Source organism: Capra hircus, chromosome 23 (genome assembly GCF_001704415.2).
Source record: "Capra hircus breed San Clemente chromosome 23, ASM170441v1, whole genome shotgun sequence".
In the NCBI taxonomy this organism is placed as follows: domain Eukaryota; kingdom Metazoa; phylum Chordata; class Mammalia; order Artiodactyla; family Bovidae; genus Capra; species Capra hircus.
In genome coordinates this window covers 21478098-21548818 of record NC_030830.1, presented here as the reverse complement: position 1 = coordinate 21548818, position 70721 = coordinate 21478098, and the positions used below count along the sequence as shown (strand labels likewise).

The following is a 70721-nucleotide window of genomic DNA, read 5'->3' as shown; positions in this document are numbered from 1 at the left end:
GTGCAGATGATATGATTTCATGCATAGGAATCCAAAAGAATACACTAAAAAATCATTGGAACTAAAAACAAGTTCAGCAAATTGTCAGGATGCAAGATCAACATACAAAAATCTATTGTATTTCTATATAGTATCAATGAATAAACCAAAAATGTATTAAGAAAACAATTTATAATACCACCACCAAGAATAAAATAGTAGAATTGAGAGTCTAAAAATAACCTTCACAGTTATGATCAATTGACTTTTTGAAGAGGATAAGACAATTAAATGGGGTAAAGCAGGAGTCTTTTCATCAAATGGTGCTGGACCCACTAGCTATCACATGCAAATGAATGATGCTGGATCCCTATTCCACACTACATGCAAAAATTAACTCGCAATGGATCAAAGACTTAAAACTCTTAGAAGAAGACATAGATGCAAACTTTATGACTTTGGATTAGGCACTGATTTCTTAAATGTGGCACTAAAATCACAAGCAGCCATGGGGAGAACTGGGTGCTGACTCAGTTGATGACCAGAAGGTTTACGACCACTAGACTCTGGGAAGGGCATTACCCAGGGTGAGCTTCGGTCAGTACCCGGAGAGGCAGAATGGAATGATTTCTCTGATATTTTCTAGTGTTAAGTCAACAAGAACTGAAATGTGATTTGTTTGGAGAGGTCAATGAAATAGGAAACAAAGGTTCAATTTTTCTTTTTTTTTCTGACAGTGCCTAACCTACAGTGTTTTAGGAAAACCTTTTACTTTCATTTGTTCAGCTATAAACTGGGAAGAGGGATGTGTTCTTTAGGCATGCTAAGGGAATTTAGACCAAAAAAAAAAAAAAACCCACCAAAAACCCACTCCTATGCTTACACCATATGCATAACATAGCTATTGAAAATATGTAAATCTGTGACCCTAGGGTTTCTTTTAAAAAATGTATACATAGGAGAAAAAGTTGCTTGCTCCTTGGAAGAAAAGCTATGACAAACATAGACAAAGTATTAAAACAGAAACCTCATTTTGCCGACAAAGGTTCGTGTAAGTCAAAGCTATGGTTTTTCCAGTACTCATGTACAGATGTGAGCGTTGGATCATAAAGAAGGCTGAGCACCAAAGAACTGATGCTTTCAAACTGTGGTGCTGGAAAAGACTCTTCAGAGTTCCTTGGACTGCAAGGAGATCAAAGCAGTCAATCCTAAAGGAAATCAACCCTGAATATTCATTAGAAGGACTGATGCTGAAGCTGAAGCTCAAATACTTTGGCCACCTGATGTAAATAACTGACTCATTGGAAAAGACCCTGATGCTGGGAAAGACTAAAGGCAGGAGGAGAAGGGGACGACAGAGGATGAAATGGTTGAATGGCATCACTGGCTCAATGGACATGAATCTGAGCAAACTCTGGGAGATAGTGAAGGACAGGAAGCCCTGGTGTGTTGCAGTCCATGGGGTCACAAAAAGTTAGACATGATTTAGTGACTGAACAACAACAGGAAAAAAAGAAGGGTCTTCCATTCAATTCCAACAGCCAGAAAAAGTGTTGAGTGAGGGAATTCCGATTTCTGAGAAGTGGAGAAAGCACAGCTGCACAAGAACAAAAACTTAAAATTTGCTGCAGTAGCTTTTCTGCCTTTAATCCCTTTAATTGACTGCTCCCAGCTACAGTGAAACACATGGTCTGTTTGAAATAAATTGTGCTGAACAGTCTGGGGAAGAAAAAGATCCTGGAAGGCCATTGTTCCAGTCAGAACAGAACCACGTTTGAATTGGAAAAGTTGTGTTGGGTCTTCCAAATCTTAGGGGCAAACACACTTGTTGTCTGGAGGTTTTGAGGTCAGAAGTCCACAGTTAGTTTCAGGGGGCTAAAGTCAAGGTGTGAGCTGGGCTGGTGCCCGCTGGAGGCTCTAAGGAAAACCCCATTCCCTTACCTTTTAGAGCTTCTAGAGGCTGCCTATGTCTCTTGGTTTGTAGGCCCTTCCTCCACCTTCAAACAACATCCCTTCAATCTCTTCTTTCATCATCACATTGCCTTCTCCTCTGACTCCTCCTTCCTTAGCTGATAAGGACCGTTATGATTACATTTGACCCACCCTGAAAATTCATGATACCCTCCCCCAAGGGCCTCAACTTCATCACATCTGTGAAGTCCCTTTTACCATTTAAGGCATTATTTACAGTTTTCACGGATTAAGATGTGATTAGGGGCCTTTGTCTGGCTCTAGGTGAGTGATCACACCATCGTGATTATCTTGGTTGTGACGATCTTTTTTGTACAGTTCTTCTGTGTATTCTTGCCACCTCTTCTTAATATCTTCTGCTTCTGTTAGGTCCATACCATTTCTGTCCTTTATCGAGTCCATCTTTGCATGAAATGTTCCCTTGGTATCTCTAACTTTCTTGAAGAGATCTCTAGTCTTTCCAATTCTGTTGTTTTCCTCTATTTCTTTGCATTGATCACTGAGGAAGGCTTTCTTATCTCTTCTTGCTACTCTTTGGAACTCTGCATTCAGATGCTTATATCTTTCCTTTTCTCCTTTGCTTTTTACTTCTCTGCTTTTCACAGCTATTTGTAAGGCCTCCCCAGACAGCCATTTTGCTTTTTTGCATTTCTTTTCCATAGGGATGGTCTTGATCCCTGTCTCCTGTACAATGTCAGGAACCTCAGTCCATAGTTCATCAGGCACTCTATCTATCAGATCTAGTCCCTTAAATCTATTTCTCACTTCCACTGTATAATCATAAGGGATTTGATTTAGGTCATACCTGAATGGTCTAGTTGTTTTCCCTACTTTCTTCAATTTCAGTCTGAATTTGGCAATAAGGAATTCATGATCTGTTTTCATTCCAATCCCAAAGAAAGGCAATGCCAAAGAATGCTTAAACTACTGCACAATTGCACTCATCTCACAAAGTAATGCTCAAAATTCTCCAAGCCAGGCTTCAGCAATACGTGAACCATGAACTTCCAGATGTTCAAGCTGGTTTCAGAAAAGGCAGAGGAACCAGAGATCAAATTGCCAGCATCCCCTGGATCATGGAAAAAGCAAGAGAATTCCAGAAAAACATCTATTTCTGCTTTATTGACTATGCCAAAGCCTTTGACTGTGTGGATCACAATAAACTGTGGAAAATTCTGAAAGAGATGGGAATACCAGACCACCTGACCTGCCTCTTGAGAAACCTATATGCAGGTCAGGAAGCAACAGTTAGAACTGGACATGGAACAACAGACTGGTTCCAAATAGGAAAAAGAGTACATCAAGGCTGTATATCGTCACCCTGCTTATTTAACTTCTATGCAGAGTACATCATGAGAAACGCTGGGCTGGAAGAAGCACAAGCTGGAATCAAGATTGCTGGGAGTAATAGCAATAACCTCAGATATGCAGATGACACCATCCTTATGGCAGAAAGTGAAGAGGAACTAAAAAGCCTCTTGATGGAAGTGAAAGTGGAGAGTGAAAAAGTTGGCTTAAATCTCAACATTCAGAAAATGAAGGTCATGGCCTCTGGTCCCATCACTTCATGGGAAATAGATGGGGAAACAGTGGAAACAGTGTCAGACTTTATTTTTTTGGGCTCCAAAATCACTGCAGATGGTGACTGCAGCCATGAAATTAAAAGACGCTTACTCCTTGGAAGAAAAGTTATGACCAACCTAGATAGCATATTCAAAAGCAGAGACATTACTTTGCCAACTAAGGTCCATCTAGTCAAGGCTATGGTTTTTCCAGTGGTCATGTATGGATGTGAGAGTTGGACTGTGAAGAAAGCTGAGCACCGAAGAATTGATGCTTTTGAACTGTGGTGTTGGAGAAGACTCTTGAGAGTCCCTTGGACTGCATGGAGATCCAACCAGTCCATTCTGAAGGAGATCAGCCCTGGGAGTTCTTTGGAAGGAATGATGCTAAAGCTGAAACTCCAATACTTTGGCCACCTCATGCGAAGAGTTGACTCATTGGAAAAGAGTCTGATGCTGGGAGGGATTGGGGGCAGGAGAAGGGGAAGACAGAGGATGAGATGGCTGGATGGCATCACTGACTCGATGAGCGTGAGTTTGAGTGAACTCCGGGAGTTGATGATGGACAGGGAGGCCTGGTGCTGCAATTTCTGGGGTCACAGAGTCGGGCAGGGCTGAGTGACTGAACTGAACTGAACATACCAATAGCTTTTGCTATATATGTATTCAAGACTATGCAACTTGGAGCTATGTTTTCTAGAAATGGTTGTGCGGGTCACTGAAAATTACAAGAAGAGGAAGGATCAAATAACATTTTGCTTTACAAATATCTCTCTGTGTGTTGGCAGTGCCTTTGGAGGAGAGGAAGACTGGAAGCAAAGAAATACGTTAGGAAAATTTGGCAGAATCTCAGGGACAGATAATGACGGTTTCAGCTAGGGTAGTGGCCATACACTGTGACTGGCATCCCTGCCAGGGTCAAATGCCTGGGACCAAGCAGCCACAAAAGGTTGGAGGGAAGGCTGAACCAGAGACCAGGGCAGCACTGGGTAGAAGCCTGCCCACGCTGAGTCACAGGTTCCAAGGGACATGGATCTCCTGAGTTGAGGCACTGTTAGGTATATTGGGTTTAAGTGCTAAGTATTTGTGGACTTGGAATGAGTGGTGCTAGTGGAATGAGGGCAGGGATGCAACATCAGCTGAGAATGAGCATAATGGGGGGATGGAGCTGCCACAAGGTGGCGCTAAAGGAGCGGACTCTGGGCGAGGGACGCTGACAATCTGTGACCAACGCAATTGCAGAGGAACTTCAGGAAAGCCACTTTTCCTTGTTTTTATTTTTCTTTTTTCAGTTGTATTATGTTTCTTGTGAACCATTTTCTAGCATCGGAGCCCATTATCCTCTCTTCTTCCTCCTGGTTCTTTCTACAATTTGACTTTTCCTCTTATATTGTGGAAAAATCTTCCTATTGAGATACTGCAAATTTCCAATAAGGGACAATTGTTGTTCAGTCGCTAAGTCGTGTCTGATTCTTTGCGACTCCATGCACGCCAGGATGCTCTGTCCTCCACCATCTCCTGGAGTTAAGGGACAATAAGCGTAGAGAATCCTGTCCCTTGAATCTCCATGTTTCTCACTAACCCACAGCTTCCCACACTTCCCAGACACAAAAGGCTCAAAGGATAAAATGGAATTTCTTCTTTTACACCCACATCTCTGGGAAGCAAAGGGCACACCCAAGTTTGGGGAACACATCTGAGCTGGGAGAACCAAGAAACCTGCAAGACATGGGATCCCAAATCCGTGCATATGGCGGGGATGGTACAGGGGTCTATGAAGTATGACAATAGGGAGAAACCCGTGGAAGCTCTCAAGTGGGAGTCAGCCGGACCTCCAAGAGAAAGTGAAGTGAAATGGAAAGAAAGAATCTCAGCAGCTGGGCAAGAGCCAGACCCTGACGTGGTCCGGGAGTGTTTGCGGCTTCCCTGCTGTGCAGCTCAGATGCATTGCTGTGTCGCTTATTCAATGGTTATTTTAATAAATCCTTAAATCAATGGTTATTTTATATCCTCTACCTACCAGCCACAATGCTGGGCTGTGCAGGTACAGAACTCCAGGAATTCTTGCAGAGACATTCATCTGGTGACACGGATTTGGCACCAGGGCCAGCTGCAAGCAGAACCACGTGCCTTGGGGCTCTGTTGCTACTTGCCCGGGGCGGGGGGTCAGGGGTCCCTCCCAGTCACCACTCCCAGTCCCTAGCCCTGGCCTGCTTTGGCAAGGTTCTGCCAAGTGGAAGCCCCAACAATGGCAGAAGAAGAAAGAAATGGATGGTGTCTGAGACAAGTTCAGGCCGCTGCCCAAGAAAGAAACCTGTAAATGCCTAAGTCATAGCTCCTGGTGATTTTTCGTGCAAGAATATTAAGAGATCAGGACTCCTGCAGTCAGTATGGAATTCATGTTGGCTATATGCTTATCAGAACTTAAAACAGTTCAGGATCATTCACTCTGGCAAAAACACATCTCTGGAATGGATGTTATCAGCTCCTCCTGCACACTGGAGGAAATTGGACACTGTGGTTTAGATAACCTTGGAGAGCTTGCAAGTTTAAAAGGCTTGGTTGCACAACACCCAAGATGTTAACAGCAGTTCATATTCAGTCCTGATGACAGAAAATTCTTGTATTCAGGGAATGCTTCCTAATTCTTGTATAATATGACAGAAAGAGCAGAACCCAAGACGTAGCAGCTGAGACAGAAATTCAAGCATCAATCAAATGCTTACTAAACTAGATGCAATGAGATAAGTGCTGAAATGACAAACAAAACTCGAGAGAACTTTGAGATTTTGAGTGCTTCTTACATGAGCAATTGTGTTTTAAAAAATAGTTTATTTATTTATTTGGCTGTGTAAGATCTTAGTTGCAGCGGCATGCCAACTCTCAGTTTCAGCGTGTGGAGTCTAGTACCCTCACCAGGGAAACCCAGGTCCCCTGCATTAGGAGCGTGGTGTCTTAGCCACTGGGCTACCAGGGAGGTCCCAGCAATTGTTATAAGAGGCCAGAATACTGATTGATTGTGAGGAACTGAAATCGTGCAACTCAGACTGGGACTTGAAACCATGATCTTTTGACGGAGATCACACACCTGGTCTGAGGACGTAATGAAGCTCAGGTTCTTGATGTCTCATCACAGAAAAGAATTCAGCAATTGACAAAGTGGTAGCAAAGAAGTGGATTTATTTAGAGAAAAACACACTCCCCAGAGTGTGGGCCATCTTGGAAGGCAAGAAACCTTGAGAGAAACAAGTGGATATAAAACAGGACGGAAGGGGGCAGGGCACAACCTTTAAAAAAATGACACAGCAATAGGACATGACAAAAACTGGTTAGAACCAACTAGGTCCAAGATGGCAGACAAGTCAACCTCAGTAGACCTTAAGCCTCAGTATACACTCACTGTAACATATTAGCATGCTAAATGACATACCCATCAGTGTTATGACAGATCTCGCAAGCCGAGTAGTTGTGGCGCACAGGCCTAAGTTGCCCTGCGACATAAGCAGCAGGGATCAACCCATGTCCCCTGCATTGGCAGGCAAATTCTTAACCACTGGACCACCAGGGAAGTCCTCCCCTGTCCTTCAAGTGTGAGTTCTGTCCACTGTTCCCACAGTGGGAGCTGTTCCAAGGACACAGCTTTGAGAGAGCAAGGTGTAGTTGAGATCATCTGTACTAAAGGCATGACTGAAGCCTGTCAAGGCCTCTATATAATAAAGATTCTTATGGGTGAGTAGGGAGATCTACTTGTCTTGTTGCTGTCCAGAATAAGCTTCAATTGTTATAAGTTCCCTTGCTTATTTTAAACCTGTCACCTACCAACCTGGAGCAGTCTACCTCTCTCATCTCTCCCTGCCCTCTGTGAACGGGGGCTGCTTTCAGAGTTTACTTAGGAAGCCCTGGAGGTTTTGAACCAACAACCAGATCCTTTACCTCCCTCAAGTCTTTTTCTTTTGGCCGCAGCTGGTAGCATGTGGGATCTTCGTTCCCCAACCAGATATGGAACTCTGGCCCTGTGCAGTGGAAGCATGGAGTCTTAATAACTGGACCACTTGGGAAGTCCCAAATTTTTTTTTTCAAATGGCACTCTTAGTTGGGATTTCTTCAAAGCAAACTCAATGACAAAGACTTGGGTGCAGGTAGTTTACCTGGAAGATGATCCTAGGAACTATGGTGAAGGAATGGGGAGTAAAACAAGGAGAAAGGGAGGAAAGTGCATAGAGGGCACATCTAAATAATAGTGCCACCAGGGCTCCACTCTGCTGGAGGCCCTGAGACTATGTAGAACATTTACCCACCGATACTCATCCCTCACTGTTTGGGGTGGCTCCCAGGAATATTACTCCCTGGCAGTTTGGGCCTACCTTGCATGGCTTGTTTCCAGGTAACAGTCTCGGCCTGAGACAGGAGCTGCTGTCATAGGTGGGAAGGATCTGCTGGAGGTAACCTTCTGAGGTTGTCTGAGGGGGTATGGAAGAGGCACCCTCAGAGTCTGCTGGACACCTTCTCAGTGTTGCCTGCCTGGGCTGCTCTAACTGAACCTGGAACCTATATTCCACAGCTTCTTTGCTCTCTTGGCCTTTTCTGTTGCACATATCCCTTTAGAATACATAATTTACTGTCATACGTTGCTTTTTTTTTCTTGTCTTACTTCTGACTCTTGTTCATTGATTTATATCCTAATTCCTAACCAAATGGCCTGGCATAGAGTAGGCCCTCACAAAGTAGTTATTAAATAAGTGCATGAAATCCTGGCTTTTGGATACCTAGTGGGAAAACTGGATAACTTCATTTGTTGGTCTTCAGTGTTGGAAGAAGCTTTAGGAAAAGAACACAGTCAAACTGCCTCATGTACAAATGTGTACTATGGGGACAATAACTCAGATTCACTGATGTCCATGACCTGTCTTTTCTAAAATACTTTGCTGCTTGTTATTATAATCATAGTATAATTTTGATTACTAATTAAACTCTACTGCAGTCCTCTTAATACTCAGTTTTCAAGGTGTCACCACATATATTATCTCATCTGATAGTTAAAGCAACTTTGTCACATAAAGCTAAAATTATTTACTATTCCCTTTGTTGAGAATCTAAGTAATTTTTGCATTCCCTTCCAAATTCAGAACAGTCTCTCAACTCCTCTCTGTCCCCTGACAATAACTATACTTTTTTTTTTTTACTAGTTTTAAAAAGTGCTAAGCATATCTAAGGTTCAGGAATAATTAAGGCTCAGTTTCTATGGCTTTTGGAAGACCTTGTTTACTTATTTATTTTTTGGCTGTGCTACATAGCATATGGGATCTTAGTTTCTGACCAGGGATCGAACCTGTGCCCCTGCAGTGGAAGCGCTGAGTCCTAACCACTGGATTGCCAAGGAATTCTCAGACCTTGTTTTCTTGAACCAATTGTGATGACATAAGTTTCTTCTCCTCTAATTTTATCTAACGAGTCCTAAAAGAGCACAGATCTTGGACTACTAAATTGCTTAGAAACATTAAAGAAAGCTGACTACTGCATACTAGGACTTTGATTTCCTCTTTGTTACAAGAAATCCATTTTTGCACATATGGACTATTATGTCATAATAAGTAAACATGAAAAAGGACAGAGTTTTGGCTATGATGTCTAGTGAGAGGAACCCCTATCTCACTGTGGACATGTTCAGTCATGTGTCCTCATAAATCACACTTGAAACCACTTGGCCAAGAGTCAGATTTAGTGTGCGAGAACCAACCAGCTCAGAAATGACGAGGGAGCCAAGGAAGGTGAGCTGAGGCCACAAAGGGTCCAGGCCTACACAGAGTGTACCTTCAGGCTACACATTTGTGTTGGCTGCTACAGTTGACTCCTTGGGCACTATCTCCAGAAACAAATGTTAAAGAATAACTCAGAAACATTTAGTTACTTGCACTGAGATTAGTATTTTCCAAACAAATAATGTATCCACATGTGAGGGAATTGGTGGAGAGAATGAGTTAGGCACAAAGGCAAAATGAGGATGTGGTAGATTGCTACACTGGTAGTTGTTAGGGAATCAGTGAACCTCCCAATATTGACACCCCAGCGTAGCCCCTTCCACACTGAACCTGGATTTGGCCATGTGATTTACTCTCATCTAGGGGACATTAGCAAGCTTGATGAGAATAGAGGCTTGACAAGCACTCATACCTTGGAGCTTGTCTTCTTGGATTACTCTCTGTGGAAGTCAGAGCCATGTAAGAAGTCCAGCCACCCAGAGACAGCCATGCTGTGAGTATGTCAAAGCCAGCTACATAGCAAGCCCACACGGAGAAGCAATGAGGTATCATACACACAAATGAAGCTTCTTGAGTCTTCCAGACCAGGTACCAGCCACCAGCTAAATGCAGCTGAGTGATTCCAGCTGATGCTATACAGAATGGAATAACCACCCAGCCAAGGCCTCAGTCAGTCTAGCCTACAGAATCAGGGGAAATAACATATTGTTTTAAGCTACAACATCATGCAGTGATTTTTATGCAGCAATGAATAACTGCAACCAAGATTTACAAGAGAAAGGGAAGAAAGAAAACTGCATTCTGGAAATAGTGAATCTTATTTGTCTACTTTTGGAGTAAGCTGAGTAGCTGGCACCCAGCAAAGAAGTCAGTCTGATATTCTGTCCTCAAGTAAACTGTCCAGGGATATCAAATAAAACAATTTTTGTTGTTTACTGATTCTCAAGAAAACCTTGAAGGTTTACCTACAGAATTTATTGTATAATATCTGCCAATGTCCTTCTGTCAGTAGTTTTGACTTTAATTAGTTCAAGTTGAACAGTGTCTCTTGTTAGAATTTTATAGAAGAAAACAGAGATTGGCCAACACAAAGTGGCCTGCAGAATCTGAACCCTCCCTCTGCCAACCCCACCCTAACTTCTTTTCTTCTGTTAAAACAGCATCAATGACATATATACACTACAGTGTGTAAAATAGCTAGCTAGTAGGAAGCTTCTGTATAGCATAGGAAGCTCAGCTGGGTACTCTATGATAACCTACAGGGATGGGATAAGGGGGTGGGAGGGAGGTTCCAGAGGGAGGGGATACATGTACACACATAGCTGATTCATTTTGTTGTACAGCAGAAACAAACACAACACTGTAAAGTACTTATACTCCATAATAACATTTAAAAAAGAATAAAATAAAAACAGCATCAGGGACTTCCCTGGTAGTCCAGTGGTTAACAATCTGACTAGCAATGCAGGGGATGCAGGTTCTACCCCTGGTCGGGGAACTAAGACCCCACATGCCACGAAGAAACCATGCCACTGCTGAGCCTTGCATGCCACAGCTAAAGAGTTCAAGTGCTGCCAAATAGATAGATATTAAACAAAATAAAACAAAAACAGCATCAGTGGCATCAGCAGTTTGTCTGTCCAGCCCTTTAGTCAACAGTCAGAGCTACCTAAAAATGGACTATCTTAAGGCTCAGGGCTTTGCAAACATCCCTGGAGGCTGAGTTCCAACCATGGTACTGTACCAAGGAGGCAAGGGTGGAGGGGCACTTGGGAGGCAGGGTCCTGGAAATGAGAGCTACTTCCCAGGGCCAAGTGGAAACTGGGATCTATCTCCCTGAATGGTGGGACTAAGAGGATGACAACAACAAAAGACAAAAAGGACAAAGAAGAGGTTAACTGGTGACAGAGAAATGCAGACAGAAACAGAGGAAAGAGCTGAAACATTCACAGAACGGAATTACACAAAGTTAAGCAGAATTAAAATTTATTTGGAAGACAGAGTGAGTCCATCACTGGTGACTGGAGCTCTGAGGCTGCACTTTCTCCTCAGGAAGCTGGGCTGGAATGGGGTGGGCTGTGTTTGGCAAGGGCTGTGGTGGTTTGGGATCTAAGTAGATGAGCAGAATTAGTTTTTGAAGACTGGCACTTTCCACCCCAACCCAAAACTCACCCATTTGTCTTCTGCAGCTCTCCGTTACCCACTGTCTCTACTCCCTGGGTTAACCCCCATTTTCTCAACCACCTCTCACCTGCCTGGTTCCCCAGCTGGGCCTCGGGCCGGTCTCCCCAGAGCACATGCCTCGGGTCGTTGAGGAACCGCTGGCTGCGCTGGCATGTCAGGCAGGTCTGTACAGTCCAGCGCTGACCCTTGCAGCCTGGAATGCATGTGGGAGAAAGAGAGTGCCCAGGTTTAGGAGAAGAAAAGGTCTCCTGAACCCAGTGTTGCCTCCACTGTTTTCTAGTAGGGATTCTCCTCCCTCCCCACCTTGAACGCAAATTTGATGGTGTCAGGTCCCTGAACAAAGTCTATCATTTTCTTGGCACCCTTTAAGACAAAGTCCAAACTCCTTAACAAGACTCTTCAAGATCTGCCCTGCTTCCCTCTCCCACCTCAGGTCTTGCCCTTGCCCACCTCAAAGCCTGCCTCCTGAACTCTCAGTTCCTTGACAGCACCACAGGCTTTCTTTCCTGAGGCCTCACAAATGGCAAGGATTTCCATCTCCTACTCCCCTGCCCTTATAAAGAACCTCACCACCACTGGTTTAAGTAACTTCGTATTCTACTCCCCTAACTGAAGCATTTTTCTAGGCTATTCTAATCGTTCCTCTTAGTCCATCCCATGAGACCATATTTCAATGAGAATGTTGATTCTAGAGCAATCCCTGACACATCTCAGAAAAATAATTCTTAAGTGAACGAATGAAGATGCGAATCATCCTCTATGATGTCAAATAACATCTATTATCATGGCCGGGCGAGGCTGCCTCTCAGGGCAACATCATTTTTCTACTGCCCAGATCTGTCTGTCCAAGTAGAGTTAACAACTCAGAGAAAGCCACCGACTCCAAATCCCACACCTGGCACGCGTCTGCCTCGAGAAAGGGATCACTGCCCGTCCCCTCCCCAGCCCACAGGTGTTCCTCATACATCCCACCTCAGCAAGAGGGTACTTACGTCTCTGCCGCTGGGTGCAGGTCAGACCAGGGATGAGGAGGGAAGAGCAGCCACGGCAGAGAGTTCGCTTCACCGAGGGGTCCCTGGGGGCGGAGGCAGGTGGTGGTCCAGACGCCCGCTCTCCCTCTCCAGTCCTTCCCCGGTCCCGCCCGCTGCCGGGCTCCATAACCTCTCTTACCGCCGTAATACGAGCCGCTTTGCTATGGTCCTCTCCGTGTGGCAGTAAAACCTCGCTAGCGCCTGGTTCTCTGGGTCCTGTGCGAGGACGCAGTGGGCGGCCTGGGGAAGTGAGCCGTCACTGGGGGCCCTCCGCATTGAGTTCCCCGCCGTGCGTGCGCCGCGGACTCACCTGGTACAAGAAGCTGAGCCTCTGGAGGGCCTCGCGGTCTTTCACCGGCCCCGCCATCCGCGCCGCGCGAGCTCTCCACACGCGACCGTCCACAGGCCCCGCCCCAGGATAGCCACGCCCCCGGCGTCCGCGCGAGACCTCCTGGGAATTGTAGTTCCGGGAGCGATGCGCACTCCTTTCTTTCTGGCCTTCCTTTCTCTGGCGCCACCCTATGGCCTCACAGACCCAACTGTTCGAAAATCCACCCCGCCCCTGCAATGAGAGTCCAGGGGCCTCCTCCTAGTCTTTCTCAAGCCAATAATTACATTAGACGGAGACTGGAGAAGTTAGTTGAGCAGAAGAGTCTTAAACCCCTAAACATCGTCAGGACAGAAGACTCTTCTTTTTAGGCAGATAGGTTGGGAGATGGTTAGGTGCAGTTTATACCCAGCTAGATTTTCTGCCCTATGCTCCTGAAGACAAAGGCAGATGCCTGGAAAACCTACAGACAGAAGCAGCAGGTCTCCCTTTTTTAAAAAAAGGCACTGGTGCCAGTGGGAGTGACGCTGGAAAGGATCATGAGGGTAGTGGAGGGAGGGAAGAGGGCTCCTGGCCCTTAGAAAGCACAGCTTCCTCCCAATCTTTTCCACTTAGCAGATGCAGTGCTGGCCACAGTAGGGGATCCTCATTAACCCCTAGTCTCAGGAACTGAGCACAGAAACCTTTCAACACCATCCCCCTGAAGAAACATCCCCTGTAGTACTTCACGTCCCTCCCTTCACTCTCTGCCTCTCCTTTCCTGTTTGACCTGCTGCTTCTGCTTCATAATACCACTCCTTCCTGAGGTTAGAAGTAGAGGGACAGAATATGCATAAACCCTGAGACAGGGAGAGGGTAGCAATGTCAGGAGAGCATGAGAATTCTCTCCTCTCTCAACCACCACCCCCCACACCTTGCCCCAATCAGGACTCCAGTTTGAAAGAAATGGCTGAAATTTCCTCTCAGATTACTTTCACAAAGGCCTCCAGACTCAAATGAGGCGTATGATTAAAAGGCAGATATGCCCAGGCCCACTCCAGACCTCAATCAATTACTGAGGGCAGGCACCAGGAATATGTTTTTTTTTTGAGGCCAAACTACAAGGCTTGCGGGATCTAAAGTTCTCCCACCAGGGATCAAACCCAGGCCCCCAACAGTGAAAGTGTGGAGTCCTGACACTGGACTGCCAGAGAATTCCAAGGAACATGCATTTTTAAGTTTCTAACACATCAACAGAGGTTATTGTCAAATTACCACAGGACACAAGGATTACTTCAGTGGATCCTTTGTTCCATATTATGTTTTACCAACCAAAGCATCTTGCCACAAAGAACCACAGTCAAGGCACAAAGGTAAGAGGAGAGTCTGGACGAAGTCCTGTTGAGGTGGTAGGAGGAGCTGAAATGCCCTCAATAAACTGCAGTTTCTTGTCCTAGTCTTCTGTGAACCCAATTAGCCAGTAGCAGATAATCCAGTCATTTTAGTTTGGTTTGGCATGCATTGCGTTACCTTTTCTGTAACATATGTACCATATGGGTTGTTTATTTTGGCCTAACATTAAAATGATTTACATTCTCTGATAGGAGAAATGGCAAAACGTGAACGATGGCAACAAACAAACAAAAAAACCGGCTCTTATGAACACTAGTTTCAGGCTAGATACACACAGGCCAAAGGAAGTTGCCTGTATGGCTCCTCCCTAAACATACTACCCTCTTCTACCCTGTCCCCAGGGTAAGGAAGACACCAGTTTCTTTCTCCCTGTCTGGCTTGGATACCTTAGCCAGGTAACAAGGCTGACAACTTGGGAGCAGCTACTTGGAGGCATTCTTTAAGGCCCGGGCTTTGGATAGGAATGCTTTTCTCTTTCCTCTAATACCTGACTCCTTTCCAAGTTCCCTTGGGGAAGCAGTGAGAGGGTAGACATGTCTTGCATGATCTCTGGCATCTTGCCCCTCCAGATGAGCAAGGTAACAGCTCTTGGAGACAAACAACTACAAGAAGGGAGACGATAAGCCAGGCCTGCTGAAGATGGAGGCAGGGACCTGGGTTCTCTTTCTTCCTACTCCCTCCTCCTCACATTCCTACCTCTGGCCAATCCTACTCATAATGGAACCAAAGAAACCCTTCTTTCTTTAGCCCTCTTTCCTGACCTTCGTTCTAAACTTCTTGATGCGCAATCTCTGCCCTGAAAATAACTCCTCAACTTCTAGACCCGTGAGAACAACTGTCATTCACCTTTATTTCAATTAGAGGTACAAAGACCCCTGTGATCTTCCTAAAAAAGAAAAAAAAAAAGTCTATTCTGGGTCAAAGAACCCCCTGAAAGGCTGTACAGGGGTTTCTGTTTCCTCCTCTGGTTTGAGTGAGTCAGACCCTTCCACAGACTTTCTTCTGGAAAAGTCTCTCCTTCCTTCCCAACCGGTCCTTGTGCAATAGCAAACCCGATGGACTTCAGGGGAGACCACCCCCTGAGAACCAGCTCTCCACCCTGTCAGGAGGGAGACACTGCAGTGCTCTCGACCTAGTCCAGTCCTACCTACTCCTCCATATAAACCATTCGGGAAACCACATGGTTCTCCCACATGGTTCAGAACCAGAACCAGGCAGACACGAAGACATTCCAGCAGGTCACAGGAAGGAAGGCCCGTAGCTCTTGACCCTGCCTCACCCTGATGATTCCCATGCCCCGACCTGTCACTCCCAGTCTGTCGGGGGCCTGATGGTGAGTGGTGCAGCATTCTTCCGACCGGCCCGGATGCCTGGATAGAAGAGGGGCCAAAGTTTCTCAGTAAAAGTATCAGTGAAGGTGTAGATATGAGAGCGGTCTGTGACGTTGTAAAAAGACAGTGTGCCAGCCTCATAGTCTAGGAATATGCCCACCCGCTTAGGTTTCACCTTGATGTGCAAAGGGGTAAAAGGCGTGGTGGTGGCTGCATACTTGTCCCCGTTCCATAGCCGCACCCGCCAGTAGCCAGTCTCAGGAAGCGGGGTCAGTTCACCCTTTCGGCTCACGGAGTCCCGGCACACACCCACTGCCCAGTGGGTCTTGTCGCCCACCTCCACCTCCCAGTAGTGTCGACCTGAGGTGAAACCCTCAGTAGCCAGGACGCAAGGGTAGAAGGTGAAACGCCGTGGTGTATCAGGGAGATCCCGGAGTCTTGTCTCCACGAACTTGACGCTCTTACGATCTTCAGACAGGACTAGGTTAGGATGAGCAGTTTCAGGGTCCAGGGTCACATCCGCTGGCGGGAGAAGCCACAGTGGGGAGCTAGATGAGGATGGGAATAGCTAAACGCCCCCGCCTCACTCTTCCAGCCTGCCTTTACAGAGCCTGCCCTGTGAAAGCCCCCAGAACCCCGTGGTTTGGTTAACCTTCTCAATCCTCAGGGTCACCTAAGGGAGGGGAGGGGCGGAGGGAAGGGAACAATGGCTTCTGATCCTGGCCCTAAAATAAACAGGTAATGATCTCTTGACTCTGCAGGGGCTGGTGCTTGAGGCTCCTGCCTGGTCATCCCTCTGTTCCTCAGAGATCATCATGCATCTCACTGGGTGGAGAAGTACAAGGCACAGACCAGGGGCCAGAAACGATGAAAAATGTTAAGAAGGATACAGAGCAAGAGAGCATTACAGTCTGGCAATAGGGTGACAATGTGTCTGTTTTCCTGTAACAGTCTGGCTTATGCCTGTTTTCTGAGTAAGTATTAATGAGACTCCCTTTCATTCTCAAGAGGAGACCAGTTTTCGGCAAATTATTTAACCTCTCTGGGTCCCTATTTAGAAAAATGTGGGACTAAGAGGAGACCAGTTTTTGGCAAATTATTTAACCTCTCTGGGTCCCTATTTATAGAGCAGATGACACCTGAGGCTCCTCACTTTGAGTTCTGCAACTCAGAGTGAGATTAGAAGCCAGGTAAAGGAGTGGATGTGGATACAGGCATGAAAAGTGACAACAGGGATAACTGAAGTCCAGATAAAGTAGGACCTAAAGACTTCCTTCTCTCTGTTGATTTCCTTTGCTAGTTTCCTTTTGGGAACAACTCACCAATTAGCTGTTTAAGGATTTTCCTTAGTGCAAAGTACTGTCGGGGGAAATTGCTGAAGTTCTTTTCCAGCTCTATGGATACTGAAGTCACCTCCATGGTCTTCACCTTCTCACATCTAGGAGGGATGGGGAGATAGGGGAAGAAAGGGCAGGGTCAGGGGAAGCTCCAGCTTAGTCACTATTCAGATGCTGTCATCTTTAGGGAGAAACTAAAATTATTCATCCTCGTACTTTCTCCTCTCTCAAGACAAGTACTCACTGCTTTCTTTTGCCTATCTATGGAAAGAGAGATGGTCCCCTGGACAAATCCTTAAGAATGAGTTTTAGAACTTTCTGGAGGTACTGTTATATTTCATGCAAAGAGATAACACCCCTACTCCCCAACCCATTCCTCCTTCCATCTTGTTTGGACATGATTCCACCCACAGGCCCAGGCAGAATCTGGTTCTATTACATTATGTTGGTATCTACCCTACCAAGGAAGTCCTGATGCTCAAAGGGTAAAGGGGAACAGACTAGTACTCCCAATCATTTGTTCTGTAATTGGCTTCATGGATGCAAAAACCCTTCTCCCTTTTTCTACCCAAACACTGCATGACTTTCCCATTCTTACTCCCCCAGCTCCCTATTGCAGCCCTAGTCTTTAAGCCAAGACCTAACTCACTCGAAGAGATACAAGAATCACTTACTTTTCCAGGGTACTTTTGACATCCTAGAGGAAGGAGAAAAGAAAGCAATATTGGTCCTGGTAGTCAAGGGCCCTATAGGCAAAAGGTTCCCCTCCTCCCCAAAGTTCTAGAACTATTAAACAGGCACAGGACAAACTAAGGGTCACAGTGCAAAGGGGACTAACTCCAGAGGGATCTGAGTACATCTTTCCCAACCTAACCCCCACCTTCAGCTCTCAGTCATCATGAAACTTGGTAATTGATGTCACTTCCAAATAGTTTCCTGTGTGTTTGTCTTTGTTCCTCAAGAACACCGGGACCTCAATGCCAGGGATAGGATTGTGTCTGCTCTTTGCTCTGTCCCCCAAGTACCAACCACACACCTGCCTCCTCGAGAATCAGTAGAGATAGTTCTAGATTGCTGGCATAGGAATGAATCACTCTCTCCCATTGTGGTTTGGTATCCCTTGTCTAGTATTGGTTAATAAATATTTATAAGTGCGTGCCAATCCTGATTTGTGAATACTTGGGGTCCAGAAGACAAAGAAGACAAATCTCTGCCCCGCCAAGGATTTCCCAGTTTAATGTGGAAGGCAGAACACACATACATGAAAGGACATGAGAATAAATACCAAGCAATATATAACATGCAGATAAATATACAACGAAGCCTCGCTGATTCAAATGCTGGTAATGTGATCTCTAAGATAAGAAATATGTTTCCTGGAATCTTGCTAACGCCATTCATTTGCTTAAGAAAACACACTATTTCAAACATTTTAGAGGCACTATTTACATATCAAAAGCAGCATGTTACTATACATTATTTCAAGTGTCATCACACTATATTTCTATTCTTTTTGAGCACTAGGTAAGTCAAGTTCCAGGACTTAAAAGTAACGGTTACTGCATTTTACACAATTTTTAATGCATAGATTTTTCACTAATTTAGACTAGACTGCCCTCTTCTCAAAAAATTGAGTTTTTTCTTTGGTACAAATTAAGCACATAATTGTTGACAAGACATAAGAACACAGAAGTGATCAAAAGGGATGTGAGAAATCAGAGAAGCCTTTCTGTAGAGAAAGATCCTTTGAGCATGTCTGGAAGAAAGAACTGGATTTAGAGAGGCAGAGTGGAGGAGTGAGCATTGCAGGCTGACAGAATGACCTGTGCAAAGCTAGACTGCGCTCGGCCTGAGTGGCTATGCAGGGGCAAAGGTCGAACCTTAAGCATCTCGAAGCCCGACTGTAAGCACTTGCCCTCCACCTCAGCAGCCAAGTGGGCGAGGTCCCGGCGCTTGTCTCCAAGGTGAGCAGCATTTTCTCGGAGGCGCTGTAGAATGTCCTGTTCCTCTTCCTCCAGCCGTGAAAGTAACACCTGCTGCTCTTCATCCAGGCGCCGGTGAAGCTCTTCAAATTCCTTTAGGATCTGCTGTCGGCGACTCTCCACTAGTCTCTGAGAACAGAGGGTGGGTGTTATGTTTAACAGGGTCAGTGGGGCATAGGATACCTTTCCTCATGCACCATGTGTATGAATTCAGACTTCAAGTGCCATTGGAAAGAGTTTAAAAGGACACTCATGTTGCTCTCCATTGATATTTCCTTCTGTAAAGAATGGCTCCATCCCCATTAGCACCCTTACTGATAACTTGGGATGAAGATCATTGAGATAAAAAAATAAACCAATGCTGAAAAAATTATTTTATTTACTAAATTAACTTCTAAAAAAGCTATACTTTTATGTTTTAGAAAAAAAAATTCAAGACATAAGAACTCAATAATATGACAAGTAGTATTACAGAGATATGGCTGTAATAATAGGACAAGTACTGATAGCAGAGATACCTCTGCTATTTCCTACTCTAAGTTCTAGCTAACGCAAATTGTGAAGAAAAGGAAAGCACAGATACTCGAAAGTTACAGATTGTCATCATTTGCACGCTGCAAGACATCTACCTGATAAAAACCAGAGATGGAAAAACTGGAAAAATATCAGAATCAGTAAGATTTTAGTAATGGACTGTTATAAAATATAAATTTAGATTTTGGGGCTGAGCCTGCTAAACAGTTTCAAGTCACTTCAGAGACTGACAGTTTACACCCCAGGAATGGGTTATAGATGTGAAAAAATAAATGGGGCATTGGGTCTGGAGGTGGGGATGAGGGAGAGGGAGGAAAGAGAATTCAAAAGGTCACTGAAGGAAAGTTGGTGATTGGTGACAGTTTCTGAGACCACTGAAATGATAATTTACATTAAAAAAAAACACCCACACCATAGTTCTATTCAAGCATTTAGCAGGTTTTTAAACTTTTTATTTCCTTCTCCGTCCTTTATCCTTAAGAATGTGATCAATAGGAAGAGGAAAGCTAATGATTAGGAATAAGCTTCATTTTCACAGATTTTTAGTGTTTCAGGACAATAACTTTTTTAAGTTTACCTTTGCAATCAAAATTAGTTCAACTTTTTAAAAATTCAAATGCTTCTTTTTAAAATGCATAAAGGACTAAGGTAATAATACTTGCTTCCTATTGAAATGTTGTCATTGTTAAAAAACAAACAAACAAACAAACTAATTTCCACTAATTTCAAACCTGTGCTTAGTTCTTGGTAATCCCTAAATCTCATTTATTTCTTCTGGAAGGCTTTAATGACATTGAGTTTCTCTGTCATATTCTTGGGAATTTGCAACTGTACTTTTTGTGTCTGTTGTTTCTATTTTCTCTACCTGACAGTAAGCTCAAGGACGGCAAGGACCATGTTTTTGGTCATCAATGGCCCGGTGTCAAAGACAGGGTGTGGCCTATACTGGAAGCTTAATAAATATTTATTGATTCCTGCAGAATTAGTATCTCTGGTTTTGCCACATACTGGCTGTATGATCTTGGACTAGACACTGATCCAAGTTCTGTTTCCTTCTGTGTAAACTGGGGATAATAAGACTTATCTTATAGGGTATCTAAGTTCACTCTTGCCTAATAAGCTTTGCTGGACTCCCTTCTCCTTTTCTTGTACCTTCTCTATGTTCCACTGGGGCCAAGTCTAGCCTGATCTCTTAGAACTTAAAACTGGGCAGAACCAAGCCTAAGACCTAATACAATACTTTAACTTTGGAATGTCATGAACACCTAATGAATTAATGCCCTATTATTACTGTTACAATTAATACATGTTTCACTGTCCAATAGAAGAAATAAGGCAGGTATCAAAATACCAGTCTACAAATATGATAATACTATAGAAAAGATGTGAAATTGTATGAAAATTAAGAAAGCGGATTTCTGAAGGGTCAGAAAGGCTACACAGTAAATGGTTTTCATTTTAGGATGGACAGGATACTATAGGTAGAAGATGGGAAGGGAAAGAACATTCTAGGAAGCCATACTACCTAGCATACTCGAGCTTATGTGAATTAAGAGAATGTGGTTCTAATGTGACTGGGGGGTTCTGGGAGCTCTTGGGCAGCTTCTTCATCCTTCCTCCCCAGTGCACCTTCCACATTCTCCAGCAGAGAGCCTCCTTCCTGCTCTATAAAGAAAAGGAGACCAGCGGCCATCAACTCCCTCAGCTCACCAAATCCTTCACCCCTTATATCCTTCTCCTTAATTCTTAATCCATTAAGAATGTACTTAAACATTCTTAAGTACAATGTTTAATGACAATCAAGCTTAATAAAATATCATTGTTTTTGAAAGAGCATTTTTTAATAAACCAAAAATGTTGGATTAAATAATGCATCATTAATGTTTAGTTAAATAATGTATGGCTAATGTTCAGGGATTCCCTGGTGGCTAAGATGGTAAAGAATCTGCCTGCAATGCAGGAGACCTGGGTTTGATCCCTGGGTTGGGAAGATCCCCTGGAGAAGGGAATGGCAACCCACTCCAGTATTTCCGCCTGGAGAATTCTATGGACAGAAGGAACCTGGTGGGCTACAGTCCACAGGGTCACAAACAGTTGGACACGACTGAGTGACTGACAATGTTCAGTTAATTGCCTGTAGGGCAGGCCTAATGGGACTGCCTGCCTTTACCTTGAGTTCGCCAGGCTTCTTCTCCTCAGCGGACTTACAGCGGCTGATCTCCTGCAGCTTCTGCTCCAGGGGCTCCAGGCACTTCTGCAGTTTTTCCTGAGGTGTGAAGTAGGAGAACAACATTTGTGGTTGGCTGGTACAGCCTATGTTCAGAGCCTAACCCAATTGTTTTAAACTACTTGCTTCCTATTCATCTCAGTTCAGTTCAGTCACTCAGTCGTGTCCGACTCTTTGCGACCCCATGAATCGCAGCACGCCAGGCCTCCCTGTCCATCACCAACTCCCAGAGTTCACTCAGACTCATGTCCATCAAGTTGGTGATGCCATCCAGCTATCTCATCCTCTGTCGTCCCCTTTTCCTCCTGCCCCCAATCCCTCCCAGCATCAGGGGCTTTTCCAATGAGTCAGTTCTTCGCATGAGGTGGCCAAAGTATTGGAGTTTCAGCTTTAGCATCAGTCCTTCCAATGAACACCCAGGACTGATCTCCTTTAGAATGGACTGGTTGGATCTCCATGCAGTCCAGGGGACTCTCAAGAGTCTTCTCCAACACCACAGTTCAAAAGCATCAATTCTTTGGCACTCAGCTTTCTTCACAGTCCAACTCTCACATCCATACATGACCACTGGAAAAACCATAGCCTTGGCCAGACGGACCTTTGTTGGTAACGTCTCTGCTTTTCAATATGCTATCTAGGTTGGTCATAACTTTCCTTCCAAGGAGTAGGCGTCTTTTAATTTCATGGCTGCAATCACCATCTGCAGTGATTTTTGGAGCCCCCCAAAATAAACTCTGACACTGTTCCCATTGTTTTCCCATCTATTTGTCATGAAGTGATGGGACCAGATGCCATTCAGTTTTCTGAACGTTGAGCTTTAGGCCAACTTTTTCACTCTCCTCTTTCATCTGACCACCTCTTAATCCAACTCCGTTCCTTGCTCATGAAGTGTCAACTTCCTACAGGTCCCTCCTCCTGCCTCCAGCCTGTCTCCATGCCTTCCTTGCTTGCGAAACTTTAACTGAATCTCACTGTGTCCAGCTGTCACCAACTCTCTGTTCTTCCCTAGCCCTATTCATTTTCTAACAAGGAACTGCCTGTACTGACAGGCAGTTATGTACCCTTATGTACCCTGATATCATTCTTCTTTTTTTGGCCACATGGCATGCAGGATCTTAGTTCCCTGACCAAGGATTGAATCCCTGCAGCACTGGAAGCATGGAGTCTTAACAACTGGACTGCCAAGGAAGTCCCTGATATCCTTTTTAAAATTTGTTTTCCGATACAACTCTAACCACTTGCAAATAAAATAAAATCTTGATTATTCTGTGAACTACCATAAAGTCTTGTTTGTAAGACTTCATTAATATAATTAGGCAAACTACTTGATAAAGTGCTAAGACAGTAAAATCTCTAGGTCCTATTACTCAAACATTTACCCTGTGTCTCAGCAGTAAGTTAAACGAGATGCCATGTTACCCATTATCTGGGGAAGATGAAAACAGGCTGGTTTAGCTGTTTTCATCTAAATGGTTGGGATGGTTTAGAATGGTTGGGATCATTCTAAAATGATGTTACCTGTTCCCAATACCAGTGGGTAAATAAGCGGTGTGCTGAGCAGGGGGACAGAATGAAGGAACCAGACCATTTTTTAGTTCTTAAGTCTGAGATTCTCTGTGTGGTTTCATTCATTTATGAAAAATAGGATACATTCTAAGACCACACATACTCAAATGTGTTACAAAAGTCAAGAGAGAAATTTGGGCCGTACTTCTTACTGCTCTTCTTCATGCGTGAGGACAATCAATCAGACGGGACTATGCGCACTGCACCCCCTGACCCTCACCCCAGTACGTAGCTCTGTACCTCCAAGGGGACTACAGAGTGAGCACCAGAGACTGTCTTGCCCTCAGGAACTTACGATTCTCTACCCAGGGAGTCGCCCATCCTCTGGGCTCCTCCCTCTTGCCCTGCATTGACATCAAGTGTCTGGTTCCCTACCTTATACTCCTGTGTGGCATCGTCCAGTGGCACGACGGTGTGGGCCCGGTGGGTGTGGGAAATTGCACATATCAAACACACAGCCTCCTGGTCCTCATAGCAGAAGAGGCTGAGGGCCTCATGGTGCTGGGGGCAGAGGCTCTCATCTCGGATCTTCCGCTTGACGGCCTGCAGCTGCTTAGCAATTTCCACCATACTGCCCAGCTGTCGATTAGGCCGGAGACTGCGGTAGCGGGATGTCTTTCGACATACAGGACAAGGGAAGTCCCTCTCTAGGTCCTCCCACCAGCGAGTGATGCAAGCTTTGCAGAAGTTATGCCCACACTCAATGATGACAGGCTCCTTCAGATACTCCAGGCACACAGAGCAACTTGCCTCCACCTGTAGGTTCTCCAGAGCTGCAGCTGTGGAGGCTGCAGAGGCCCCGGCCTCTAAGAGACTTGTCTCTGCCATTATTTAACTTGAGGTTAAGAAGAGAGAAGAGAAAAAAAAAAGTTAGTTGGGGGGGTTAATTTTTTTGCATCCCTGGCCTGACATTTACCCCTAGGTTAAATCCTAACTCCAGACTTAGCACTGTCATGGTATTTTTACATCTTCTCTTCCCCTAGTCAATCTCTTTGGTTTTTCCATTTCCCAAAATTGTGACTCCCACCTATGAGCAAACTACCACACAACCCTCAGTCTCATCTTTCACCACTGCCTTCTCTTGTTAGAAGCAGACGCTTCTTTCAAGTCTAGCCCAGAGTATTCATCCTGATCCAGGTTCATTCCACTAGTATCGTACAGTTTCAGAAAAATGTATTCTTAGTTTGACATCTTTTTCTAATAGATGAAAAAAGAGTATGGGAAAGTGAAAAGTGCCTTAAGAGTCAAAGCATTAAGACTGCTTAAATCAAGAATATTTTAAAGTTTAATGCTACAGAAGAGTTCTACTACAATAGCCCACCGAAGCCTAAGCTTGATTCTTTGCCACTGTTCCCTCAGTCTTTCAAATGGTAAATATTGGAATGAGTTAGGCAAGGGTAACAACCTCTTCTTTTCAGAAAAGTGTGACATTATGCTTCCCTTTACCAGGCCTAGAGGAAGGGTGCACTCATCATGGAATGAAATGATTCACACAACAACTGTTTCCTATTTGTGTGCATTTGGATGTTTGGAGCTGCTGTAAAAGTGATAAATTTACAGCAGCTATACCAGAGTTTATTACTGAGCCCAGGGCAATAATTTCTTGAAAAGAAGAGTTGACAAATTTATTCCAAGTATTCAGTGCTGACAGGAGTCTTTTGAAATAGTTGTTGATAACTAATTCCTTGGATATACTGTACTTCCAACTAACAGGTTCTGGGTGGTCGGGAATTAAGAGAGAAAAGTAAACTGGCAATCAAAAACTCTAATGAAGCCTCAAAAGAACTGGAAATGCCCCTGAGAGATGTATAAAGCAGAAGGCTGGTCTTCCGTTCCATCCTTAAAACATAACCGCTATTATCCATGAAATATTTCATTTCTCTACCCCTTAACCTCTCTTTGTAAGGAACCCAACAGAAGAAAATTTAGTAAGTCTATTTATGTGTTTAGAGAGAAGTGGCCATGTAGTGAGTTGGGTTAACAATGATTATTTCTGTATATACTGATGGCAAACGTGAAAAGTGTTTAATTTGGAGTAGGAACTGATAACATATTTGGACCTGAATTTCTCCCTCAACCACGAGAGAAGCTCAATTAGATGATTTTTCTTTACCTACAGGAATCCAACTTCGATCAGTAACACTTCCCTTTTCCTAATCTAGAAATTAGGTGGTGGCCTCGCCCGAGATGAGTTGAACTGTATGCTGAGTTAGGGACCAGGATGGATCTAGACTGGCGAAAAAGTAGCGTTAGAGAAAGATGGGGAAAAGGTTAGGGAAGTATGGGGAGAGGGCTTGGAGCTACAGCATTAGTGAGGCCTTGGGTCATTTCCCCCCTATTCCTCGTGTCTCAGTAGAAGGGCACACTTCAGAGAGGTCCTCATTGTGTTTCTACCACTGTTGGGGGGTCCCACCTTGCGCCCCTTTCCTGAGCGTGGTCCACAACTCGGTCCCACCCCCGTCTCCATCTTCTCCCGCCTGATCTGGCGCAGGGGGGCTGGAGAGGGGGGAGAGGAAACGTCGTTGTTGGCAGGGAGGGAGGGATGCGTGTCCAGGTGAGAAGGTGTGACGTGAAGATGGGATGCCCGCCGCTATGACGCAGCCGAGACCCGCGGTGACGGCGTCAGAGTTTCACCCGGGGAGGCGAGCGGCAGCGGGACGGGGTAACGGCGGGGTAGCCAAGCAACGCCGGACGCGCTGACGTCGCCGGGGCGGCAAAACGTCCGCCCGGGCCTGAAACGGGCGGAGGCAGCTGTGGTTACGTGCGGGGGACCGGTGACGCAGTCGCGGGGCGCTAGGACGCGGCGTGCGGAGCCGGCGGGCGGGGGCAGGCCCCAGGGTCCCGGCGCGGCGGCGGGACAGCACCTACCTTCCCGGCTTCGGGTCCGGGAGTGCGGGGCGCGGAGCCGCCGGAGCGCTGCCTCCCTCCTTCCTCCTCCCCCCGCCCCCGCCCCGCAGCGCGACACACAATACTCGCCGGAAGCGGAAGCCGCGCCGAGAGGCTCGTGTCAGTGGAAGCTGGGGTGTCGGCGGGCGACCGCGGGAGGGCCTAGCGGCGCCTGCCGAGCAAGAAGGCGGGGGGGCGGAGGTGAGGACCAGCTGGAAGAGTCAGGGGCAGGTGGCTGGAATGCGGTCGTCCAGGTGACCCGAGGAATCCGCTGGAGAAAGAGGGCCGCGCATGCGCGTGGCGGAGCGCTGAAGCCCATTGCCCTCAGGGCGCCTACGGGCGCCGGGGCAAGCGGTACTGTCCCGCCCAGGGTCCGCGCCCGGACTCTGGCCTGGCTCGGTTGGTTCCAGGTGGCGCTGGGAGCTGTCGAGGGCGGAGCAGGGGCGGGTTGAGGACTTTGAGCTACACTTCTCCTCTCTCCTGGCCAGTCTCGGGAGAAGGTGGCTCGCCGACTCGGCGGCCAATAATGTGGCGGTCCTGCTGATCTCAGCTGGCACGTCACTTCCGACTAGTTGCGTTTTAGGCTTTTAACATTCAAGGATTAGCTCAGTCCTGCCTTGGGATATTCCTTACCTTGTCCCTTCTAGGCGGGCTTTATGGAAATTATCTGCTGTCTCCGCTGGAGTGGGAGCCTCAGAAGAGCTGGTACTGCGACTCTGCTGCTCACCTTTCCATCCTCGGCTGCTTGCTCGGGGCCCGACTGCAGTGAGCGCGCCTTGAACTCGGGTTCTGAATGCGAGAGAATCCCGTCTTTTTCCAGTTTGGGAGCTGTGACTTGAGTTTCTCCGCAGGAGTAGATAGTGCTTGTATGGAGACTCCAGACTCCTGCGTTATTACCTCCTTACTTTCCTCTCCTGTTGCTGGAATCTTCGCAGGTCTGTGACTGGAGGACGAGGGTGAGGTGATGAGGCTGGAAGAGTCTGCTGATGGAGGTGTGATGAGACTGGGAGGAGGTGCGGAGTTGATGGAGCTGGGGAGGGTGGGTGCTGGGTAAATGGGTGATGCGGCTGGGTAGGAGTTAGTGCTCTAAGCGCAGACACGGCTGGGAGAAAAGGCAGCCCACCTCCCCTCTTCCCCCAATATTTGGCATACAGAATGCTGACTGGAAGAAATAAGCAAATTTTGGTGTCCCCTTCGAGGGGAAATGGGCATATGGCCCTTGTTCCTGTGTAAGTTGTGATGCTGTTTACAAACACTGTGCAGTGTTTAACCTCGAGCATCCTGGGAGCCAGGAACTATTTACTTGCAGAAAATATCTAATATGGGAGATATAAAGATTTAGAGTCAGACATGCGAAGGACAGTTGATCTGCTTTTACTTCACTGTTCTTTGCTTTTTGTTCACTTTTCTTTTTTCACTAGCCAGTGGTTGAAGATTAAATTCTTTAAAATTACATTAACTCTTCTCCACCCCATTATTTGATTGTTAGGAATTTTAGGAGCAGTACGTTTTCTATTTTACGGACTGCCTCAATTCGAAGGTAGTGAAAGCCATTAACTAGGTGGTCAGCCCTTTTGGCCTTGCTTTATGGGGAGAATGGTGAGGTTTGGTTCTGGCTTGTGAATTGTAACTTTTAAGGTGTTGGCTAGCACTTTACTCTGGCTTTCTGTTTGTAAAAACAGTTGTGGTACTAAGGAAATGATCAGGAGCAAGAACATTGCCTAGGAATATGAAGAATGTGTTGGCCCCAAGTAATAGATTTTTAAGTGGACTTCATGCCCAATAGGGCTTCCCTGGGGTCTCAGAGGTTAAAGCGTCTGCCTGCAATGCAGGAGACCCAGGTTCCATCGCTGGATTGGGAAGATCCCCTGGAGAAGGAAATGGCAACCCACTCCAGTATTCTTGCCTGGAGAATCCCATGGAGGGAGGAGCCTGGTAGGCTACAATCCACCAGTAGCAAAGAGTCAGACACGACTGAGCTACTTAACTTTCATGCTCAATATGGAAGAAAAGGGGGGGAAGAATAGGTAAAACTATAAAATTATAGTTTAGAAGTTTACTATACTCTACAGTTTATACAGTATGTACTATACTATACTATACAGTTTAGAGGGGCATAGTCCAATGTCATAGGCCAGGGGTAGATATTTTTGCTTTATTGGCCATACTGTCTTTGTGGTATGAAAATTGCATCAGATTATACTAAACGGTGAGCATTACTGAAGTTTGAATTTCATATAAATTCTCCACTTGTTTTGAAATTTTATTCCCTTTTTTATTTTACCCCCAATCATTTAAAAATGTAAACACATTTCTTAGCTTGTGGGCTGTACAAACACAGGTGGCAGACCATAGTTTGCTGACCCCTTACATAGAACAATAAAGAAGTACTCGGTATTTTTCAAGAGAGAATAATTGAGAAAGAGGGTGATCACAATGCTATGATCTCTTATTTTCATCTGCCTATATGATAACACACAAAATAATAAAGGAAATTTGAGATCTTAACACAAATTTGTATTTGGTATGACCTGTGAAACTTGATCACGTGAGAATTATGAATATACTAATAAGATACAAATACATTCTTTAAACAAGAAAAGGTATTCCTTGTCTAAAAAAGGGATTATAGTTCAGGAGAGGTGGAATAACACCGAGTTGTGGTGTTGATTTAGACCAAAGGATTTCCAGCACAGGAATATGCAAAAATAAATAATGTGAAGGATAACTCAAAAAATTTTAAATATACACTTTAATATTGTCTTTATATCAGGAAAGGATATATCTGATATATCTTTTATATAGAGGATCTTGTGGAACCATTGAGTTATATAAAGGAAAAGGGGGTTAATACTGCAGGTAGGAAACTGGTCAAGGCCGGATATAGGATATGGTAGGTTGAGGAGGGAAAGGGTTCAGCTGTCCGTACTGCTGAAATTCTTACTCAGAAAAAGGGAAAGCATCTAATTTTCCCCCACCGTTTTTTTTTTAAGTTATGAAAAATTTAACAGTCTTTTTATACTTTACATTAACAGTCTTTTTATACTTTACATTGGCTTTTCTGTTTCCAGTTCAATAACACTGGAGTTACTTTGTTCTTTTTAAAGTCTACATTATTTCTTCATTGTGTAGACGTATGATTTATTCAGCCATTTGTTTAAATAAGACATTTAGAGCCTTTCCGGGTGTTTATTTTTTGGCCACAGGGCTTGCGGATCTTAGTTCCCCAACCGGAAATGAAACCCGGGCCTTGACAGTGAAAGCGCTAAGTCTTAACCTCTGGACTGGCAGGGAATATCCTCCAAGTCTTATTAAAGGCTATAGTGGACATACTTGTAATATATGTTTCCCTCATTTTTTCTCTGATAATACTTGACGTATAAACACTGTATTAGTTTAGGTTGTACAACATAATTATTCGACATATTTGCACATGTATCTTTATATTGTCATAACCTCTGTACTAGTAGGACAAACTCCTGAAAACTGAGCTGCTTTGTGAAAACGCATGGAAATTTAAAATCCTAGTCATCTTTTCAGTTTCCTTGCCATAAGTTTGTACCTATTTATGCCCACACCAGCGTGTTATGAGATGAGCTCTTTGCTTATGGTGGAGCCAGTGTTGATGTTTTCATATTTTAAATTGTTTGCTAATATTTTTCATTAGAAGTTTTTAATGATTGCATAACAGATCTTGTTCTGCAGGTAATGTACATTTTCCAGCCTTTTTTCAGCAGATGGGCATTTACTTAATTTCCTTTATAAAATTTTTTTTAAATTTTGCTGCTGCATAAACAGTGTTAAAAGATTCTCTGAACGTTTGTCCTCAGGTGCTAGTGGATTTATTACTGTGAAAAAGGTTGGGTTGAAGGATATAATTTACATCAGCCCTCTGTATCTGTGGGCTCCTCATCTGTGGATATGGAGAGCTGCCGTTCTTCAGAAAGGACTTGAGCATCAGTGGATTTTGGTATCCATGGGGAATAGCTGTAGTACTAATTTTAATGAATATTTCTGTACTGATTTTTAAGAAGGCTATTATTATTTACATTTACATTGACAGCAGTGTTTGAGCTTTCCTGTTTCCCACATCCCCAAGAAGAGATGGTTATTATCTATGTTTTTATTTCTTTCTGGCCAGAAAAGAGATGTTTGGTTATTTGAATCCCATTTTTTTCTTCCTTAGTAATTTTGAGTATCTTTTTGTTGTTGTTTGTTTGTTACTGGGATTTGTTTTCTGTGCATTTCCAATCTTTGGCTGTTTTTCCTGTTGCATTGTCTGTCTTTTGCTTATCAGCGTATACATACATACCACACATGACACACTGTCCTCATTAAGAAATCCAGTCTGACCCCAGATTCTAATTTAATTTTCTACATTTTCCTACAATGTTTTTTATTTTTTACATTTAGATCTTTATTTTTAAAAATATGATGTAGCTTGAAATTTTCCATGAATAAAAAGTTGTAGAAATTAAATAAATTAAAAAAAAATGATGTAAAAGGAAGATCTTTTTTTTCTAGAGCAATGCTGTCCCATAGAAATGGAATGCAAGATACTTATGTAATTTTAAGTTTTCAGTCAAGCCACATGAAAAAAAAGTAAACACAAGTGAAATGAATCTTAATAGTATACTTCACCAACTTAACCCATTATATAAAAATATTATTTTTACATGTAATTTATTTTGAACAATTATTAAACTAAGTCTTTGAAATCCAGTGTGTATTTTACACTTAAGTCAAATCTCAGTTCAGACTAGGTGCGTTGTAGTTGATCGGAGGCCCCATGTGGCTAGTGGCGTTTGTTGAACAGCATGTGTTACATGGATTGGATGGATGGCTCGTGCTAGCTTCATTATTAAATAATCATCCTGTTTTTGTTGAATTAAATTTCACACTTGTCATACCTGAAGTTGTTTCATAGTGAGATCTGCTTCTGGATTTTTGATTCTGTATTCTAATCTATTTATCTCTTACACCAACACCACAGATTTTATTTCATTGAATTTTCTTAGATGTTCTTGGACATGTATTCCATATATAAACTCTAAATCAGGTTTTTTTTTTTTTTTTTTTTTTTTTACTGTTCTCTCCCCTCAAAGGAATTTAAAAAACCTATTGTGATTCTAAACAGAAAAGGGTTTAATGTATAATTTAATTTGGGTATAGTTGGCATTTTTTATATTGTCTTCCAGTCAGGGATTTGGTTTGCCTTCCATTTATTCAGGTCTCATTTTATTTCTTCAATAAGATCCTCATTTTAAAAAACAGATTCTTTTACCTTTTTTTTTGGGGGGGGATGTGTTATGCATGGAGATTTCTCCCCCAATTTCTGATAAGCAAACCACGTGCTTCATTGCTTGGATAAAGAAGAAATAATTGATATTTGACTATTTCTTACATCTAGACCCCTATCGTAATCTCTTATTAACAGTAAATTTTTAACTATAGAGTTTAAGTATTACTGGCACTCCATGTTTTCATGTGTTTCCCCAGCTCATTCTTATGCATTTGGCCAGAGAATCTCATTTGAGATCTGCAAATCTGTATGCTGAAGATTCTCAAAATTTGTTTCTGGCTTGTCTCTCTTTCCTGAAACTAAGACATCTGGAGCTCAACATGTACAACCTGAGGTTTTTCCCTCTCTCTTTTTCATGACTAATGTGTTACTAAGTTCTAGAAATTCTTAACTGCTGTCCTTCTCTCCCTCTCTGGAGTATCAGAGAATTTGTAGATATTTTAAAAACTACTGCAGAAATGAAAAAGTCTCACTATAGAACCTTCAGAAATAAATTCCCTTGCCCATGACATCACCTGTGAAGTTGCTGTTTTGATTTGTTGAGTCATTCTGGTGCTCTCACCAGCACCCCTTTCCATGTGCTAAGACAGTTACTAGCATTGGTATCTATCCTTTTCTGTCCAAGAAGATGGAAAATATCCTAAATCCTAGAGCATGTAGGAGGAAAACATGTATTCTGGGGGTTAATATATTGGTGTCCTAGGATTGCTATAACAAGGTTTCATGACCTGGTGGCTTAGAAGAACAAAATTTATTCTCTCACACGTCTGGAGGAAAACTGAAATCAAAGTGTTGGTCAGGTTGATTGCTTCTGGAGGCTCTGAGGGAGAACCTGCCCCATGCCTCTCTTCCAGCTCTTAGGTTTGCTGGCAGTCCTCTGTGTTCCCTGGCAGTCTTTCCCTCTCTACTGTCACAAGGTGTTCTTTGTGTGTGTGTGTTTGTGTGTCTGTGTCCAAAACTCCCTCTTCTAATAAGAACGCCAGTCTTTGGACTAACACCCATGTTAGTCCAGTATGGCCTTATTTTAATTTCATTACACCTACAGAGATCCTATTTCCAAAATGATTACATTCTGAGGTTCCTAGTGGACATGAATTGGGAGGGGGCACTATTCAACCCAGTATAGTATAATAGAAATAAAATTCACAGGTGTCGGACTTCCCTGGTGGTCCACTGGCTCACTGGCTAAGACTCTGCGCTCCCACTGCAGGGGATCTGGTTCTATCCTCGTTCAGGGAACTAGATCCCATTTGCTAAGACTGAGAGTTCGCATGCCACGACTAAAGATCCCATACTGCACTGAAGACCTGGCACAGCCAAATACAGAAACAAATCTTTTTTAAAAATTCACTGGTATCTTTAGACACTTCACCAGAGAGAAGTTTCCATGATGCTGCAATCTCCAGAGGTCCTCAGTGTAGACACTGAGTTGGTCAGTGAACTAGTCAGATTGTAGAATAGAACCTTGGCTGCTGCTCATTCATATGTACATGTTACTCATTCATATGTACGTGCTTGGTTATGGGAAGCTAAGAGAATTGGTACTAAGCAGAGGAGGTTGAAAATAGACATAAAGATGACTTTTCTAACCACTCATGTATGCTCTTGTTAGCTGAGCCTGGGACATTTGCCACTTTTGATCATCTGGCTCTGTGTCATCGTACCACCTTGCTCGATTACTTGGTGCCAAGGGTTCATACCAGAGGTCATCTCTGGCATCCTTCCGTCTGTAGGCAAAGCCTCTTTTCAAATCTGAGTGACTCTTCAGTAGAGGAATCATGGGATTGTCAAGCGCTCCTCCACTCCCCTTACTTGATAGGGACAGAAGAGGCACTTTTACCTCCTAGGAAAGAGTGCAGAATTTGGTTTTCTTGGTTCTCAAGCTGGCTGTATTTTAGGGAGGGGACCAGAAGGAGAAGAGTCAGCTCCTAGTACAGTGAGTATATAGAAGGTATTCTATAAATGCATGTTGAATTAAGGAATTTTTTCCTCATGGGGTAGCTCTTGGCGTAGTACATGGCTAAATGTTTACCTGTATAGTGCTTTGACTCCTTTGACTTCCAAAACAGCAGTATGTGGAAGTTCTCCAGTTCTCTCCAGTTCTCCTCACTGCCAAAGTACCATCCATCAGAACTAAGTTATTTGCAGTTCCCTAAATCTAGTGCCCTACTTCACAGCTAGATATTTGCTGTTTCTTCTGGATTCCTCCTAATCTTGCTCCCACCTCCAAGTTATTAACATTTTTCTCTGCAATGCTTCTGTACTTTTACAGTGTTCTTGAATTATTGATGTTTTTATATCTGTCCTCCACTAGACTGAGAGCTACTTGAGAACAGAGAGTCCTTGTTTTCCCGTCACCTCATAGTGTCTTGACACATGGGAAGCCTTAGTTCAAAGGAGGAAATCAAGGCTTGAAAGAGTAATTTGCCTAAGGTCACACAGCTGGTGTATGGCAGCACCAGAAGGAGAATCTAGATCCTAAATCTCTCAACAGCTGTAAAGAAAAAAGCTCTGCATAGGTGTCAGGAGACCCAAGAACTAACCTTGAGTTGACAGCTCTTTGTGTTATCCTGCCTGGGTGCGATTCTTTACCTTTATGATATTTTGATTCTTGTTTGTAATGCTCTTTTTAGGGTCATCAACCAAAGGTACTTTTTGTATGTGTTTTTTCCAAGGAAATTGAAAAAGTCTCAATTCCCTGTAGATTCATTTTAAGCTAAGCAGCTGAAGAGTGTTGTTCAGGTGCTTTATAGGGCCCTTTTGGATCTTATGTTCCAAGTCTTTGTACCTTACCTGAATGCTCTCCATAGGTGACTCCACTACCCTTTATTCTCTTTCTTATTTGCATGTTGAGATGTGAGATTTCCTCAGGAGCAACTGCTTTCTGCTCTCCAAGGTCCTGAAAAGATACCCCTGGGCTTCCTGCAAATTCCTGTTTCCCGGAATGCAGATTTGAGTTCTTATTGGTTCTTTTTTTTTTTTTTTTAAAAGTCTTTATTGAATTTGTTACAATATTGCTTCTGCTTTATGTTTTGTTTTTTGGCTGCAAGGCGTGTGAGATCTTGGCTCCCTAACCAGGGATCGAACCTACACCCCCTGCGTTGGAAGGCGATGTCTTAATCACTGGACCGCCAGGGAAATCCCCTGACTGGTTGTTGAAGAAAAAGAAGATGGCAGATGATCAGCTTATTGGAAAACACAGGAGAATGAAAGGCACTACTCAGGTGATGGAGTCAGGTCTCCTGTTACTTTGTCTTTCTCCATCTCCCTCTTTTCTGTGGCTGCCTCAGTGAGTCCACCTCTGCTTCTCTTGTTGCTGAGGTCTCAGACTTCACTCTAGAGGTGCTGACTAAACTCAGATGTAGGGTTAAGGAGATTAGGACTGGAGGATTAAGTAGGGTCCAGAAGCTGATGGGTTTATCTATCAGAGAGACTTCAGAAACTGTATCTCTCACACTTAGACATTATTCTGGGGTCAACACAGTGTTGTCATTGATCATACCCTGAGGATTCACCTCAGTGAATCCCTGAGAAACTAGAACGTCTTCCCTCCCATCCTAAGAATTCTGCTGCTTAGGAAATGACCCCAAAATGATAGTCCTAAAGTCCTCTCCCTGTTCCCACAGAGAACCACAGAAAGATTCAGATGAAGAGCCTGACTCTTAGGATGTAAAACTATTGGGATGAGGTTTTTTCCTTTCTTTCTTTTTTTTTTTAAAGAGTATTTTCTTTGCTATTGATATTCAGTGCTTCACTGTTTTGTTAATTATGTTGTTATTCCTCTCCTGTGTCCCTCCCATTTAATTAATTGCCAGTTGCTGACATTTTTAAACATCTCAGCTGTCTCCTTCCATTTCCGCCTTGTCCCGTTTCAGGTCTTTCCTGGATGGTGGCCGCTGACTCCCTGCCTTTATCTGAGCATTTGTTCTCACTCCGTTGCCCCGCCCCCAGTGTCTCCTCTGTACTGTGTCTTTGGTGATGTTTCTGACTCAGAACTCTGTCATCTGACTACTCAGCCATTTTAATGATGACTTTTATCCTTCACCTATTGGATAAAATCTAAATCTCTTTGGAATGGCTTACAAGGCTCTTGATATTCTTGACCAGTGGACGGTCCTACGTTTATAGATGGGGGATTTATGAGGAAGAACAGACCATTTGCAGAGAAAGCAACCCACTCCAGTGTTCTTGCCTGGAGAATCCCAGGGACGGGGGAGCCTGGTGGGCTGCCGTCCATGGGGTCACACAGAGTCGGACACGACTGAAGTGACTTAGCAGCAGCGGCAGACAACTGCATCTTCGTGCACTTAGGTTTTTGGGGATTCCATATGTGATCCCATTAAAATGTAAGGAGAGAAGGTCTTTCTACAGTCTTTTTTTGGCTGATGAAAGAAGCAAAGGGCTCCTTCTCTTTTGTCAAACTGAGTACTTTCTAGGGAAGCCAAGATCTTTGCAAACTGCTCATGGAAATTACTCTTTCTCTTTGTAATAACAGAGGTGGGCCACGGACCACTGAGGACACTCATTAAGCATGTACTCCCAAAATACTGGAAAGAGAGTCCATCAGAAACAAACTTTTATTAAGACTATGTTGGGCACTGTGCTCGGTCACATGGATACCAGTGAACAAGACAGGCATATTTCCTTCAGGAATCTGTGATCATAGCTTGGAAAACAGACAGCTAGTTTTAAAGTATTGCTCTGGAGGTATAACCAGTTCCAAACTATCTGTTGTCTTGATCATAACTCCTTTAGAGTTACTGTCTTCATAGTCTTCTTTTTTCTTAAGATTATTAGTTCCTCTTATGCTGTTGCTTTTTGCTTTCAGATCAGCATGTAACAAAGCCTTTATCAACTCTGCTGACCTAGGTAGCAGCAGTCTTCCCTTTGCTGCAATGAAAGCAGTGGTGTACGTTTTAGTTTTCTCCGTTCTCACCTCTCTCTGACTTCTGCAATCCCTCCTCTTCTCGCCACTGAACTCTGTCTTCCAGTGGTCCCCAGAGGCCTTTCCCTAGGCTTCTCTGCGGCGCCTGACACCACTCACGCCTCTCCCTCCGTAGTCTCAGAGCACTGTTGGGTACAGTCGGGTCTCTGTGCAGTCTCTCCCGTTCTCCCCACCTCCCCCCTACCCTACTTGCTTCTCCTGTGAACCTCTGACAGGATCTTCATGTCTCTTCAGGGCTTTCTTGCTGTTTTCAGCTTTGCATCTGGTGATGTTTTCTTCACACCCAGAATCCTCTAGAGGCTTCTGGAGAGTAATGTGAAATCTTACAGTAACACGGATGTTTCTGTGTCATGCACGTAGAGAAATTTCAGTTCTCTAGTGCCTGGGAATTTTAGAAGTGAAGTACTATAGTACGCATTCACAAATAATTTTTACCAACATAATCCAGGATTGAAAGCTATTTTGTTGCATTTAAAATTGTATTTAGAATACAGTAGTTAATTTTTCTGTAACTATGTAAAAGTAACAGAGCAAGCCATCCCAAGGTTCATACCTAGTTTAGACAAAACAATCAAAGGATTTACCTACCTTATAAGACCTAGCATCTTTCTCCTTCTGTAGTACTTTTCAAAAAATGGGCAGCAGATCTAAATAAACATTTCTCCAAAGAAGACATACAGATGGCCAAAAAAGCACATGAAAAGATGCTCAACATCACTAATTATCATGGAATGCAAATCAAAACTATAGGGACGTGTTCCCTCATACCATTCTGACAAATGGCCATCATCAAAAAGTCGATAAACACAGAAAACAACGTAGTGTTGTAAAGCAATTATCCTCCAATTAAAAATAAAAAAGAGTAGGGACATGAAAAAAGAAAGAGAAGATGCCAATAAAGGGTATTTTGATTGGTAAAATAAAAAAGTGAATACATACCCAAGAAAATATAAAATCTTTAGTTCTTAAAAAAAAAAAAGGCTACAAACAATAAATGCTAGAAAGGATGTGGAGAAAAGGGACCCCTCCTACACTGCTGGTGGGGATGTAAATTGGTATAACCACTATGGAGAACAGTATGGAGGTTCCTTAAAAAACTAAAAATAGAACTGCTATATGATCCAGCAATCCCACTCCTGGCCATATTTCCACGGAAGCTCATAATTAGAAAAGATACACGCACCTCAGTGTTCATCGCAGCACTGTTTACAATAGCCAAGACCTGGAAGCAAACGAAGTGTCCATCGACAGGAATGGACAAAGATGATGTGGTGCATGTGTATCTAATGAAACATTACTCAGACATAAAAGAGAAGAAAATAATGCCATTTGCCGCCACATGGGTGGACCTAGAGATTATCATACTGAGTGAAATAAGTCAGATGATTTCAGTCGTGTGGAACCTAATTTTTAAAAATGCACTTTTTTACAAAATGAAAATCAACACAGATACTGAAAACAAGCTTCTGGTTACCAAGTGGGAATTGTAGAGGTGGGAGGATAAATCAAGAGCTTGGGATTTTTGTGGCTCAGACAATAAAAGAATCTGCCTGCAATCAGGGAGACCTGGGTTCGATTTCTGGGTCAGGAAGATCCTCTGAGGAAGGGAATGGCTACCCACTCCAGTATTCTTGCCTGAAGAATTCCATGGGCAGAGGCTACAGGCCATGGGGTCACAAAGAGTTGGATACAACTGAGCAACTAACACTTTCACTTTGAATCACTTTGCTGTTTTATGTCTGAGACTAATAAAATATTGTAAATCAACTATACTCCAGTAAAATTAAAAAGCTGGACTGAGACTCTTCTGGCACCTTTTCAATGTTTTGTTGATTTTATGATAAAATTTATTTCAAGAGTTTTAGAGCAGTTACTTTGTTGTGTGAATCTAATTCATAGTGCTCTTTAAATTCTTTGTGATCATTGCTAATTATTTTGAGTCCTGAGCGCTGACAATGTTTTGAGTACTTTCAACTTTCACACAGCTTTAGAACCAGTATTTACATTGCTAACAATTATAAGCCACAGGTGAATTTTGTCAAAATCACTTTTTTTAAGTATTAGAAAAGCCAGTTACTATTTACTTTGAACTGAATCTTACACAGTATTAAAGGCATTGCTATTTGTCATAGTTTTTGTACAGTATCATGTGTTTCTGACTCTGATGCATGTCATTGTTTCCTTGTTCCCTCTCAGATCCACGAGATGAATGTTTATAAAATTTAAAACCCGTGTTAAAAATGTATCCAGGAACTTCCCTGGGGGCTCCCAATGCAGGGGGCCTGGGTTTGATGCCTGGTTTAAACTAAGATCAAGTGCAGCCAAATAAACAAAAATAATGAAAATAAATACAAAGTGTATCCAGACTTCCTCACTTCATTCTGTTTATTCCTCATGTTTTAAGTTCTTGGCATTTATAGATACGAAAACGCTGCACAACTGTTTTTATTGCAGGAATAGCAGTCCAGTAACAATAGTAATAAAGGAGAAGCCAAACAGATATATTGTTTAGAAATTTTAGCAGTATGAGGATTTAACAAAGTGATGATTTTTATAAATGTAGAATGAAGAATGTACAACCCTAGCCACAGAGCTTGTGACTGAACTGGCAGGTGGTACCACGAACGTGTCTCCTGCAATCACAGGAATTCCTCTATTGGTAGACCCTGTGTTAGCCGAGACATTGCTTTACTGATAGGCCCTGTGTTAGCCGAGACATTGCTAATGAGCATATGTTAGGATTGATATCACTTCTTTTACTGTTTATCAGTGGCTCTTTTGTTTTCTTTAGCAATCAGTATGGCTTACTAGTGTGTGCTAACTGAATACCGGTATGGAACAGAATACTGTAGAGGGCTGTGAGCATTAGTTAATATGCTACTGTGACTTTTAAGTGCTTCCCTGGTGGCCCATGGTAAAGAAGCCACCTGCCAATATGGGAGATGTGGGTTTGATTCGTGGGTTGGGGAAGATCCCCTGGAGAAGGAAATGGCAACCCACTCCAGTCTTTTTGCCTGGGAACTCTTGTGGACAGAGGAGCCTGGTGGGCTATAGTCAATGGAGTTGCAAAAGAGCTGGACACAACTAAACAACAGCATGACTTTTGAGTATGGAGCTGGTTAGGTTTGGAAGTCAGTTCAGTTCTGTTCAGTTCAGTCCTGTTCAGTTCAGTTCAGTCGCTCAGTTGTGTCCGACTCCTTGTGACCCCATGAATCGAAGCACGCCAGGCCTCCCTGTCCATCACCATCTCCCGGAGTTCACTCAGACTCACGCCCATCGAGTCGGTGATGCCATCCAGCCATCTCATCCTGGGTCGTCCCCTTCTCCTCCTGCCCCCAATCCCTCCCAGCATCAGAGTCTTTTCCAATGAGTCAACTCTTCTTATGAGGTGGCCAAAGTACTGGAGTTTCAGCTTTAGCATCATTCCTTCCAAAGAAATCCCAGGGCTGATCTCCTTCAGAATGGACTGGTTGGATCTCCTTGCAGTCCAAGGGACTCTCAAGAGTCTTCTCCAACACCACAGTTCAAATGCATCAATTCTTCAGCGCTCAGCCTTCTTCACAGTCCAACTCTCACATCCATACATGACCACAGGAAAAACCAGTCAGGTGGGGCATATTTAGAAATTACGGTAATAAGAGGCCTCAAGAGTTAGGATACTTGCTTTTATTGCATGGCTCTTGTGGAGTGAGGGGAAGGTATGGTCTTTCTGTTTTTTCTGATTCTTTTTAGCTGAATAAACAAAAGTAGATAGACTGAGTTTGAATAAAAATGAGAAAGTTTCTTCGCTTTATTTCTTTTTTTTTTAAATTATCTTTTATTTTTTAAATTTTAAAATCTTTAATTCTTACATGCGTTCCCAAACATGAACCCCCCTCCCACCTCCCTCCCCACAACATCTCTCTGGGTCATCCCCATGCACCAGCCCCAAGCAAGCTGCACCCTACGTCAGACATGGACTGGCGATTCAATTCTTACATGACAGTATACATGTTAGAATTCCCATTCTCCCAAATCATCCCACCCTCTCCCTCTCCCTCTGAGTCCAAAAGTCCGTTATACACATCTGTGTCTTTTTTCCTGTCTTGCATACAGGGTTGTCATTGCCATCTTCCTAAATTCCATATATATGTGTTAGTATACTGTATTGGTGTTTTTCTTTCTGGCTTACTTCACTCTGTATAATTGGCTCCAGTTTCATCCATCTCATCAGAACTGATTCAAATGAATTCTTTTTAACGGCTGAGTAATACTCCATTGTGTATATGTACCACAGCTTTCTTATCCATTCATCTGCTGATGGACATCTAGGTTGTTTCCATGTCCTGGCTATTATAAACAGTGCTGCGATGAACATTGGGGTACATGTGTCTCTTTCAATTCTGGTTTCCTCAGTGTGTATGCCCAGCAATGGGATTGCTGGGTCATAAGGTAGTTCTATTTGCAATTTTTTAAGGAATCTCCACACTGTTCTCCATAGTGGCTGTACTAGTTTGCATTCCCACCAACAGTGTAGGAGGGTTCCCTTTTCTCCACACCCTCTCCAGCATTTATTGCTTGCAGATTTTTGGATCGCAGCCATTCTGACTGGTGTGAAGTGGTACCTCATTGTGGTTTTGATTTGCATTTCTCTAATAATGAGTGATGTTGAGCATCTTTTCATGTGTTTGTTAGCCATCTGTATGTCTTCTTTGGAGAAATGTCTATTTAGTTCTTTGGCCCATTTTTTGATTGGGTAGTTTATTTTTCTGGAATTGAGCTGCATAAGTTGCTTGTATATTTTTGAGATTAGTTGTTTGTCAGTTGCTTCGTTTGCTATTATTTTCTCCCATTCAGAAGGCTGTCTTTTCACCTTGCTTATATTTTCCTTTGTTGTGCAGAAGCTTTTAATTTTAATTAGATCCCATTTGTTTATTTTTGCTTTTATTTCCAGTATTCTGGGAGGTGGATCATAGAGGATCCTGCTGTGATTTATGTCTGAGAGTGTTTTGCCTATGTTCTCCTCTAGGAGTTTTATAGTTTCTGATCTTACATTTAGATCTTTAATCCATTTTGAGTTTATTTTTGTGTACGGTGTTAGAAAGTGATCTAGTTTCATTCTTTTACAAGTGGTTGACCAGTTTTCCCAGCTCCACTTGTTAAAGAGATTGTCTTTACTCCATTGTATATTCTTGCCTCCTTTGTCAAAGATAAGGTGTCCATATGTGTGTGGATTTATCTCTGGGCTTTCTATTTTGTTCCATTGATCTATATGTCTGTCTTTGTGCCAGTACCATACTGTCTTGATGACTGTGGCTTTGTAGTAGAGCCTGAAGTCAGGCAAGTTGATTCCTCCAGTTCCATTCTTCTTTCTCAAGATTGCTTTGGCTATTCGAGGTTTTTTGTATTTCCATACAAATCTTGAAATTATTTGTTCTAGTTCTGTGAAAAATGTGGCTGGTAGCTTGACAGGGATTGCATTGAATTTGTAAATTAACTTGTGGGACACTATAAAAGCAGTGCTAAGAGGAAAGTTCATAGCAATACAGGCATACCTCAAGAAACAAGAAAAAAGTCAAATAAATAACCTAACTCTGCAACTAAAGCAACTAGAAAAGGAAGAGTTGGAGAACCCCAGAGTTAGTAGAAGGAAAGAAATCTTAAAAATTAGGGCAGAAATAAATGCAAAAGAAACAAAAAAGACCATAGCAAAAATCAACAAAGCCAAAAGCTGGTTCTTTGAAAGGATAAATAAAATTGACAAACCATTAGCCAGACTCATCAAGAAGCAAAGAGAGAAAAATCAAATCAATAAAATTAGAAATGAAAATGGAGAGATCACAACAGACAACACAGAAATACAAAGGATCATAAGAGACTACTATCAGCAGTTGTATGCCAATAAAATGGACAACGTGGAAGAAATGGACAAATTCTTAGAAAAGTACAATTTTCCAAAACTGAACCAGGAAGAAATAGAAAATCTTAACAGACCCATCACAAGCACAGAAATTGAAACGGTAATCAGAAATCTTCCAGCAAACAAAAGCCCAGGTCCAGACGGCTTCACAGCTGAATTCTACCAAAAATTTCGAGAAGAGCTAACACCTATCCTCCTCAAACTCTTCCAGAAAATTGCAGAGGAAGGTAAACTTCCAAACTCATTCTATGAGGCCACCATCACCCTAATACCAAAACCTGACAAAGATGTCACAAAAAAGGAAAACTACAGGCCAATATCACTGATGAACATAGAGGGAAAAATCCTCAACAAAATTCTAGCAATCAGAATCCAACAACACATTAAAAAGATCATACACCATGACCAAGTGGGCTTTATCCCAGGGATGCAAGGATTCTTCAATATCCGCAAATCAATCAATGTAATTCACCACATTAACAAATTGAAAAATAAAAACCATATGATTATCTCAATAGATGCAGAGAAGGCCTTTGACAAAATTCAATACCCATTTATGATAAAAACTCTCCAGAAAGCAGGAATAGAAGGAACATACCTCAACATAATAAAAGCTATATATGACAAACCCACAGCAAACATTATCCTCAATGGTGAAAAATTGAAAGCATTTCCCCTAAAGTCAGGAACAAGACAAGGGTGTCCACTTTCACCGCTACTATTCAACATAGTTCTGGAAGTTTTGGCCACAGCAATCAGAGCAGAAAAAGAAATAAAAGGAATCCAAATTGGAAAAGAAGAAGTAAAACTCTCACTGTTTGCAGATGACATGATCCTCTACATGGAAAACCCTAAAGACTCCACCAGAAAATTACTAGAGCTAATCAATGAATATAGTAAAGTTGCAGGATATAAAATCAACACACAGAAATCCCTTGCATTCCTATACACGAATAATGAGAAAGTAGAAAAAGAAATTAAGGAAACAATTCCATTCACCATTGCAACGAAAAGAATAAAATACTTAGGAATATATCTACCTAAAGAAACTAAAGACCTATATATAGAAAACTATAAAACACTGATGAAAGAAATCAAAGAGGACACTAATAGATGGAGAAATATACCATGTTCATGGATCGGAAGAATCAATATAGTGAAAATGAGTATACTATCTTCGCTTTATTTCTAAAGTCAGATGAGGTGGCCTGGGTATTGGTGGTTTTGTAATAATTTGCAGCTTTATTATTTGTTGTTCAGTCACTCAGTTGTGTCCAACTCTTTACAGCCCCATCGACTACAGCACGCTGGGCTTCCCTGTCCCTCACCAATTCCTGGAGCTTGCTCAAACTCACGTCCATTGAGTCAGTGGTGCCATCCAACCATCTCATCCTCTGTCGTCCCCTTCTCCGGCCTTTAATCTTTCCCAGCATCAGGGTCTTTTCAGATGAGTCAGTTCCTTGCATCAGGTGGCCAGAGCATTGGAGCTTCAGCTTCAACATCAGTCCTTCCAATGAATATTCAGGACTGATTTCCTTTAGGATTGACTGGTTTGATCTCCTTGTAGTCCAAGGGACCCTCAAGAGTCTTCTTCAACATCACAGTTCAAAAACATCAATTCTTTGGCGCTCAGATTTTTTATGGTACAACTAGCACATCCATACATAACTACTGGAAAAACCATAGCCTTGACTAGACAGACCTTTGTCAGCAAAGTAATGTCTCTGCTTTTTAATATGCTGTTTAGGTTGGTCATAGTTTTTCTTCTAAGGAGCATGCGTCTTTTAATTTCATGGCTGCAGTCACCATCTGCCATGATTTTGGAGCCCCAAAAAATAAAGTCTGTCACTGTTTCCATTGTTTCCCTATCTGTTTGCCATGAAGTGATAGGACCAGATGCCATGATCTTCGTTTTTTGAATGTTGAGTTTCAAGCCAGCTTTTTCACTCTCCTCTTTGCAGCTAGATGTTATTAACTGCTTAGTGCAAGACTGGGATTCACTGTCATTCTTGCAAGTTATTTCACACTTAGAAAATAGCATGTTATGAGAGAGGAGGTTCTCTCACACTTATAGAATGTGGTTAGGGAGGGGAGGGTGGAGATCCAAACAGAAAAGTTAGTGTTTAGTTTTTCTTGTCCTGCCTTAAAATATAAATTTTAAGCAATGATCATAATATGATATACTCATACAATAGAATATTACTCTGTAATAAAAAGTCAAGTACTGATAAGTGTTACAACCTAGTTGAGTCTTAAATATACTGAGTAAAAGAAGCCAGACACAAAAGATGACATGATTTCATTTCTATGAAATGTCCAGAAGAGGCAGATCCATGGAAATAGGAAATAGTGGTTGCCAGAGGGTTGGGGGATTTTAGGTGGGGGAAGGTCCCTTATCCCATCGATAAGGGATTTCTTTGGGGGCTGATGGAAATCTTCAAAAATTGTGGTACTGGTTGAAACAACTCTGTAAATTTATTAAAATGTGTTGAATTATACACTTTAAATGGGTGAATTATATGGTATGTAAATTACATCTCAAGAAAGCTGTTAAAAAATAAAAAATTTACATTTAGGGAATCCCTTGGTGGTCCAGTGGTTAGACCAGTGGCGGACTTGGGTTTGATCCCTGGTCAGGGAACTAGGATCCCACAAGCTGCATAGTGCACCCACCCCTAATTATTAATACATTAAGAATTGAAATTAATAAAAGTTAAAATTTTTGAGTTAAGTAAGATGTGGGCAATGTGGAGATAATTTGTGTTATCTAGATGAACACAGTTCAATAGAAGTAGGGGGCATACCTGTGCAATTTAAAATTTTCTAGTAGCCATATTTATTCAGTGAAAAAAAAAAGTAAAAATAATTTTAGTATATTTAATCCAGTAAGTCAAATATATTAGCATTCTCAGTTCCTCAGTTGCCACATGTCTCATTTTCCTCACCCTGAAACCGAATAACAGTAACTACTTACGGTTGTTCTGAGCGTTGAGTGAGTTAAACATCTATTCCATGTTTATTGTGTGTCAGGTACTGTACTGAATTTAAGTGGACTTCCCTGGTGGTCCAGGGGTTAAGATTTCACACTTCAGAAAACAAAACAGGGACTTCCCTGGCAGTCCAGTGGTTAAGACTCTGCCTTCCAGTGTAGAGGGCACAGGTTTGATCCCTGATTGGGGAACTAAGATCCCACATGGCACGCAGTGTGGCCAAAAATAAAAATACAAAAAGCATATTGAAAACAACGCCCCCTCCCCCGCCCCCCGCCGCCCCAACAAATGGCTGTGCTTCCACTGCAGGGTCACAGATTCAATCCTTGGTCTGGGAACTAAGATTCTGAATGCTGCATGGTGTGGACAATAGAAAAATAAAGCTGGAGATTTTACCTACACTTAGCAGAAAAGGAAATACTAACTAAGGAAGAATGCATGATTTAGTTTGTGCCTTAACAGTGTAGGGAACCATGAAGACTGTTTGATGTATATATTGTTAGATACATGTGTGTGTACTTGAAGGGGTATATACATAGGACTGTAGCTATCAGTTCCCACTAGAATGCGCGCGTGTGTGTGTGCACGTGCACGTGCATGTGCTGGTGGTGTGGAAGAAAGTTGATAAAGCATGTCAGAACCATGGTCCTAGACATCTTGTGCTTAGACTGGGGTTTCAGAATTGCCTGGTGAGCAAAGGGTGGGCAGAATCTGTCCTTCAAGCTCCAGACAGAAGCCATGAAAACAGCCAGAAAGCAGTGTTCAGGGGTGAAACGACTCAGGAAGCAAAAATGCTGAGAGAGGAAAATCAGATGTGATTATCATGTAGAGTGGGTCCCTTTAGGGTCACCACCTGTTCAGGACTCAACAGAAAACCACAGTACCATATGCTACAGGTTAAGAAATAGGTTTCAATTCAGCGTCAGCAAGTAAAAAGAGGGCACAAGTCCCATTCCTCCTCTTTGCATAAAAAAGCAAAGTGGGCACCCTTCTGGGCAGGCAGGGTGGGAGCAGGGGATAGTGGAGGGATCCTGCCACATTACTGCTCTCATCGTAAGGCAAGCAGCGCAAGACCCACCTTACCAGGACTTTCCTGATGGTCTATTGGCTAAGACTCCAGGCTCCTGATGCAGAGGGTCCAGGTTCGATCCCTGGTGAGGGAACTAGATCTCACATGCTGTAACCAAGACTCAGTGCAGCCACATCCCCTTTTTTGAGGGGGAGGGGGAAGCCACCTTATCAATGAGGAGACACAAACTGCTTAGGCACCAAGCATTCTGGGTTAGTGTCGGCTGTTGACAGGATGTGTGAAATTGTGAAATCCCCTCCCCTTGAGTGTGGGCTGGATCTAGTGACTGACTTTCTAACCAAAAGAACATGGTTAAGGAAAAAGACATCACTTTCTTGAGTAGATAATAAAAGTCTGTGACTTTCATCTTGCTAAGAAACTCCTTTACTGTCTTTGATGAAGCAAACTGCCATGTTGGAGAGACCTATGTGGTAACGAACTGAGAGGTCTCGCCTATCCAACAGCCAGTGAGGGTCTGAGGCCCTCAGTACAACAACCCTCAAGGAACTGAATCCTGCTAAACAAATGTAAGTTTGAAAATAGGTCCCTTCCTAGTTGAGTCCAGATGAGCCCCACTCTTGCCAAAATCTTTATTGCAGTCTTGTAGACACCCTAAAGTAGATAACCCAGCTTATGCTGTGCTTGGGTTGCTGACCCACAGAAACTCTGAGATGCTTTGAGTTGTTTCAATCCTCTTGTTTTGGGGCAATTTGTTATGTAGTGGGAGATAATACAGGAGAAGGAAATGGCAACCCACTCCAGTGTTCTTGCCTAAAGAATCCTGTGGACAGAGGAGCCTGGTGGGCTGCTGTCTGTAGGGTCGCACAGAGTCGGACACGACTGAAGCGACTTAGCATGCATGCATGCATTGGAGATGGAAATGGCAACCCACTCCAGTGTTCTTGCCTGGAGAATCCCAGGGACAGAGGAGCCTGGTGGGCTGCTGTCTGTGGGGTCGCACAGAGTCAGACACGCCTGAATCGATTTAGCAGCAGCAGCAGGAGATAATACATTGCAGGTGTTTGGAAATGTTAACTGCCCAATAACTGGAGACCTGGGGGCCCATGGCAAATTACAGTCTCCTCTGCCAAGTGTTAAAAACACCACTGATCCCCTTAGAAGGTGACTTCTTTTTAAAATAAATATTTCTTTTTATTTATTTGTACTGCTTCTTCACTGCAGCATGTGGGATCTTGTTAATAGTTGTAGCATGTGGGATTTAGTTCCCTGACCAGGGATTGAACCCAGGCCCCCTGCATTGGAAATGTGGAGTCTCCGCCACTGAACCACCAGGGAAGTCCCAGAAGGTAACTTCTTGCAGCTCCACTCACTGGGAAAAGAAGGTTCTAATTAGCTCATTATTCAGGCTACCCACGCACGAGTGCTCAGTGTTATTTTCAGGCAGTTCTGCTTCTTGTAATACAAAGATAATATTAACTCACTTAGGACAGTGGGTTATAAACCCCCTTATGAAGGGATGTGTTCTCCTAGACTCTTGAAACCTAACTATGAAGAAAGGGTTGTTAAAGGCACCAAATAAAATAAGAAAGTTTCAAAGAAAATGTTAGTATCTTAACTTAGAATTTTGTGACTTCAAAGGGGAGGAAACAGGAAGCTGTAGATAAGCTGTGGTAGGAGTGAAGGCTGATTTCTAACCAAATGTCAAGAGGGAAAAATGCAAAAGAAATGAAATTAGTAAGTTAGGAGACAAAGCAATCAAAAGCAACAAGTGTGTCTCTGTATCTTGGTTTAACACCTCAGTTGTTAAGGAAAAAATAATAATATAATTAGAAAAGTATGAACATGCCCTAGATGTTTGATGATGTTGATTATTATGGTTTTTAGAAATGATTTAAAATGATCAAATTTATGAAGCTATTTTTAGTGATATAGTAAAAATATTACAGATGATATATTTATAATTTTGTTTAAAATATTCTGCACGTACTGGGGGGAACTAGGTGGGAGTCTAAATGTTGCAAGGCTGATTCCAACTATATGACATGGGAATGGCAAAACTACAGAGACAAGAAAATCTAGTGGCAGCTGGTGGGGTGGGTAGGGAGATAAACACGCAGAACACAGAGGATTTTCAGGGCAATGAAAATACTTCGTATGCTGTAATAATAATGAACATATGTCATTATGTACGTGCGTACTCAGTCACTCAGTCGTGTCTGACTCTTTACTACCCCATGGACTGTAACCTGCCAGGCTCCTCTGTCCATGGAATTATCCAGGCAAGAATACTGGAGTGGGTTGCCATTTCCTACCCCAAGAGATCTTCCGGACCCAGTGATCCAACCCGTCTCCTGTGTTTGCTGCATTGGCAGGCGGATTCTTTACCGGTGTGCAACAGGGAAGCCATATGTGTCCTTATACATGTGTTCAAAGCCTGGTATGTACAGCATTGAGAGTGAATACTAAGGACAACGGGCGACTTTGTAGCTGTGACGTGTCAATGTGGGTTCATCCTTGGTAAAAAATGTACCATTCTGGTGAGTGGTGTTGATAACTGGGAGAGATGATGTAAGTGTGGAAAATCTCCGTACCTTCCTCTCAATCTTGTTGAAAACCTAAAACTTTTCTAAGACAATGAAGTCTTTAAATATATATATATAAAGCAAAAACCAAAACCTGTTCAGTAGAAGGACTTAATAGCAGAATTGAGCTGGCAGAAGGAAGAATTTGAAGACAGTTGACTAGAGTTTCTGCAGTATGAAGAACTGGAAGAAATAAGGATAAAAAGTGTACAGACAGAGTCTCAGATAGTGTCGAACACCATCAGTGTACCAACATATGCATAATAGTCTCAGAAAAGGAGGAAAGGGAAAAAGCAGAAAAAAAAAAGGCTTAAACTTCCCAAATTTGATGAGAAATATTACTCTGTACACCCAAGAGACATACCATACTCCATGTAAGATAAACACAAGGAGATCCACGCAAAGACACATTAAGGTCAAAAGATTATGAACAAAAGACAGAGAAAAATTTGAAAGCAATAAGGGAAAACATTGCATATTAAACATATACATTCCTACGCCCAATAACAGTTAACTTCTCATCAGAAAAAACAGAGGCCAAAAAGCATTGATATATTCAAAGTGAAAAGCTAAAAACACAGAAACCACCAAATAACCTGATAACCAAGAATCTTATATCTAGCAAAACTGTGATTTGAAACTGAAGACAGAGACATTCCCAGATAAAGACCCGGAGAGAATTTATTGGTATTAATAGCAGATCTGTGGGGAGGGAGGTGGGAGGAGGGTTCAGGATGGGAGGGATACATGTATACCTGTGGCCAATTCATGTTGATGTATGGCAAAAAAATCACAATATTGTAATTATCCTCCAATTACATTAATTCAAAAAATAGAGCTCTCTTAACGAGAAATATTAAAGTCAGCTTCTTTAGACTGAAAAGAAATGGCACCAGATTATCCAGTCCACATGAAAAAAAGCACCAGGAAAGGTAATTATGAAAAATATTATAAATGTATTTTTATCTTATCTGACTTAAATTACATAAAACAATGAATTTATTGTATTGAGCTTATAACACCTACAGATATCTATTCATGTGACTAATTGGACAAAGGATGGGGGAGGGAATGGAACTCTTGGAGTAAGGAAATGACAAAAATGGTCATTTGAATCCACAAGAAGGAAGAGGACTGGAAATGCTAAATACAAAGTTTAAAATGAAAGGCTCAAGTATGTTTTTTTCTTTTCTCAATTTTAAAAGAAAATTATATAAATCAGTATGATACTATATTGTCAGCTTTATAATATATACATAGATGTCATATATATGATAACACAAAGGAGAGGAGACATAAAGCTACATTAGAGCAAGTTTTCTGTGCTTACGGGAATTAAAGTAGTATTTATCCAAAGTCTATCATGATATGTTAAGGTGGAGATCGTAATTTCTAAAGAAATCACTATAATTCAAAATTACACTGAGATTGAACAAAATAATTTATATGAGTCATAGCAAATACTTAATAAAAGACAGTAAGAGAAGGAATAGAGAAAAAGATGTGAAACATTGAAAAAATGAAAAATGGTAAACATCCACTCAAAATAAATGAATGGATTAAACATATGTAGTTTTCTGTGCTACATAATAAGCAATTATAAACCTCAAATCAACACACATTTGTTATCTCAATTTCTGTGGGTCAGGACTTCAAGCATACCTTAACTAGATTCTCTGCAAGCCTTTTTTTTTTTTTTTTTCAATTAAGATGTCAGTTGTGTTCTTATCTGCAGGATAAGAACACTCACTAAGGACATCAGTAGAATTCCCTTCCCTGTGGTTATATCATAAGACTGAGGAACTTGACTGGTTGACTGGAGGCTGCCTCAGCTCCTATTGGCCGCCCCTCAGTTCCTTATCACATGGGACTCTCAACAGGGCTACTTCCTCAAAGACAGCACAGCAGAATGTCTTAAAGTCTACTAGCAAAACAGACTCTGGCCATGTGATCACAGGCATGACATCCTATCACCTGCCATATTCTCCAAAAGAAAGTTGTTTTTTTTTTAAATTTGACTGCCTGTGGTCTTAGTTGTGGCATGTGGGATCCAGCTGTCTGACCAGGAGTCGAACCCAGACCCCCTGCATTGGGAGCTCTGAGTCTTCGCCACTGGGCCATGAGGGAAGTCCCTGCTACGTTCTCTTGGTTTGAAACAATTCAAAGGTCTCAGAGACAGTCTCGAGGTGGGGGATAATGAAAGGTCATAAAGATTAGAAGAAGATCGCTGGGGGTCGTCTTAGAGTCTGTCTGCCACAGAGGGAACTCCCTTAACCTGATACAAGTATTTATGAAAAACCTGTAACTAATATCGTGTTGTTCACTCACTCAGTTGTGCCCAGCTCTGCGACCCCATGGACTGAAGCACGGCAGACTTCTAGCATTTTTATTTTTTGGCTGTGTTTTCACTGCTGGGTTTGATCCCTGGTTGGGGAACTAAGATCCTGCAAGCCTTCCTGCGCTGCCAAAAGAAAAGCATGTTGGAGAAAGCCTACGTTTCTGTGAACAGACTTGGTAGAAACCAGGGCTTTGAGAACTCTGCCAGTGAGAGTTCAGAAGAAAATGAGGAACATCTTATTGGAAAATAGAAAAAGGGGAAATCTTTCTTAAATATTGATAGTAGTGGAAAGCTCAGCTAAATTATCTCCTGCAGTTATGTGGGAAGCAGAATTTGGAAGAAATGAAACGTTATATAGCTAAGGAGATTTCTGAGCAAAGTATTGGTGCTGCTTGGTTTCATCTTCCTGTTTACGTTACAGCAACATGTAAGAGGAAGGAGATAAAGAGGAACCAGGGTTGGCTGATTTTGAAAATTCTCTCCAGATAACAAAAAGCCAAGAGGAGATGGAAAGGCGATGTCCTGTGTGTTTTCATCTTTCTCTCGGCTCCACGTCCTTGTCCCAGGCTCTACCATCCTGCCTCAACCCCACTGTGGGGGTTTGAACCTTCTCCCCTTAAACTGCCAAGCCATGGAAAAGGGCTTGCTGCTGCTAAGTCGCTTCAGTCGTGTCCGACTCTGTGCAACCCCATGGACTGTAGCCCACCAGGCTGCTCGGCCCATGAGATTTTCCAGGCAAGAGTACTGGAGTTGGGGTGCCATCCCCTACTCTGAGGCAACTCTGACTCAGTGGTGGACTCATTTCCTCCAGAGCAGGGGAAGGAACCGCCCCTCCCAAATTCCTCATAGTAGTTTCTGGCTTACACAGTAATCCTGCTGGATTTATTTTAATCGGACATTTTATTTTCCCTCCAGTGTTTCAGATGAAATTAACCTATAACATATTCACTAACGGTGGAGGACATGATGATCTGATATATGTTTGTACTGGTAAAGGACTGCCAGTGTGGCTGACAGGACATTTTAAATGAGTGGCAGTTCACACCATTAATCACCCCAAGTGAGAACCTTATTTTTGTGTCTATTGTCTATTTTCTCCCTAAACATGCAATTGTTTTTTTCTTGCCTCGCGGTCCTCAGCAGGGAAAGCGCCTAGTCCAAACCACTGGACCGCCAGGGAATTCCTTAATGCTCCGTGGTTTTTTTTGACATGGCTACCAGTTCAGCTTTAATTACTTGTTTACCACGTTTCCCCACTTAACATATATATGGCTACATTTTCCCAAGCTGCTAGTCACTCTCCTAGGCGGAGAGGCCCGCCTAGGGAAGCCACATGCTGGGGCTTTCGTTTTCTCCAAATTCAGCTTCAGTCGCCCTTCCCCAAATGGTTTCCTGACGAGCTTATCGCTGAGTGGCTGGTGCTCTGCAGTAGTTTCCACCCCCGACCCCGACTCTTTCTTGCGTTTTCAAGCCGTTTCGGTTCCTGTAAGGCGCCGCCCGCATGCAGTCCGGAGCTGGAGTGAAGACGGTGGTCTCCGAGCTGTGTGCCACAGCCGTGCCCCGAAGTCTTGGGGCCAATCGGAACAGCTACGGCCATGCTGTGGGGCTCTGTCCTCTTGAATTTCTTCCTAGCTTACCTGCCAGAGACACAAACCAGTGAGTTGGGAGCGAGGGGTGGAGGGCTGGGAGAGTAGGAGAAGCCGAAACCGGCCGAGAGTGGAATTTTTCAGAGCACTGGAAGCTCAGTGGTGACTTTCCGAAACCTTGGTGCAGGCCGTCACTGGCTAATTTGTGCGGGCTCTGTCAATGCGGGCAGCTAGTGTAAACAAGAGGAGAAGGAAATGGCACCCTACTCCAGTATTGTTGCCTGGAGAATCCCGTTGATGGAGGAGCCTGCTGGGCTGCCGTCTTTGGGGTCGCACAGAGTCGAACACGACTGAAGCGACTTAGCAGCAGCAGCAGTGTAAACAGGAAAGAAGTTGGCAGATCTCTGAACCAGGTCAGAAGTCATAATTCTGTACTCTTGCTCAGAATAGACGTTCCTGGTTTCCCACTCCAGTAGTCTTGCCTGGAGAATCCCCTGGGATTTTGGCGGGCTACAGTCTGTGCGGGGTCGCAAACAGTCGGACACGACTGAGGGACTGAACTGAACAGTCTATGCGGTCGTTCAGGAGGGAGCGACTAAGACTCACTTTCATTTTTAAAGTATTTGGAAGGGCAAAGGCAATTTGGGATGGATGGTATCCAAGGTTTTAGATCATCTTTCTTTACAATTTAGAGTGTTTATTTATTTACAAAGTATGTACATATTCCATTATACCAATACATTATGTAGAGTATACAAATTTACAGAAACAAATCCAAAAAGATGAGACAAAATATTTTAAATAACTTAAAAAAAATTGAGCACAAGCTTGATTAATGACAGAACTGAAAGAAAAAACGTAGCACACACATTCATCTTTTATTCAAAGGGCTTCACTGAAGTATTTGTTTAAATATGGCTCATCAGGAAAACCCCATAGGGACAGGATGCAAACTCTCACCACCCACTAAGCTATAATTTTTGTATTTTCCTACATGCAGATTGTTTGCAAAACCATTGTTCCCAGCCACAGGTCTCCTAGCACAGTTTCTCAGCAGCTATTGTTGCACTCCAGACTCTAGAAGTGTACCAAGAAAGCCAGACTCATGACTTAATTACTGGGTAAAATGTTTCCAGACCAACAAGTAACGACTCATGGAAAATGAAACAAATTCTTGACATATCAGAATTTACGTGAATTGACATATCTGAAACATATCTGGCAGGGTGAATTTTTTTAAGTCTTACCTATTTATGAGCAAGAGAGAAGGAGAAATGGGTTCTAAATAAAGCTTTGCTACTAAGCTTCAGTTTTCTCACCTCTAACATGGAATTTAAGCAGCTACTTCATACAGTCATTAAAAGAATTAAAGAAATAACAGCAAACCACAGAGGAAATGCTGCAACACAATGATAATTTTTAGGAATCAGCTTCTGTGCAGGTGAAAGTGGTGTGGTGAGTGCTTTAATAGGAGTAACGTGTAAACATTTCCATATTTATACATTTCCTATCTGCCTAAATGGAATGTCACCCAGCTATGGCTGCTTGGCTGAGCCATATAATAAAGGGGAGTTTGTGCTCAGTGTCTTCCTTTTGCTCTTGTTTTTGTTGTTTTCCCTCTCCACAATCACTCCCTGGAGTTCAGTGTCTCCGAACATCTAACCTTGCTCCCTGCATAGCCCCTGTTAGGTGCAGGGTCACAGTAGGGATCAGCAGAGAGCAGACAAGGACTTGCATGTTCACTGGGTCCTGAGGAATGACCTCTGAACTCAGTAGGTGTTTCTCCATGGAGTCTAGATCTGAGTGGAGTCAGTTCACAGTGAGAGGGACTTTATTCATCAGAGCAGGAGCCCATGTCAAGGGGTAGAAGTGCAGAGGTTCTTCTGCAAAAAGAACAATGCTGTTAAAAACAGAAATGCTATGAATAAATAATTTACAGAAGAATGAATTCAACTGGCAGATAAACATGGAATTATGTTCCAAATAACTTCATAAATTAATGTATAAACTAAAATGTATGTATTTTAGCTGCCATTTATAGCAGTGTGACTAGACCTAGAAAATATATTTAGTGAAATGTCAGACAAAAATACTATTTGAGATTACTTATATATGGAATTGAAAAATATTACAAATGAATGTACCTATAAAACAAACAGACTCACAGACATAGAAATCAAATTTGAGATTACAAAGAGGAGAGAACAGAGGAGGGACAAATTAGGGATATGGGATTGGTAGATACTAAGGAAAGTAGATAAGCAACAAGGATTTGTTGTATAGCACAGGAAATTATACGTACTATCTTTAATCTGTTATGGAATATAATCTTTCAGAATACTGAATCACTATGCTGTACACCTGAAACCAACACAATGTTGTAAAGCAACTGTACTTCAACTTTTAAAAATTTTCACTTTGCTCTCACCCCCACCCACTCTGGGGCCACGGAAAAATTGTCTTCCGTGAAACTGGTTCCGAAAAGCTTCAGGACTACTGCCCTAGCTGGTAATGTGGGTAGGCCTTATCTGATCAGTTGAAGGCCTTAATCCACTCCTGAGGAAGAGTGAATTCTACTTTCAGACTGCCTTTGGACATAAGCTGCAATATCGTGTCTTCCTTAGGTATCCAACATGCAGCTCTGCCCTGCAGATTTGGGCTTGCCAGCCCTGTAAAATTACATGAGCTAATTCCTTAAAGTAAATCAATCTTACCCTGTATATATGTAAATATATTGTTGTTACATATATATAAATATTTGTATAGTGCATACATACATATTTATATGTGTATACATATGTGTGTACATTTATTTATTCAAATTCTCCCAGTGCATACTCTGTGTGGAGTTTAAATTCACTTATGCAGAGGGTTGTAATTGTCTTTTCATTGCTTTATCTTGTGCACCATGTCTCCTATTAGACACATGCTCATTCCCTAGATCTTCACGCAGTAAATTCTAGAGCTCGCTCTGAACCACTGTCGCTTGTTCTCACCTCAGGATCACACTCTCTGCGGTATTTCTACTCAGTTGTGTCTGAACCGGGTCCAGGAGTCCCTTCGTTTATGGCTTCTGGCTTCGTGGACAACCAGCCCTTCATTCGCTATGACAGTGAAGAGATGAAGGCAAAGTCTTGCGTTCATTGGTTGAGGGAGGAGCCAAGTTACTTTGATGATGAGACCAAGATCTTCACAAGTCGGATGAAGATTTTCCACTTAAATCTGAGGAATGTGCAGCAATATTACAACCAAACCAAGGAGGATGGTCTGAACAGAGCACTGGCACAAAAGCAAACAAGTAGGTGCCTCGGAGAAAGCAGAGGGAAGTGGTGCTTGTCACTTCATACCAATCCCCAGGGGGAAAGGCTCTCGACAAGCGTTCCCATAGCATCAGGCTGGGGCAGAAGAATGTGTACAAGTTATCACTTGAGAATGAAAGCTGAGCTGGTCTGGTCACAATGGTGTAGGGTCTGTGTGACAAGAATTAATAATTAACAGATCAATTAAGCAGTTTTATTGGGTCGTGGATATATGCTGAACATCTTTTGAGTGCTAGAAATGGGGATCCAGAAAAGTATAAACTGATGTTTGTCTTCAAAGAGCGTATAATTCATATGGGAAGGTACTCACACTTCTGTGAAAAGTTTATTGACCCTTCACTGTATACCCAGAGATGTCAAAGACAGGAACCTCCTTGAATGCCATAGTTTACTGAGATTCATAGATGAGATACCCCAGTGGTCGGAGCTTCATGAATGAGACAGAAGTTTACGTAGAACCTGGTGGATGTGTATTACTTAGGTCTATGAAGAACATAAAAGATGTTCCAAGCAGTAGGAAATTAGAGTGGAGCAAGGCGTGGGATAGGATTTGTCTTAGAGAGCTCAAGGGGTGTATTGAAATTTAATCATGTCTAGTTAATGGCTCTTGAGAGTGTAGGTTTGTTGAAACAAGTTTGAAAAGGGCCTTGAACCCCAATCAAGGCATAAGCCAGTGAGAAGTATAATTCAAGCTGAATACTGAGGCTGCTCAGCTTTTACCAGTTGATCCTTCTAGGAACATGAATTCAACAAAGTTTTATCTGATGGTTACTTTACAGGCACTGATGTAGACCCTGCCTTTCAAAGGCTCACAGTATAAGAAGAGAGTGATGGTACACAATAAAGTTAGAGTATGCAAGCGTTAGACTAGGAACCTGAGCTGGAAATCTGTAGACACCTAGAAGCGCGTGTGGTGAATCCAGGCTGCAGTGATCTCAGATTTGTTCACATTTGACTTAGAAATTCATTTGGGAAATTTTTCAGCAGTTTGGGCTTGTTGATGCTATTTGCTGTTTCTACTGTCTCGCGTTGTCCTTTAGTTGCTAAGTTGGGTTGCAAACGAGCTTAGTGACTAAATAGCAAGTGACCTGACTTAGTGATTAAACAACAGTATGCGTATTAGTCCGCTTGGCCTACCATGACAAAATACCACAGACTGCATGATTTAAGCACCAGAAATGTATCTTCTGACTGTTCTAGAGACTGGAAGGTCCAAGGTCAAGATTCAGCAGGGTTCTCTGTGGTGAGGGCTCACTTCCTGGCTTGCAGTCGGCCACATTCTCGCTTTCCTTGGTGTGTGCCCATGGAGTGAGGGAGAGAGCTCCTTAACCCCTCTTGTCCCTGTTGGATTAGGGCGCTACTCTCATGACTTCATTTAAACTTAATTACTTCCTAGAATCTCCGAATACAGTTACCTCAAGGGTTAGGGGTTCAATACAGTGAATATTGGAGGGATAAAATTTGATCCATAGCACTCAAGGAAAACTACTCAGTACATTGTGCCCTCCCGTGTTAATGCTGTGTAGTGTGGTCCTGTTTTCAGGAACTTGGGCTTAGACTCTGAGGCTGTTAGCCTAGAAGAGACCTGTTAGGTCATAATCTAACCCTCCATTTATGCAAGATAAATATAGAAAGAATAACTTGCCCAGATCACACAGTGCACGGCATAGTTCAAATCTGTAACTCCCAATCCATGGCCTTTTCAATACCTCCTGGAACCAACCATAGACCATTCCTACAGCAGAACTGACTGTAATGAAAAGAGATCGTTATTAGGGCAAAACTAGTTTGTCTATGGAATTTGAATGTCCTCTAAGGAGAAGATAAGAGATGGGAAGGTATGGGGGGGCTGGAACCACGGGTGGGAGGCCTTGGGGGCAGACTGTGCCTAACTGACACTGACTGGCACCACTGTCCTGGGGCTGGGCAGGTCCCCACACCCTCCAGTTCACCTACGGCTGTGAGCTCCTGGAGGATGGCAGGACCACGTGGCACTGGCGGTATGGCTATGACGGTGAGGACTACCTGAGCTTGCATATGGACCCTCTGCAATACACAGCAGCCACATTCATTGCTCAGTACACCAAACAAAAATGGGAGGCCGCTGGGAACTTCATAGAGAGAGACAAGAACTACTTGGAGAAGGAGTGCATCCTGTGGCTGTGGAGATACTTGACGTTTGGAGGGGAGAGCTTGAACCGCACCGGTAATGGCTTCCCACAGCCCACCCTTTCAGCCCTTCCCCCACCCCCAGCTTGGGCCATTTTCTCTGCAGAGTGTGGGTGAGGGTGTCTCCTCCAGAACTGACTCAGCACAGGGGTGTTGATATTTAATGTGGGATGGCTGGGGCCAATGTGCTGATGATGACTTCCCTACAAGCTATAGATGTGGAGTGAGGGGACTTTCTATCTTGAGTCTCCTGGGCAGTGCCATCTCATCCACCCATTCTTTATTTTTTTAAATTTTATTTTGCTGAAGTATGGTTGATCCACAGTGTTGGTTTTTTGTTTTTGGTTTATTTTTGACCACACCTCACGGCATGTGGAATCTTACTTCCCTGACCAGGAATTGAACCCAAACTCCCTGCAGTGGAAGCATGGAGCCTTAACCACTGGACCACCAGGGAGGTTCCCTGAGCCACTCATTCTTACTAGTGCCAGGGAAACTACTCTCAGGAGGACACAGCGCTGCCTCATAGAGTCTTGGAGATTTTTCATCCTTTTGGCACTTTCCCACTAGATACACACCTGTGTCTAAAAGACATTGACCAAAGATTTGATAAAAGAGTTGAGAGCCTTTGAAGGGGCTCTTATTCTGGAGAAGAACATTAGACTGAGTTCCCACAACCTTGTCTTGAAGCTGGCTCAGCTTACTGTGGGTCCCTTTACCCTCAGATAGAGGAAGTTCCCTTTCTCCCACTGGTTGGCAGATGAGCCATCAGGAGTTGTGGTGGCTTGATCTTTGGAGTCGATGCTACTCAAAAAACCCTTGCCTGAGCCCTCCCTGCTTTGTGTACCACAGAGCCTCCCAAAACACACATGACTCATCACCGCATCTCTGACCATGAGGTCACCCTGAGGTGCTGGGCCCTGGGCTTCTACCCTGAGGAGATCTCACTGACCTGGCAGCGCAATGGGGAGGACCAGACCCAGGACACGGAGCTTGTGGAGACCAGGCCTTCAGGAGACGGAACCTTCCAGAAGTGGGCAGCCCTGGTGGTGCCTTCTGGGGAGGAGCAGAGATACACGTGCCGTGTGCAGCACGAGGGGCTTCAGGAGCCCCTCACCCTGAGATGGGGTAAGGAGGGGGATGGATGGTCAACCTTATTATCGGGTAATCAGGAGCCTTCCGGAGAACTTCAGCAAGGTTAGGATTCATGCCTGAGGTCAGGGCCCCTTTCCTTTCTTCCGCAGAACCTCCGAAGACCTCCGTCCCCATCATAGGCATCATTGTTGTCCTGGTTCTCCTCGTGGTCACTGGAGCTGTGGTGACTGAAGCTGTGATCTGGATGAAGAAGCCCTCAGGTAGGGAAGGGAGGGAGGGATCTGACTTTTCTTGTCTCACTGGGGGTTTCAAGCCCAGGTAGAAGTTTGCCTGTCTTGTTACTGGAAAGTAACCTCCACACACATGTGCTTGGTAAGTCTGGGGCTTTTTGCTTGCACTTATTCTTTGTAAGGCACATGTGAAAATGGAGACCAGTATCAACGTGATGAATCTGGTGATGGGGACATTGAAGGTCAGGGAAGGTCACTGTGAGGATAGGCCTCTGCCAGGTGGTTGGTTCAGGCCTGCACACCTACTTTCTTCATGCTGCAGAAGGCTTTGTGCCTTCTCATGCTCCTCTCAAGAACAATAAGCACCTTAATATTCCTTTTCAGTCAACTCAGCTGAGAAGAGGAAAAAACAAGTCAGAATTAGAAGACCTAACTCCTTAATCCCGGGTCCGCGCCTGCGGAATGAGGAGAGGGGGCTGCGGGCCGTGCCTCCATTTTGTCAGTAATGCCTAACGCAGCTCCCGACATGCGCCCACCCTCCTCCTTTGTGACAAGGTGGGGCTGGGCCATCTCCATCCTTGTCTTAACTGCATGTTACACTGAGTTGCAACTTCTTGTTGAAAATAGGAATCTGGATATGAATGCATTTTTTCTGTTCACTTGTTTATTTTTGGCCCTGAGTCTCTGTTGCTGTCATGGGCTTTCTCTAGTTGTGGTGCACGGGCTTCTCATTACAGTGGCTTCTGGTCAGTAGTAGTGGGCACAGACGTAATTGCTCTATGGCACATGGCATCTTCCCGGGGCAGGGATCGAGCCCGTGTCTCCTGCATTGGCTGGCGGATTCTTAACCACTGAACCACCACCAGGGGAGTCCTGAATTTGCTTTTCCTGATTCTTATCATGAGGTGGGGTTGGTGGGTTAATTAAAGGCTAGGAAGATTCTTAAATTTTGCGAGAAATGAATGGAAGTGCTGAGAACCTTTTAAAATCTGTGTGTTTGCTGTGCTGACTCTGTTGCAGGTGGGGCAGGAGAAGGCTGTGAGGAGCTGAGTGTGGATGGGGCCTGGGCCCAGTCAGAGCATCATGGGCTTTGATATGGTCGCTGCTGTTCTCATCTTCTCAACTCCTGTGTCCTTGTCTCTTCACTAGAACCTTGTCTCACCAGGACCTGTGATCCCAAGGACTGAGACATCAGCTGAACCTTGTCTTGTCTTCTGGACTGTGGGCAGTGAGGATCTTATGTGGCCGGGTCAACCAGGGCTCAGGACTGGTCCTCAGTCCTCATTTTTTAGGTGTTATTTGTTTTTCTTCTTTATTTCTATAGAGAATTACTCTTCTTTTTGTTCTTGCATATGAATTCTAGTCTTAATTTCCTCTAGGTGTCCCCCATCTCTACAGGAGCAGGAGTAATTTTTGCCTGTCATTGACCCCACAAGGCCCAGGGGGCCCCTGCTCACTATAGTTAGTGTGTGTGGTCTACAGAAATGACTCATCCAGCTCTTAACTCCCTTCCAAGGCTGTTTTCTGTGCTTTTAGCTCTAGAAGTGCTGGTGCTGGCTCAAATCCAGACTCATGGATTTATGAAGCTGAGTCTAATTTAGATTTGCAGTGGTTTGGGAAATAGGACCTATAGGTCAAGGACCATTGCTTTCTCGAGTGGGACATGAATTTGTGTGCTGTGGTGTGCAGGAGGGTTGCTGTGGGAGGAAGGAGCTGGGGGAGGGAGGGAGAGCAGCACCTGTGAGAAAAGCAAGGCAGCACTGACACCAGTCAGAGTAAACTTGTGCTGCAGCTGCCGCGGGACAGCACGTGGCCTTTAACGACGCTGCCTTTAGAACAGGGACTTCCCTGGGGACTCAGATGGTGCAGAGTCTGCCCACAATGTGGGAGACCCGGGTTTGATCCCTGGGTCACGAAGATCCCTTGGAGAAGGAAATGGCAACCCACTCCGGTATTCTTGCCTGGAAAATCCCATGGACAGAGGAGCCTGGTGGGCTACATTCCATGAGGTTGCACAGAGCCCAACAGAATACAGAGGTGCTGTCCACTTACCAGTCAGTCACCCCATCTATGTGTCGTGTCAGGTACATCACACAATATTTTTGCATCCAAGAAATTTCAGAAAAGCAAAGTCAGGCAAAGTTATTGGCCTGTGGAGCTTGTTCTAGTGAGAAGGGGCAGAGTGTACATTCTGAGCCTAGTAAGTAAGGGAGTGTTTCCCTTCGAGGTTGGTAAGTGCTCTAAGGAAGGTGACCCAGAGTATGAGTGTGTGGGGCCAGGGAAGGTGGCTGTGCTACTAGGGTGGTCAGTGGGCCTCATTGAGAAGGTGACTTCTGAGGGAAGATGTGAAGGACAGGAGGGAATGCCCACAAGGAGGTCTGGGAGAAGTTCTCTGCAGGCAGAGGTGCTTCAGTGAAAATGCACGAGGGCAGGAGAGCACCTGTGTTCAAGGAAGAGTGAAGAGGAGGCAGGTGTGGCTGGTGGAGCGAAGAATTCAGATGAGGTCTCATGTGCGCGCAGATCATGTGGCTTTGAGAATATTGGATTGACTCTTCTCTGAGGAAGACGTAGCACTCCAAGACAGTTTTGGGAGAAGAGGGACCGGTGTGACTTCTTTTTAGAAGCATCAGTCTGGCTGCTGTGCTGAGGACAGAGCTGAGAAGTGAAGGGTGAACCAGGCAGCAGTGGAGACTGTAGTGTCCAGGTTGGAAATGTTGGTGCTTGTCTCACGTGTGGGCAGGGAAAAGTATTACAGAGTGACTAGAACTGGATATATCTAAAGATGGACTTTACAGCATTTCCTAGTGGATTAAGTCTGAGTTGTGAGAAAGAGGACACCCAGACTTTCAGACTGTGCAAGTGGCTCAGTGGCAAAGAGTCTGCCTGCCAATGCAGGAGACCCAAGAGTCGTGGGTTTGATCCCTGGGTCTGGAAGATTCCCTGGAGAAGGAAATGGCAACCCATTCCAGTATTCTTGCCTGGGAAATCCCATGGATAGAGAAGCCTGGTGGATTACAGTCCATGGGGGTCCCAAAAGAGTTGGACACAACTTAGCAACTAAACAACAACAAAAAACGGGTATTCAGTTGAGGAAATGCTGAATTTGGATGCCTATTAGAAATTCAAGTTAGGTTATCAGTTGGGGCACATGTTTGGAGTTTAGGAGAGTGTCTTGGGTGGAGAAATAGATTTTGGAACTGACACCATATAAATGCTATTTATAACCTGCTGAGAGGGATTAGAGGAGGAAGGAACAAGGACTGAACCCTGGACCTCACAGCCCTATACAGTCTGATTGGATCACGCACCTGAGCAGACTGCACGATTCTGACACACGTCTAGACAGCACGGAGACCAGGTAGTCCCCGACTTACCTGTGCACGAGAATTCCCCGGACATCTCGTTAAGTTCCAGTGGTTCAAAGTTGAATGTAAGAATCTGAACTTACAGCAAGGTTGGTGCTGATGCTGCTCATCTTCAGAGCACACATTTAGTAGCATAAACATAGAGCAGGATTCCCACATGGCTGTTCAGCAGCCTCACCTGTAGGGCTTGTTGATAAGCAAGTCCTGGGCTCTGTTCTCAGCTTTCTGAAATGGTGGGTCTAGGGAGAGGCCCAAGTGTTTTGCAGCAGTACCTATAAGCAGTCTTAGGTCTTAGCCAGGTTGAGGACGGCTGACAAGGGTCAGTGATCAGAGCGCTCAGGTCAGGGAAGTGTCTTAAATCCACAATTAAATGTTTTTTTCCTGGGAAGAAAAAAAGCAAGACATCTGCTGGGACATTTATGTTGTTTGCCCTACCCTGGGATATGTAGCCAGGTGGAAAACTGAGGAAGTGGTTATCAGCTCGGCATAAAGAACGTCTCTGAATCCTTACTCTCCGAAACTATTCCCTGCATTGACTTCTCATTCACATCTTGGTGCAATCAGTGGAATCCAAGGTTTTCTAATTTAAACATGTATGTGTGTGTGTGTGTGTACATATGCTTACATACTTGGCTCTTTTTATTTCAGGGACTGAGTCAGCACATTCGGGAACAAAATTATTGATGCTTTTCTAAATGTACATACAGAAACCACTGCTCTGTTGCTGGACACAGTTGCCTTTGTTACAGTGACACCCCTGATGCTGGACACTCAACTGTGTGGCTAGAACTGCTATCACTATCGCTCTTGGCAACTGAACGTCACTCCTGCCACTCACCACCTTTGCCAAATGCCGTGTGCACACACCCAGCAAATATGTGTCATTATGTCCAGAGTCACAGCTCAGCACGTGTCATGTGACTAAGAGTGCCTTATCTTTCCCAGCTGTATATTTGGGGAATTGAGTTTTCGTCTCTCATGGAAGGATGTAGTGTCTGTCTTTCAAGACACTTTCATGTTGTAGCTGATATCACAGAAATACAAAGGAGTATGAAAGACGACTATGAATGATTATACAGCAGACAAACTGGAGGAACTAGAAGAAGTGGGTATACACAACCTACCGAGACAAAATGATGAAGAAACAGAACAGCTGAACAGATCAATAACAGGTAAGAAGACTGAATCAATAATCAAAAACTTCCCAGCGCATGGGAAAGCTGGACAGCTACATGTAAATCAGTGAAATTAGAGCATTCCCTCACAACATATGCAGAAATAAATTTAAAATGGTTTAAAGAACTAAATGCAATACTTGACACCATACGTCTCTTAGAAGAGACTATAAGCAAAACATACTTGGACATAAATCATAGCAGTATTTTCTTAGTCTGTTCAGTTGTTCAGTTGTGTCTGACTCTGCGACCCCACGAACCACAGCACACTGAGCTTTCCTGTCCATCGCCACCTCCCGGAGTTTACCCAAACTCATGTCCATTGAGTAGGTGATGCCATCCAACCATCTCATCCTCTGTCATCCCCTTCTCCTCCTGCCCTCAATCTTTTGCAGCATCAGAGTCTTTTCAAATGAGTCAGCTGTTCGAATCAGGTGGCCAAAATATTGGAGTTTCAGCTTCAACATCAGTCCTTCCAATGAACACCTAGGACTGATCTCCTTTAGGATGGACTGGTTGGATCTCACTGGAGTCCAAAGGACTCTCAAGAGTCTTCTCCAACACCACAGTTGAAAAGCATCAATTCTTCAGCACTCAGCTTTCTCACATCCATACATGACCACTGGAAAAACCATAGCCTTGACTAGACGGACCTTTGTTGGCAAAGTAATGTCTCTGCTTTTAAATGTGCTGTCTAGGTTGATCATAACTTTCCTTCCAGGGAGTAAGTGTCTTTTAATTTCATGGCTGCAATCACCATCTGCAGTGATTTTGTGGGACCTAATCAAACTTAAAAGCTTTTGGATAGCAAAGGAAACCATCAATGAAATGAAAAATGTAGCCTGCAGAGTGGGAGAAAATATTTGCAAAGGATGTGATTGACAAGAAGTTAATATACAAAATATACAAACAACTCATACAACTCAATATCTTAAAACAAATTCCCAACCAAAAAATAGGCAGAAGACATTTCTCCAAAGAAGACAAACAGGCTTCCCTGGTTGTCCAGCAGTTAAGAATCTGCCTTGCAACATGGGGGCTGCCTGTTTGATCTGCGGTCCAAGAAGATCCCAGATGCCACGGAGCAAGTAAGCCGGCGTGCTGCAACTACTGGGCCCACGCAGCCTGGAGCCTGTGCTCCACAGCAAGAGGAGCCGCTGCAATGAGGAGCCCAAGCACCGCGACTAGAGAGTAGCCCTCACTCTGCAGCTAGAGAAAGGCTTCGTGCAGCAACCCAGGAGAGCTCTGGGGTTCTCCGGGGGAAACGGCAAACTTTTTTTTCTCTACATTCCTTAGTCTTAGTCACATAAAACGGCTTTTTCTTTAAGCCCTGAACTGATGATTACACAATAAACAACTCAGTTTAAACGCTGTGCTAAGTCGCTTCAGTCGTGTCCGACTCTGTGCGACCCCATAGACAGCAGCCAACCAGGCTCCCCCATCCCCGGGATTCTCCAGGCAAGAACAGTGGAGTGGGTTGCCATTTCCTTCTCCAGTGCATGAAAGTGAAATGTGAAAGTGAAGTCTCTCAGTCGTGTCCGACTCTTGGCAACCCCATGGACTGCAGCCTACCAGACTCCTCCATCCATGGGATTTTCCAGGCAAGAGTACTGGAGTGGGGTGCCATTGCCTTCTCCATTAAAAGCTGTACTAGGGATTATGTAACAACAATGTATCCTGCTTGAGGACAGTTTCTCCTTCCTGAAAACCTTCTGACTAATCCTGATATCTTAGAATGTACATTATGGGAGCGGGTCTGGTAGGATCTTTCTATTATTAAGTTCTAATCCTGTTATCCTAAAATGTAAATTGTTGGAGTGGGTATGGTAAAATTTTTACACCCTTGAGACATTCTTTTGATTTATTGTAATAACTAATTTAAAAAGTATATAATTCCCTTGCTAACACTAGTGAGGGGGGGCACTCTGCCAGCCTTCTGATGTCTGTGTCAGAAGCTTTCTCTGCCCCTTTTCACTGTAACAAAACTGCCACACAAGAGCCCCGAGTAGTCAAGCTTGGTCCCTGCTCCCGAAGTTGAATCTTCGGAGATCACAAATCCGACGTCGTTCACCATAAGCTATCACAAGCACAAGGTTGAAAAATGTCAAATAATAAAAAGTGTAGACAGTGAAAAGCAAATTTTTCTCCCCTATCCATCTACAGTTTTTCCAAATTTTCTTCCTGGACCCAACCACTGTTGCCGGTTTCTATATGTTATAGACAGAGAGTTCCCTTTTTAATCAGGGGTCATTTTACTACACGTTCTATCTGTACCTTTGTTTTTCAATTTAAAATATATTCTGAAAATATTCCATTTTTTAACAGACAAATCTGATGTAGTTTAACATAATAAAAATTATGACATTCTTGATTTTTAAAAATTTACCAAGTGTAAAAAAAATCATCCTTATTCCATAATAATAGTTTTATTGGGGAACAAAGTCACCCAGATTAAAAACTATCCATTCTCCAGCCTTTCTTGAATTTAACCATGTCTGTGTGACTAAATTATGATCAATATCATGACCCAGATATTAAGTTTTCCATTTTGCCTTTAAAGGGCTTCCGCTGTCCTCCACTCCTGCTCTCCCTGGTTGCTTATGGACCCTGAACATGCTCTTAGGTATCTTGTGCATAGTTTCTCAGTCATGTTTGACTCTTTATGACCCCATGGACTATAGTCCTATAGGTTCCTCTGTCTATGGGGATTCTCCAGGCAAGAATATTGGAGTGGGTGCTGCCCGGAGCCCGTGTGAGGAATCTCGCCTATGGCAAAGGTCATGAGGAAGGAAGCCAGACATACGCAAAGGCGTGATCTAGCTTCAGGGATTCCCCGAGTTTTCCTGAACATCTACCCCGCAAAAACCAGAGTCTGCCCGGACTTTTTGCAATTTGTGAATTGTTTACAGCCCCCCAACCATGAGAGGCACGAGGCTTAAAGCATCTTAAAGATACAGAGCCTTTTCTAAAGAGCTAAAAATTATATTGGTGATGGGTTTTCACTGTTGACTCAATGACTGCTGCCAGGCCTCCATATTCTTTATCTTTTAGGCACCTGAAGGATATTAATCAATGTAATTGGGATATAGAAAAAGATACAGAGTCGTTTTGATGTTAGCAACACTAGACTTTTGAGTTAATTGCTTTTCTCTTTGTAAATCACTGTACTCCTTTTACTTGTTGTAAATTGTTGTATCTTTGCTATGTAAGAATGTAACTTTATTTAGTGCTTTCTGAGAGTGGCACCAGACTTTGGGTAGAACAACACAAATAAGTCTCTGGTTGTCAGACCCTTATCAGAAAAGGGCCGTAAAATGTTAATTGGCCCTCTGGCCAGAAGATGATGTAAATCACCTAAGACTTGTGTATACAACTAGGTATGCAGAGAAAAAGCCTGGTCTCGATAAGAGTCAGGGCTGCTGACGCTGCATAATTTTATATTATCCATTGATCTCTATGTACAAAAAAGGTATAAAAGGCCTTTCTGGACAATAGAGGACGGGCCAGTCGCTGGACTGGTTTCCCCCATGTCTCCTCTTTACTCTATTTTCTGGCTGAATTCCCATCTGGGGCATGGAGGCTCGCATGTCTACTTACTTGCCCTGGCTTTTAAGATCCACGTGAGGGGGAGCCCAAGGCGGGGCACCCCCCCCGCCCATATTCAAGAGGATGCTGGTGGCCTAATGTAGATGGTGCAGATCTCTTGTCCTGAGATTTTATTGGTTTTCCACGTAAACCAAGTTATTCAGACTCTTTTCTCCACTTAATTTTCCTACTACACTACTTCTTCCTAATCTAATCTTATATTAATAAATAAATAAGTTTTTCTTCGCCCATGCCGTCTTCCCTTCGAATTACCCTGGATCCACCGGGGCCCTACATGGAAAACCTTAAAAAATAAGGGGCTAGCTTTTGCGGTTGGAAGCCAAGATGGCTTCCGGCAAAAGAGATAGGGGCGAGGCCTATGTTAAGTTTTTGATTGGCTCTCTTGACTTCTGTACATGTGGACAGTGTGTGATTACCATAGATTCCTGTTAAGCTCATGAAGACTTGACCTTATATGCATATTATAATTTGACCTTTAACGTGATTGGTGCAACTGTGGGAGGTCCCTCGCAGAACCCCCTTGCTTGCCTATATAAACCAAGAGTTTGTGGCAATAAAGCGGAACTGCTCAGACGGAACCCCTGTTGTGTCTGGTTGTCTCTCACTCCCCGAGGGGCTGGGGTGGCGGACAGCAGGCTCACCTCTCCTCGGGACCCCTCTGCTTTGCTGAGGGAAGTTCCACTGCCTCTCTCTTTCTGCGGAGCGCCCCCCGCAGCTGGACCCGGCAGGTTGCCATGCCCTCTTCCAGGGGATCTTCCCAACCAGGTGGTCAAACCTAGGTCTACTGTGTTGCAGACAGATTCTTACTGTCTGAGCCACCAGATGACCAAGACCAAATGGAACTGGAGGGCAGGTTGTTTGGCCCAAGAGTGACTTGATTGCTGAACGGTTTCAGTTGACTGTGGCATGAAAGTGAGAGTCTTCCGTACGTTCCTTGTGTGGATAAAACCGTAGTTGGCAGAATTTGAACCGTGCGGGGAAACCCGGATGGATGGTTAAGTCCATCGCCTTAACCACTTGGCCACGACTGCCTTCAGGTGCCTTGGGTCATCCCAATAAGGGCACCACCTCAGGAAAAGCAGAGAAGGAAGGTAGGTCATAGGAACCCTGGATGCCTGGATACCTTCGTGGTACAGAACCCCTCAGGCTGTCCTGGAACTGCCTGTCTCACTATCATGGAAGTCTCTTCCATCCTGTTTAGTTCACTATTATTTGGGTTTCTGCTACACACACTGAATTAATGCTTGTTGAGAGAATAGGACTTCCTAGGAGTGTGTGGCCATGGTGATCTGTTCTGAGCAGAGATCCAGTTGCCGTGTCACCACTGTGGGCTCCTGGGTGGGACATTATTCTAAATTAAAGTAAGGGGAGATTGGAGACTTACGCTCCTGATCTTTCCGGCCCTGGGACTCACCAGGTGCTAGGTTTGGAAGTCTTTGTTTCTACACTTCCTGTTTTCACTACAGATCAGATTCCTTGTTTGGTTTATGATTCGTTTTGGAGGCAGCAAATTGTGCTCAGAGATCGAGATTGTCTTTGCCAATAGTTTATTTAACAGAGGTTCACTGTGAAAATCATAATAATTTCAAAAGCCAATAGCATACAGGATAATGTCTTTTATTAAGCTAATAAATACTCCAAACAAATGATTAACTACACTGTTGTTCTAGGCAAGGAAATATGACAGAGATAATGTCCAAATATACCATGAGGCGCATCTTTTATAGCAGTTTGGTTTCTCGGGAGAGAAGGTTTTGCTAGAGCGTGTGGCTAGGGAACGCTGGCCCCTGCGTTGGCAGGCGGAGGAGGCTGCTCCGAGGGTTATCTCTCCAGGGACATTGCATGGCTCATGTCTCTGCCAATAACGAGGGCCTCAGTGGAGCGGTAACAGTCATCCCTTTCCTTCCTGAGACTGCTGCATGGTTGGATATCACTGCCCACCAAAGGAGTGCCTTGGCCAAAGCAGGAGCAAGTGTCTCAATAACTTCAGAAAGCTAGATCTACAAAGGATGGTTTTGCCCTGACGGAAACTCTCAGATGGTCCTCCCTGTCTCTTGGTTTTTTATATCCCAGCCGTCCCTTTGTCATAGTTGTTCCCGCACACGTTCTTATCAGTAAGTCCCCAGCAAGCCTCCGAGGAACTGGGCTGCTGAGTGCTTGCCAGTCAACAGCAGAGGACACGATGACATCCTTCACAATTTACTTCATTCTTATATCAAAACAATGGTACTTCAAAGAAAAAAATATTTTTGCTCTTAGCCATAAACAAGTGGATTAAAACGACTCCACTTAAGGTAGAAGATCTGAACAAGGGGATCTGAAGTAATTTCAAACCAATATACAACAGTTCTTGCTGTTGTTTAGTCACGGTTAGTGGTCTCTGCCTCCTCCTCCTGCAGTCTGGCGGCAGGGACTGTGAAGGATGAGATCCAGAGGAGGAACTCCTTAGATGGAAAAGGAATGCAGGGTCGCTTGACAATGGTTTTCACTCGGAATTTCCGCTTTCCCAGCCTGGCTTGGACAACTGAACTTGAGACAACTGATCCCAGTTCCCTCATTTCCTGTCCCTGGTCATCCCCCAGTAAATATTCCTTCACCCACTTCTTGAATTCTATCTGCTGCCAGTAAGTCACTATTTACAGCTTATACTCTAAGGGTAAAACTTACACATGGGCATGGATGCCAGAAGATGAAGATTTAGGGGAGCATCTTAGAGTCTGTCTGTTTACCGCCCAGTAATTTTGTGATGAAAAGAGTCAAATGTTGTTAGCTAGAAACTAAAGGTAAAGAAAAGAAAGCCAACTTTGTTAATAGTTAATGTTCTCTCATTTTTCTCATGGACCAAAGAATTCTCAAGGGTCTTTTTATTTAATAGTGAGATGGTTCAATAATCAGTATGACCTTAAATAACTTAGGAAGTATTATTATGTACCAAGGGATGCACATGACCCAGACCTGACCAATCAGGGTGTAGCCACATTATACCACATCTGCCTAGTAACAGGGATTGGTCGAGGGGT

The 70721-nt window shown here is 43.5% G+C and overlaps 3 protein-coding genes across 8 annotated transcripts; 1 reads left to right on the top strand and 2 right to left on the bottom strand.

Moving 5' to 3' along the window:
- On the bottom strand, positions 11237–12930 carry RPP21 (ribonuclease P/MRP subunit p21). Of its 2 annotated transcripts, none has more exons than XM_018038839.1 (5): positions 12797–12930; positions 12626–12726; positions 12448–12530; positions 11523–11648; positions 11237–11380 (listed from the first exon to the last, which is right to left on the bottom strand). In XM_018038839.1, the coding sequence occupies exons 1-5, from the start codon at positions 12851–12853 to the stop codon at positions 11283–11285; spliced, it is 465 nt and encodes a 154-aa protein (XP_017894328.1). In that variant the 5' UTR covers positions 12854–12930; the 3' UTR covers positions 11237–11282. The 2 variants fall into 2 exon arrangements, with proteins under 2 accessions (XP_017894328.1, XP_017894329.1); XM_018038840.1 differs by having other exon boundaries at positions 11241–11380; positions 12626–12702; positions 12797–12927.
- LOC102189637 (E3 ubiquitin-protein ligase TRIM39) lies at positions 14084–26134 on the bottom strand. 4 transcript variants are annotated; one of them, XM_018038822.1, is made up of 8 exons: positions 26052–26125; positions 25297–25679; positions 23559–24018; positions 21561–21656; positions 18755–18985; positions 17549–17571; positions 16860–16975; positions 14084–16059 (listed from the first exon to the last, which is right to left on the bottom strand). In XM_018038822.1, exons 3-8 carry the CDS (start codon positions 24009–24011, stop codon positions 15512–15514), a joined length of 1467 nt encoding a protein of 488 aa, XP_017894311.1. In that variant the 5' UTR covers positions 24012–24018; positions 25297–25679; positions 26052–26125; the 3' UTR covers positions 14084–15511. The 4 variants fall into 4 exon arrangements, with proteins under 4 accessions (XP_017894311.1, XP_017894310.1, XP_017894309.1 ...); XM_018038821.1 differs by having other exon boundaries at positions 25597–25679; XM_018038820.1 differs by lacking the exon at positions 25297–25679 and having other exon boundaries at positions 26052–26134.
- Positions 26746–64065, top strand: LOC102188814 (BOLA class I histocompatibility antigen, alpha chain BL3-7-like). Of its 2 annotated transcripts, none has more exons than XM_013973994.2 (6): positions 26746–27004; positions 55743–56039; positions 57992–58267; positions 59083–59358; positions 59475–59585; positions 63569–64065. In XM_013973994.2, the coding sequence occupies exons 1-6, from the start codon at positions 26863–26865 to the stop codon at positions 63613–63615; spliced, it is 1149 nt and encodes a 382-aa protein (XP_013829448.2). In that variant the 5' UTR covers positions 26746–26862; the 3' UTR covers positions 63616–64065. The 2 variants fall into 2 exon arrangements, with proteins under 2 accessions (XP_013829448.2, XP_005696669.2); XM_005696612.3 differs by lacking the exon at positions 26746–27004 and adding an exon at positions 52367–52811.

What these genes read in the sequence shown, in the direction of transcription:
- RPP21 (XM_018038839.1), bottom strand. Translation starts at nt 12,853, where the DNA reads ATGGCGGGGCCGGTGAAAGACCGCGAGGCCCTCCAGAGGCTCAGCTTC. An exon ending in GGCTCAGCTTCTTGTACCAG is followed by an intron (nt 12,727 to 12,796) that starts GTGAGTCCGCGG and finishes TCACTTCCCCAG; the next exon opens with GCCGCCCACTGCGTCCTCGC. An exon ending in CCAGCTGGGGAACCAGGCAG is followed by an intron (nt 11,381 to 11,522) that starts GTGAGAGGTGGT and finishes TCATCTACTTAG; the next exon opens with ATCCCAAACCACCACAGCCC.
- LOC102189637 (XM_018038820.1), bottom strand. Translation starts at nt 24,011, where the DNA reads ATGGCAGAGACAAGTCTCTTAGAGGCCGGGGCCTCTGCAGCCTCCACA. An exon ending in ATGCCACACAGGAGTATAAG is followed by an intron (nt 21,657 to 23,558) that starts GTAGGGAACCAG and finishes TTCACACCTCAG; the next exon opens with GAAAAACTGCAGAAGTGCCT. An exon ending in CGGGCTTCGAGATGCTTAAG is followed by an intron (nt 17,572 to 18,754) that starts GTTCGACCTTTG and finishes TCCTTCCTCTAG; the next exon opens with GATGTCAAAAGTACCCTGGA.
- LOC102188814 (XM_013973994.2), top strand. Translation starts at nt 26,863, where the DNA reads ATGCGAGAGAATCCCGTCTTTTTCCAGTTTGGGAGCTGTGACTTGAGT. An exon ending in TGTTGCTGGAATCTTCGCAG is followed by an intron (nt 27,005 to 55,742) that starts GTCTGTGACTGG and finishes TTCTCACCTCAG; the next exon opens with GATCACACTCTCTGCGGTAT. An exon ending in GGAGAGCTTGAACCGCACCG is followed by an intron (nt 58,268 to 59,082) that starts GTAATGGCTTCC and finishes TGTGTACCACAG; the next exon opens with AGCCTCCCAAAACACACATG.